The sequence below is a fragment of the Chlorocebus sabaeus genome, chromosome X, assembly GCF_047675955.1.
Source record: "Chlorocebus sabaeus isolate Y175 chromosome X, mChlSab1.0.hap1, whole genome shotgun sequence".
Lineage (NCBI taxonomy): Eukaryota > Metazoa > Chordata > Mammalia > Primates > Cercopithecidae > Chlorocebus > Chlorocebus sabaeus.
The window spans coordinates 151,225,165-151,295,784 of record NC_132933.1 but is presented as its reverse complement, the minus strand read 5'-3'; the positions used below and the strand labels follow the sequence as shown (position 1 = coordinate 151,295,784).

Sequence of the window (70,620 nt, the reverse complement as noted above, 5' to 3'; positions counted from 1 at the left end):
GATCCACCCCGTCACCATCCCAAAGTGCTGAGATGACAGAGGTAAACCACGGAGCCCAACCAGAACTGTGATTTTGGTCGTACCCACGAGGCAGGATTCTCTTAGTGACACCACGTGTTATTTCCTATGAAGTTACCTCCAACACTCAGCTTGCTAAGAGCCTCAGCATTTCAAGATTGGGCAGGACTGGCCAGGCACAGTGGCCTGTGTGTGTAAAATCACGCCTGTCACCCCAGCACTTTGGGAGGCCGAGGTAGGCACGTTACGTGAGGCCGGGAGTTTGAGACCAGCCCGGCTGACGTGGTGAAACCCCGTCTGTACTAAAAACACAAAATTAGCCGGGCGTGGTGACGTACGCCTGTAATCCCAGCGACGCGGGAGGCTGAAGCAGAATGGCTTGAACCTGGGAGGCAGAGGTTGCGTTGAGCCGAGATCACACCATTGCACTCCTGTCGGGTGACAAGAGCGAGACGCCATCTCAAAGGAAAAAAAAAAAAGAAAAAGGTCAGTAACGCGAAGTGCACTTGCTGGTCTTTGAACTGGAACTTTGGATACTCTCCCCCGCCACCACCGAATCCCCCAAATCCCCCAGCGTCCAGTAGAGCCCGTAGCAGTTCACTGGAACTGCTAAGGAAACCATGCCCAGATTACTATGTTAAAATCTATGAAGTCACAGGAGTGAAGATACGTCCAAGAGTGGATGCAGCAGTTACTACGGCTCCAGGCAGGAACTCGGAGCCCATGGGTCCCCGTGGGTCGGGGCTGTTTTGTGGAGGGTGAGCAGGACCCACGTGTCCCCGTGGTCGTGGCTGTTTTGTGGAGGGTGTGCAGGGCCCACGGGTCCCCGTGGGTCGTGTCTATTTGTGGAGGGTGTGTGGGACCCACAGGTCCCCGTGGGCTGTGGCTGTTTTGTGGAGGGTGTGCGGGACCCACAGGTCCCCGTGGGCCGTGTCTATTTTGTGGAGGGTGTGTGGGGCCCACGGGTCCCCGTGGGTCGTGTCTATTTTGTGGAGGGTGTGTGGGACCCACGGGGACCCGTGGGTCGTGTCTATTTTGTGGAGGGTGTGCGGGACCCACGGGGACCCGTGGGCCGTGGCTGTTTTGTGGAGGGTGTGCAGGGCCCACGGGTCCCCGTGGGTCGTGTCTATTTTGTGGAGGGTGTGTGGGACCCACGGGTCACCGTGGGCCGTGGCTGTTTTGTGGAGGGTGTGCGGGACCCACCGGTCCCCGTGGGTCATGTCTATTTTGTGGAGGGTGTGCAGGACCCACAGGTCCCCGTGGCCGTGGCTGTTTTGTGGAGGGTGTGCGGGACCCACAGGTCCCGTGGGCCGTGGCTGTTTTGTGGAGGGTGTGCGGGACCCACAGGTCCCCGTGGGCCGTGGCTGTTTTGTGGAGGGTGTGCGGGACCCAGAGGTCCCCGTGGGCCGTGGCTGTTTTGTGGAGGGTGTGCGGGACCCACCGGGTCCCCATGGGTCGTGGCTGTTTTGTGGAGGGTGTGCAGGACCCATGGTCTCTGGGTTGTGGCTGTTTTGCGGAGCGTGTGCAGGACCCACAGGGTTGACGGCAGAAGCTCCTGTTTCTCCACTTGCCTCCGGGCCGAGACGCGTGACAAACACGGGAATCATCGGGACACAAATGAGGGTTTCTACCTGGCAAAGTGCAGAGATGTAGCGTCTGCCTTTCGGGCCAGGCACGGTGGCTCACACCTGTCATCCCACCGTTTTGGGAGGCCGAGGCGGGCGGTCCATCATTTGAGGCCAGGAACTTGAGGCCAGCCTGGCAAACATGGTGAAACCCCATTTCCACTAAAAATACTAAAATCAGCCGGGTGTGATGCCGCATGCTTGTAATCCCAGCTATTAGGGAAGCCGCGGCCGAATTGCTTGAACCTGGGAGGCACAGGTTGCTGTGAGCCGAGATGGCGCCACCGCACTCCAGCCTGGGCGAGAGCAAGACTCCAACTCAAAAAACAAAATTTTTTTTTTTTTTTTTTTACTACGGCTGGGATTTGTGGAGAGCCCAGGAGAGCCAGCTGTGGATCCCCAGGGCTGCGGTCCCTGCGGCCCTGCCGTGTGCTGGCACCACCAAGGCCCAACATACAGCCTGGCAGTCAACACGGCGTTTCTTGCCTCGCAATGAATGTGCGCAGGGAGCTCGAAGGAAGGTGGCGTGCCCAGCGGTGGGCACCCCGTGGTGGGATCCTCACAGGTGAACCCACGGACACACAGCGGCCACTCTGGGGACCCCAGCCGACTCCACTGTTCACGCTGGAACGGGGGCTGGCGTGGCCCTCGGGAGCTGCGGGAGGTGGACAGGAACGCAGGCCCTCATGCCCGTTTCGGTCTCCCCAAGATTCAGCCTGAAAATACCTCTCCCCAAAGTGACGGTGTGGGGAAGTGGGGGTCTCTGGGAGTGATGAGGTGGTGAGGCCTCCTGGATGGGATCCACGCCCGTATAAAAGGGACTCTGGAGAGCTCCCTGGCCTCTTCCATCGTGTGAGGACACACAGGGAGAATCTTGCGCCGTCCGGAAGCCAGGAACCGGGTACTCACCAGAGACCGAACCTGCCACGCCTTGGTTTTCTGGGACTTCTGGCCTTCAAAGCTAGGAGACACGTGTCTTATTTACAACCGACCCAAGGTGTTACGGTCACACAAATGGTCTCAGAGAAGGCACAGTAAGTGCAGGTGCCCTGGGGACCTCCAGCATTCACCAGGGAGCCCGGCTACACTTCCACCAGCCTTGGTTTCTACCCCCCCACACCTCTTCCCAGCTGTGACCCTGTCCTCTGTGTCCCGGGAGTGCTGGGGAGGCGGCGGCACTGCACGCCAGGAAAATGGGCCGGCCACAGGGGCAGAGCGTGGCCCCGCCTGCGTCCCATGGGCCCAGCCCCCATCTCCAGACCCCAGGCTGCCCCGTGGAGAGGTGCGGTCAGGCAGGAGGCCCTCTGTGTCCTCGGTTTATTATTTTGCAGCAGGATGCCCAACACAGAACATACTTGCTAGTACTTGGCTGTGCAAAAACAGGGGCTAGCGCTGAAGTACAAATGGGAAACATGATTCTTTTGTTTTCAATAAATACTTAAAACACGACTCGGGTCCTACAAGCGTCTGGACTCTAGGTCTCAGTGTTGGAGTGCCTCGCCCGTGGGCCTGCGGGGACGCCACGGTTCCCTCCCACCCCGTGATCAAGACATGGAATCGGGGGCCGACGACTGGATCGCGTCGCGCCCCCTTTCTACAGCCTTCCCCGGCCGCCGCCTACGGGCAGGGTCCGGCTGGGAAAAAGACAAATGGAATTTCTCGAAGGTTGATGGTCCGCAAGGTTGAAGATTCTACGTGGTTCTCTTGGTTCCCTTGGTGTGTGTGGGGAGGAGGCCGCGGCCCTTAGATCACCTTCTTGAGCTCGTCGTACAGGACCAGCACGAAGGCGCCCCCCATGCCCCGAAGGACGTTGGACCAGGCACCCTTGAAGAAGGCCTTGCCCCCCTCGTCTCTGAAGATCTTCCTCCAGCAGTCGACGGTGCCCGTGTACATGATGTCAGCTGCAACGACAGGGAGACGGAGACACAGTGACGGCCTCGCCGCCGAGCTCCTCGAGACACGGACGCCACCTGCACCCTGAAGACATTTTACAGAAGTAACGCCCCGGACGCCTGAGCCACAGTTCTGATTACAGGAGGGAAACCCGAGGCTCTCGTGACCCCGTGCCCTGAGCTCAAGCCGTCCTCCTAAGCCACTGTCTCCAGGAGGGCTGGACACAGGACTTCAGGCCCCGCCCTGGGCGTCCCCCATCTCCACCCCTGGCATCCACGCAGACAGGACAGGATCGAGGGTATGGACGCGGGCGGAGGTTCTAGGAGGTGGGGATGTAGCAATTGCTGCCTGCACCACGAAACCCCAAGATCAGAAGCCCATCATTCAGGAAAATCCTTCCACACAGCCGGTTACTTTCTGAGACACTGCTGCCTCCCACGCCCGGGGAAGTGCCTCCTTTGATGGTTCCTGGCCTCCCACCGGCCCAGGCCAAGGAGCTCCTGGTTCCCCTTCCCGCTACCAAGGGTCTCCCGCCTCCAGGGCCCGCGCGGGTACCTCCTTTGCGCCCAGACTGCATCATCATCCGCCGCCGGACCGTGTCGAAGGGGTAGGAGACCACGCCGGCCACGGCCGTCACGGTCTGCGCGATCATCCAGCTCACCACGATGTGCGTGTTCTTGGGGTCGGGGAGCATGCCTGCGGGGGAACGGCACGTCACCTTCCAGCGCCTGCACGGCCACCAGAGACCAGGCTCAGCCTCCAGTGTGTGCTCACGGCCACCCGAGGTGGTGCCGAGCTCTTCCAAGACCACCCATGCCCCCTCCACGGGGCTGCTCAGTGCCAGCTGATGTTTACAACACGAAAGGTCGGGGCAGGGCCAGGAGGGGAAGAGGCCGCCTGCCACCTGCGGGAGCCCAGCAAGACAGTTCCAGAGGCCGGGGTTAGGCCTGTTGGGGGAAAAGCGAGGGCCCTGACCTTCTAAAGGGTCACAGTGACGACGGGAGTTACATTGTGTCCTCAAAATCCACATGCTGACGTCCCCCCCCACCCCGCCCGCACCAGGGCCTCAGAATGCAACTGTACTTGCATGTGAGGTCTCTAAAGAGGTGAGTAACAGTAAAGGGGGTCAGCAGGGTGGGCCCCCATCCTATGAGCCTGGTGTCCTTCTAAAAGGAGATGAGGACACAGACACACACAGAGGGACCCTGTGAGGACACGGAGAGAAGACAGCATCTCCAAGCCCAGGAGAGAGGCCTCAGGAGGAACCAGCCCTGCCCACACCTGGATCTGACTTCCAGCCTCCAGGACTGTGGGAGAATCAAAGTCTGTTATTTATAAGTCACCCAGTCTGTGGTATTCTGTGACAGCAGCCTGAAATGGACCAAGACATCCCATAAGAAGAGATGAGGACAGAGACACACACAGAGGGACGACCCTGTGAGGACACAGGGAGAAGACGGCGTCTTCAAGCCCAGAAGAGAGGCCTCAGGAGGAACCAGCCCTGCCCACACCTGATGTCCAGCCTCCAGGACTGTGGGAGAATCACTGTCTGTTGTTTACAATCCACCCAGTCTATGGTATTCTGTGATAGCCTGAAATGGACCAAGACATGTCATAAAAAGAGGAAATGAGGACACCACACACAGAGGGACGACCCTGTGAGGACACAGGGAGAAGACAAAGTCTCCAAGCCCAGGAGAGAGGCCTCAAGAGGAACCAGCCCTGCCCACACCTGGATCTCAGACGTCCAGCCTCCAGGACTGTGAGAGAATAATGTTTGCTGTTTATAATCTACCCAGTCTGTGGTATTCGGTGATAGCAGCCTGAAATGGACCAAGACATCCCATAAGAAGAGGAGATGACGACACAGACACACACAGAGGGACGAGCCTGTGAGGACACAGGGAGAAGACGGCGTCTCCAAGCCCAGGAGAGGCCGCAGGAGGGACCAGCCCTGCCCACACCGTATCTCGGACCTTCAGCCCACGGGACCCCGAGGGAATGTCTGCGTATCGAGCCCCTGTCTGTGGGACTTTGCGACGGCCGCCACACGTACCCTTGGCCGTATCGTACACGCCGAAGTAGGCGGCCCGGTAGATGATGATGCCCTGCACGGAGACGCTGAAGCCCTGGTACAGGCCCCGGATGCCGTCGGACTTGGTGATCTTCACCAGGCAGTCTCCCAGGCCCCGGAACTCGCGCTCTGTGCCTGACTTTCCCACGTCCGCGGCCAGCCGGGTTCTGGCGAAATCCAGGGGGTACACGAAGCAGAGGGAGGTGGCGCCGGCCGCGCCGCCGGAGGCCAGGTTGCCCGCAAAGTACCTCCAGAACTGCGTGTGCTTGTCCACGCCCCCCAGGAAGATCTGCTTGTACTTATCCTTGAAGGCGAAGTTGAGGGCTTGAGTGGGGAAGTAGCGGATGACGTTGGCCAGGTTGCCCCTCCAGAACGACAGCACGCCCTGCTCCTTGGGGATACGGACGATGCAATCCACGATGCCCTTGTACTGCTTGTCGGCGGCGATCTGCTTGCTGGCATGCTGGACCTGGGGGAAGCAGAGGGTGTTCAGACCGGACCCGAGGCCATCCACCCGGAAACATCCCCAGTTACAGACTGATTTTTTTTTTTTTTTTTTTGACACAAATCACTCTTGTTGCCCAAGCTGCAGTGCAATGGGGTGATCTCGGCTCACTGCAACCTCTGCCTCCCGCGTTCAAGCGATTCTCCTGCCTCAGCCTCCCGAGTAGCTGGGATGACAGGTGCCCGCCACCATGCCTGCCTCATTTTCTTTATTTATTTTTTTTTTTGAGACGGAGTCTCGCTGTCGCCCAAGCTAGGGTGCAGTGGCCAGATCTCAGCTCACTGCAAGCTCCACCTCCCAGGTTTACGCCATTCTCCTGCCTCAGCCTCCCGAGTAGCTGGGACTACAGGTGCCCACCACCATGCCTGGCTCATTTTGTTTATTTTTAGTAGAGACGGGGTTTCACCATGTTGGCCGGGGTGCTCTCGAACTCCTGACCGCAGGTGATCCTCCCGCCTCGGCCTCCCAAAGGTGGCATGAGCCACTGTACCCGGCCAGAGTGCATCATCCTGTTTAGGAAACTAGCTTGTGGACATTACTGGTAAGTTGTCCTCATCTTTCTTTTTTTTTAAAAAAAGATAGGGTCTCATGCTGTTACCCAGGTTGCAGTGTAGTGGTGCGATCTCACCTCACTGCAGCCTCCAACTCCTGGATTAAGCCATCCTCCCGCCTCAGTCCCCCGAGTATCTGGGTCTACAGGTGCACAACCATCAAGCCCCACTCAGTTTAAGGATTACTTTGAGAGGTGGAGTCTTACTACGGTGACCAAGCTGCTCTCAAACTCCTGAGCTCAGGTGATCCTCCCTGGGCCTCTCGAAGCGCTGGGACACCCCGCCCTGCTAAGTTCTAAAAAAAATATTAAGCCGGGCACGGTGGCTCACACCTGTAATCCCAGCATTTTGGGAGGCTGAGGTGGGTGGATCACGAGGTCAGGAGATCGAGACTGCTAACACGGTAAAATCCCCGTCTGTACTAAAAATACAAACAATTAGCCAGGCGTGGTGGCAGACGTCTGTAGTCTCAGCTACTCAGGAGGCCGAGGCAGAAGAGTGATGTGAACCTGGAAGGCGGAGCTTGCAGTGAGCTGAGATGGCGCCACTGCACTCCAGCCTGGGGGACAGAGCGAGACCCCATCTCAAAAAATAATAAAATGAAAATAAAAAATAAAATTTTTTTTTTAAGATGTGGGGTCTTGCTACGTTGTCCTGGCTGGTCTCAAACTCCTGAGCTCAGGTGATCCTCCCTGGGCCTCTCAAAGTGCTGGGATACCCAGCCCTGTAAGTTTAAACATTTTTCTTAGAGATGGGGTCTTGCTATGTTGCCCTGGCTGGTCTCAAACTCGTGGAACACGCCACCCTGCTAAGTTTAAAACAATTATCTTAGAGGGCTGGTCTCAAACTGCTGAGCTCAAGCGATCCTCCCCGGGCCTCTCAACGCACTGGCACGCCCTGCTTCCTTCAGTTAAAATAATTTCTTTTTGAGGTGGGGTCTTGCTCTGCTGCCCCCCGCTGCTCTCAAACTCCTGACGTCAAGCGATCCTCCCCGGGCCTCTCAAAAGCGCTGGGATCCCGGGCGTGACCTGTCCTTGCAGCCAAACCCATTCATTCCCATCACCGAGCTGGTCACTGGGAGTGAACAAGGGCGTCCTGGCAGCAGTGTTCCTAGGCATCGTGCTACTTTCGATAACCCTCTCCCCAAAGACAAAAAAATGCATCGCTCTGGATCAGAACTACACAAATGAGCTATAAAGAGCAATAACCAGTAACCATATCCTGGTTATTCCAGGACACCTGCGGGCAGGCTGGCTGCCCCGTGGGCCTTAGAATGGCCCTTCACGGTGGACAGGCAAGAGCAGACACCGGCCAGGCGACCGCCGGAAAGGTTGGTCCCAGCCCGGAAGACCCGCAGGATTGAGTTCAAGGTCAAGGCCCGCCCGCTGCAAGGTGCATCCCGGGACCCTGCTCCATCGCGCATGCGCCCTCAGGCCCGCACCGCATCCCCGCCGCCGGCCGGGCCCAGTGCGCACGCGTGGACGTCGCCACGCCCTGCCGCAGCGGTCACGTGACGCTCGCCCCGGAAGCCGGCGGCGCGTGGACAAAGCAATCGCGGCCTTCCACTTCCGGCGCCCGCTCGCAGGGTTCCGCTGCCCGCGTCCCCTCCCGGCCCGGCCACTCGGTTCCCGTCCCGCCGTCCCCGGAGCGGCCGCGCCCGCGTCCCCACCTGCAGCAGTAGCTTGACCCGCTCGATCGGAGCCACGGCCGTCTTGGAGATGGCGGCGGCGATGCCTCCGGCCAAGAAGTCCTTGGCGAAGGAGATGGCCTGTTCCGTCATGGTGGCGGGGCGGGCAGCGGAACGGGCGGACAGCCGGAGAGCGGGCGCGGAGAGTGAATGGAGGGCGTCGCTGGCTCAGCCCTGCCGCCGCCGGGACCGAAAGGACGGAGCGGCCACTGCGCAGCCGCTAAGGCGCCGACGCCACGCCCATCCCCCGCCCCCACGCCCCCTCGCGCCGCGCCCATTGGCTGCGCCGCCCGGCCACGACCCGCCCCCGCCTGCGTGCCGCGCCCCCGAGGGCTGCCGGGAACCCCGCCGCGCCCCGCCCCGTTCACCAGCGCACCGCGCCCATTGGCTGCGCTCCCCGGAGACGCCCCGCCTCGCACCCCGAGGTATGCCGGGAGTCAGGGTCCGCCCATGCGCCGTAGGGGCAGCGCGGGGGTGTCCGCTGCAGCCTTGACCTTGTGAAGGTCACGCCGCTGCCGGTACCCGAGCGGGCTGGCGGGCGGCTGCGGAGTCAGGAGCCCACCCTGGTACCTGGGTCGCTCCGAAAGCGCCGCCCGCTTTCTCCCGGAGGCCGCGGCGACCCGGCCGGGATGCGCAACACGTGGTGCCCCGACCCCCGACCCTTGACCTCCAGGCAGCTCCGACCCCGTCACACTCTCCCGGGTCCCACTTCGGGAGACCCCGTTCCCTGCCGGAGTGTACCCGGGGGACCCCGCGGTGCCCTCCGCGCCCGTCCTGGGTGAGGGGGGGGGGTTCCCTGGGCCTCCGACCTCTGACCCCCGCGCCGCCCTCCGCGCCCGTCCTGGGTGGGGGTGGGGTCCCTGGGCCTCCGACCTCTGACCCCCGCGCCGCCCTCCGCGCCCGTCCTGGGTGGGGGGAGGTCCCTGAGCCTCCGACCTCTGACCCCGCGGTGCCCTCCGCGCCCGTCCTGGGTGGGGGCGGATCCCTGGGCCTCCGACCTCTGACCCCGCGCCGCCCTCCGCGCCCGTCCTGGGTGGGGGCGGGTCCCTGGGCCTCCGACCTCTGACCCCGCGGTGCCCTCCGCGCCCGTCCTGGGTGGGGGCGGGTCCCTGGGCCTCCGACCTCTGACCCCGCGCCGCCCTCCGCGCCCGTCCTGGGTGGGGGCGGGTCCCTGGGCCTCCGACCTCTGACCCCGCGGTGCCCTCCGCGCCCGTCCTGGGTGGGGGCGGGTCCCTGGGCCTCCGACCTCTGACCCCGCGCCGCCCTCCGCGCCCGTCCTGGGTGGGGGCGGATCCCTGGGCCTCCGACCTCTGACCCCGCGGTGCCCTCCGCGCCCGTCCTGGGTGGGGGCGGGTCCCTGGGCCTCCGACCTCTGACCCCGCGCCGCCCTCCGCGCCCGTCCTGGGTGGGGGCGGCTCCCTGGGCCTCCGACCTCTGACCCCGCGCCGCCCTCCGCGCCCGTCCTGGGTGGGGGCGGGTCCCTGGGCCGCGCCCACCCGCCCTGGGCTCCCCGATCTGCCAGTGTCCGTCGGTTTGGGGGGCTGCGGCCGGGGTCCCCCTTCCCGGCCTCCCTGCCCGCCCTCCCTCTCCCTCCCTCCCGCCTTTTCTGCTTCCTCCTCCTCCTCTCCCTTCCCGCTCTCTCCCGCCCGCCCTTGGCCCCCCGTCTCCCTCCTTCCCCCGCTTGCCTTTGAGTTTTGCTGCTTTCCCGCCTCCCTCCTTTTTCTCCCTCTTTCCGCCTCTCCCTTCCTTTCCCGCCCTGCCTTTTTCCTTCATTTCTGTCTCCCTCTCTCCTTCCTTTCTTGCTCCCTTTCTTCTCTCTTTTTCTTTTTTCTCCTCCCTCCTTTTCTTCTTTTCTCTCTCCGCCCTTCCTCTGTTTTTTCTTTCCTCCCTCCCTCTTATGGTTTTCTCCCTTTTTCCTTCTCCCCTTTTCCTCTTTCCTTCCGTTCTTCCTTTTCCTCTTTCCTTCCCTTCCTCCTTTTTCTCTTTCCTTCTTCCTTTTCCTCCTTCCTCCTTTTCCTCTTTCCTTCCTCCTTTTTCTTTCCTTCCCTTCATCCTTTTTCTCTTTCCTTCCCTTCCTCCTTTTTCTCTTTCCTTCCCTTCATCCTTTTCCTCTTTCCTTCCCTTCCTCCTTTTCCTCTTTCCTTCCCTTCCTCCTTTTTCTCTTTCCTTCCCTTCATCCTTTTCCTCTTTCCTTCCCTTCCTCCTTTTTCTCTTTCCTTCCCTTCCTCCTTTTCCTTTCCTTCCCTTCCTCCTTTTTCTCTTTCCTTCTTCCTTTTCCTCCTTCCTCCTTTTCCTCTTTCCTTCCTCCTTTTTCTTTCCTTCCCTTCCTCCTTTTTCTCTTTCCTTCCCTTCATCCTTTTCCTCTTTCCTTCCCTTCCTCCTTTTCCTCTTTCCTTCCCTTCCTCCTTTTCCTCTTTCCTTCCCTTCCTCCTTTTTCTCTTTCCTTCCCTTCATCCTTTTCCTCTTTCCTTCCCTTCCTCCTTTTTCTCTTTCCTTCCCTTCCTCCTTTTCCTTTCCTTCCCTTCCTCCTTTTTCTCTTTCCTTCTTCCTTTTCCTCCTTCCTCCTTTTCCTCTTTCCTTCCTCCTTTTTCTTTCCTTCCCTTCATCCTTTTTCTCTTTCCTTCCCTTCCTCCTTTTTCTCTTTCCTTCCCTTCATCCTTTTCCTCTTTCCTTCCCTTCCTCCTTTTCCTCTTTCCTTCCCTTCCTCCTTTTTCTCTTTCCTTCCCTTCATCCTTTTCCTCTTTCCTTCCCTTCCTCCTTTTTCTCTTTCCTTCCCTTCCTCCTTTTCCTTTCCTTCCCTTCCTCCTTTTTCTCTTTCCTTCTTCCTTTTCCTCCTTCCTCCTTTTCCTCTTTCCTTCCTCCTTTTTCTTTCCTTCCCTTCCTCCTTTTTCTCTTTCCTTCCCTTCATCCTTTTCCTCTTTCCTTCCCTTCCTCCTTTTCCTCTTTCCTTCCCTTCCTCCTTTTCCTCTTTCCTTCCCTTCCTCCTTTTTCTCTTTCCTTCCCTTCATCCTTTTCCTCTTTCCTTCCCTTCCTCCTTTTTCTCTTTCCTTCCCTTCCTCCTTTTCCTTTCCTTCCCTTCCTCCTTTTTCTCTTTCCTTCTTCCTTTTCCTCCTTCCTCCTTTTCCTCTTTCCTTCCTCCTTTTTCTTTCCTTCCCTTCATCCTTTTTCTCTTTCCTTCCCTTCCTCCTTTTTCTCTTTCCTTCCCTTCATCCTTTTCCTCTTTCCTTCCCTTCCTCCTTTTCCTCTTTCCTTCCCTTCCTCCTTTTTCTCTTTCCTTCCCTTCATCCTTTTCCTCTTTCCTTCCCTTCCTCCTTTTTCTCTTTCCTTCCCTTCCTCCTTTTCCTTTCCTTCCCTTCCTCCTTTTTCTCTTTCCTTCTTCCTTTTCCTCCTTCCTCCTTTTCCTCTTTCCTTCCTCCTTTTTCTTTCCTTCCCTTCATCCTTTTTCTCTTTCCTTCCCTTCCTCCTTTTTCTCTTTCCTTCCCTTCATCCTTTTCCTCTTTCCTTCCCTTCCTCCTTTTCCTCTTTCCTTCCCTTCCTCCTTTTTCTCTTTCCTTCCCTTCATCCTTTTCCTCTTTCCTTCCCTTCCTCCTTTTTCTCTTTCCTTCTTCCTTTTCCTTTTTCCTTCCCTTCCTCCTTTTTCTTTCCTTCCCTTCCTCCTTTTTCTGTTTCCTTCCCTTCCTCCTTTTTCTCTTTCCTTCCCTTCCTCCTTTTTCTCCCTTTCCCTCCTTCCCTCCCTTTTCCTCTTTCTTTCCTGTCTCCCTCCCTCTCTTCCCTTTCTCCCCCGTCTCTTTCCCATTTTATTTTATGTATTTATTTTTGAGACACAGTTTCGCTCTTGTTGTCCAGGCTGGACTGCAACCTCCGCCTCCCGGGTTCAAGGGATTCTCCTGCCTCAGCCTCCCGAGTAGCTGGAATTACAGGCACCCGCCACCACGCCAGGCTAATTTTATATTTTTAGTAGAGATGGGGTATCACCACGTTGGCCAGGCTGGTCTCGAACTCCCGACTTCAGGGGATCCGCCCACATCGGCTTCCTAAAGTGCCAGGAGTCTGACAGGCGTGAGCCACTGTGCCTGGTCGTGTCTTTTCCGTTCTTTTCTCGTCTTTCCTCCCTCTCTTTCTCCCTCCCTTTTTGTTTTTCCTTTATTTTATTCTTTCCTGTCTCGGTCTTTTCTTTCTCTCTGTTTCTCCCTTTCTCCCCGTTTTCCTTTTTTTTTTTTTTTTTTTTTGAGATGGAGCCTCGCTCTGTCACCCAGGCTGGAGTGCAGTGGCGTGATCTCAGCTCACTGCAACCTCCGCCTGCCAGGTTCAAGAGATTCTTCTGCCTCCGCCTCCTAACTAGCTGGGATTACAGGCTCGTGCCACGCCCCCGGGCTATTTTATTTTTATTTTTAGGAGAGACGGGGTTTCACCATGTTGGCCAGGCTGGTCTTGAACTCCTGACCTCAGGTGATCCGCCCGCCTCGGCCTCCCAAAGTGCTGGATTACAGTCGTGCGCCCCCGCGCCCGGCCTCCCTTTCTTTTTTCTTATCTCCTGCCTGTTTTTCTTTCCTCCCTCCCTGCCTCTTCTCTCCTCCCTCCCTCTTTTTCCTTTTTCTTCTCTCCTCCCTCCCCATTTCCTTCTTTCCTGTCTCCCCGCCTCCTCCTTTGCCCTTTTCCTCCCTTTCTCCTGTCCCTCCCATCTTTCCTTCCTTTTTTTTCTTTCCCTCTCCCTCTTCGTTTCATTTCCTGCCTTTCCCGTCTCTCCCTTTCTTTCCCTCTTTTTTCCTCTCCTCCCGCTCTTCCTCCTTCCTTCCTTTCCTCCCTTCTTTTCCTTCCTGTTCTTTCCGTTTCCTTCTCCTTTCCTTTCTTTTCTCTCCCTGTGCTTTCTCGCTCTTGTTTTTTCTTTATCTCCCTTGTGTGGTGAGGAAGTACAGTCCCTGGCTGTGGGTGGACAGGAGTGACCCGCTCGCCCTGGAGAGCGGACTCACCCTGGGTGACTCCTGGGCACAGCTGTGAGCCCTGCCTGAGGCTTTTTCTGACCTCTAGGGAGAGCGGCTGAGGCTGGGGCTGGAGGTTGGGGTCGGCTCTGGCGGCTGGAGCGGCTGCTGGGCGGCGGGACGGGTGGCCCAGAAGTCACTGAAGCATGGGTAGGTCTAACCTTGGGCCCTTGCTGTGGGGAGGGCGTGGAGACCAAGCACATTCCTGAGGCTCTGCTAGGGCACCGGCGGTGGACAGTGTCCTCTGAGGACCCAGGACCAAGCCAGGCTCCCTGCAGGAGGCCGGGAGCAGTGTGGGTGCCGGGCAGGGGTGGGGAGTTTGCTGGGGCGCTGCGCCCCACAGGCCTGTGTTCGTTTCCCAGCCTCAGCGAGGCTGCACAGGACGGGGCCCTGGTGCTGGTTTTCAGTGCCAGCGAGCCGGGACCGGAGCTGCTATTTCCAGATGAGGCTGGTTCACATCTGCTCTGGCCGGGGTTCCAGGCCCTGGGCCCCGGAACACGGCGTTCCCTTTCCAAGTCTGCAAAGCCTGTCTTAGGGGAGAGAAGAAGGTTCCTTCCATGCGGGTGGGGACGGCTAACCACGTCCAGACACTGAGACAGCGCTCTGTGTGCTCGGCCCTCAGCCTGCACTGGCTTGGTGGCTTGGTGACCCACCAGCAGGGTGGTGCTGTCTGTGGGCTCTGCTCAGGCTCCTCTCCGAGCCAGGAGGATGCCTGCCTGCTTGGGCCTGGCACACAGGATGTGCTTGGGAAGTGCTTCTGGAATGGATGGATAGGTGGATAATGGATGGATGGATGAATGGATAATGAATGGATGGATGGATAATGAATGGATAGATGGGTGATGGATGGATGGATGCATGATGGATAATGGAGGGATGGATAATGGATGGATGGATAATGAACAGATGATGGATAATGGATGGATGATGGATGGATGGATGATGGGTGGATGGATGATGGATGATGGGTGGATGGGTGGATAATGGATAGATGATGGATGGATAATGGATGGATACTGGGTGGATGGATAATGGGTGGATGGATGATGGGTGGATGGATGATGGATGATGGGTGGATGGGTGGATAATGGATAGATGATGGATGGATAATGGATGGATACTGGGTGGATGGATAATGGGTGGATGGATAATGGATGCATGGATGATGGATGGATAATGGATGGATAATGGATGCATGGATGGATGATGGATGGATGGATGGATGGATGGATGATGGATGGGTGATAGATGGATAATGGATGGATAATGGATGGATAATGAATGGATGGATGAATAATGAATGGATGGATAATGGATGAATGGATGGGTGATAGATAATGGATGATGGATGGATATGGATGGATCAATGATGGACGGATAGATGATGGATAATGGATGGATGGATAATGGGTGGGTGGGTGAGTGGATGGATGGACAGATGGATGTGCTTGCTTGGCAGATGATTCTGGAATGAATGGATGGGTGGATGGATAATAGGTGGGTGGGTGGACGGATAGATTGCTCGATCGGCAAATGCTGGAATGGATGGATGGATAGATGATGGATGAATGGATGGACAGATGGATGTGCTTGCTTGGCAAATGATTCTGGAATGAATGGATGGATGGATGGATAATGAATGGGTGGGTGAGTGGACGGATGAATTGCTCAATCGGCAAATGCTGGAATGGATGGATAATGGATGGATGGATGGATAGATGATGCATGGATGACTGGATCTAGATACGTGGATAGATGGATGTGCTCACTCGGCAAATGCTTCTGGAATGAGGGATAATGGACGGATGGATAATAGATGGGTGGATGGATGGATGGATAGATGATGGATGGATGGGTAATGAATGGGTGGGTGGGTGGATGGATGGATAATGAATGGGTGGATGGGTGAATGGATGGATGGATGATGGATGGATGGAAGGATAATGAATGGGTGGGTGGGTGGATGGATGGATGGATAATGAATGGGTGGGTGGACAGATGCATGGATAGATGGATGTGCTCACTCGGCAAATTCTGGAATGAATGGATAATGGATGGATGGATGAATGGATGATGGATGGATGGAAGGATGGATAGATAATGGATGGATGATGGATGGATAGATACATGATGGATAATGGATGGATAATGAACAGATGATGGATAATGGATGGATGGATGATGGGTGGATGGGTGGATAATGGATGGATGGATAACGGATGGATGGATAATGGGTGGATGGCTTGATGGATGGATAATGAATGGATGATGGATGGGTGATGGATGGATAATGGATAATGAATGGATGGATAATGAACAGAAGATGGATGGATGGATAATGGATGAATGGATGGGTGATGGATGATGGATGGATATGGATGGATCAATGATGGACGGATAGATAATGGATGGATGATGGATGGATAATGGGTGGGTGGGTGGGTGGATGGATGGACAGATGGATGTGCTTGCTTGGCAGATGATTCTGGAATGAATGGATGGGTGGATGGATAATGAATAGGTGGGTGGGTGGACGGATGGATTGCTCGATCGGCAAATGCTGGAATGGATGGATGGATGGATACATGATGGATGAACAGATGGATGGATAATGAATGGGTGGGTGGATGGATGGATGGATGGATGTGCTTGCTTGGCAAATGATTCTGGAATGCATGGATGACTGGAAGGATGGATGGATGGAAGGATGGATGGATGGATGAATGAATTGCTGACTGGGGCTGGTTTTCCGTACAGAGTGCAGCACGTGGGACTTAGCCCTGGACGCTAACCCCTTTGCCCCTCGTATCTGGGAGGGAACAACACAGTCGCCATGCCTGACTAGGGCATGACCTGGGAGGCCTTTGGGGCCACCTGCCCCGGAACCCGGGGACATGGCCTCCCTGGGAAAGGAGGGTGAGGTGAGCCTCACAGCCGGGAATTGGAAGTGAGGGAGAGAACAGCTGCTGGGTAGTGGGAGTAGAGCTTGTCTCTCTCACCGCCCTTCCCCTCCAAGGACTGAGTAGAGAAGAGTGAGTCCCGATCCGCCTGCCAGGCACTCAGCCACGAGGACCCCTTATCTGCCAGCGTCTGATAAAATTACCTGCGTGGCTTCAGAGATCACTGCTGCCTGACCAGCGGGTGCTGTCATGGAATCTGCGTCCAGAAAGCCCCCTGGGGGTCAGAAAAGTGGTGGGTTCATATACAAGTAGAGGTGGGTTTTGTGTGTGTGTGTGTGTGTGGAGACGGAGTCTTGGTCTGTCGCCCAAGCTGGAGTGCAGTGGCGCGATCTCGGCTCACTGCAAGCCCCGCCTCCCAGGTTCAAGCATTTCTTCTGCCTCAGCGTCCCGAGTAGCTAGGATTGCAGGTGCGTGCCACCACGCCTCATTTTTGTATTTTTAATAGAGACGGGGTGTCATCCATCCATTCCAGAAGCATTTGCCAAGCACATCCTGGGTGCCGGGCCCAAGCAGCAGGCGGGTCTCGAACTCCTGACCTCATGCGATCGGCCCGCCTCGGCCTCCCAAAGTGCAGGGATGACAGGTGTGAGCCACCGCGTCCCACCCGGAAGCAGAGGTGCTTTAATGGAAAGACGTTAGGCTTCATCCGATGGCCGGGAAGGAATCAGAGCAGGGCTGAGGTGGGCTTTTCGCGGGGTGGGGTGGGGTGCCAGGCTCTGTGTTGGGTGGGGCCACAGCAGCTGTTCTGTAATTAGTCATTTCCGAGGCTCTGCCCGTAAGAAGTGTGGGCCAGCCTCACAGGCAGCTGATGAGGCTGCAGGATGAGGGGGCCTCACAGACCCCTTTTCCCAGAAGAGGACCCCCAAAAGACCTTCTCTCTGAAGAGGGTTCCCCAAGACCTCCTCCCTGAAAAGGGACTCCCAGGGCCACTGCCCTGAAAAGGGCTCCTCAAAAGGCCTCCCCAAAGGGGTCCCCCCGATACCTGCCCTCTGAAGGAGGCCCCCCAGACTTTCCCCATGAAGAGGGTCCCCCAAAGCCTTCCCCCCAAAGAGGGCCCCCCAAGACCTGCCCCTGGAAGAGAACTCCCCAAGATCTCCGTCTCGAAGGCTCCCCAAGACCTCTCCCCCGCGAAGAGCCCCCTAAGACCTTTACCCTGGAAAAGGGCTCTCTGCAAAGCTTTCCTGGAACAAGGCGTTGAGCTCGGCAGGTGGGGAGGAGCTGTGTAGTCAGCATCATCCTGAGGGTCTGCTGTCCTCCTCCTTCCCCCACCCCAGCCCCCAGATAAATCCAGAGGGTGTTTTAGAGCCAGACGGACACTCCTGGTATGCACCACGCCCTCAGTGTGGCGCTCGCTGAGTGGAGAAGGAGGAGGGAGTGGGTGAACCCGGCCAGCCAGGCTGCCCTCAGTGTGGCGCTCGCTGAGTGGAGAAGGAGGAGGGAGTGGGTGAACCCGGCCGGCCAGGCTGCCCTGCGCAGAATTCCAGCCTTGTCACCCCACTGGGTTTTAAATCATCGCAGTCTTCGCGATGTTCTATGCATGCCACACGGACCCTCAGAGTCCAGAGGTGCTGCTTTTGCACAGTTACTCCAATGAATAAAAAGACGGGCTGGGTGCGGTGGTTCACGCCTGTCATCCCAGCACTTTGAGAGGCCTGAGGTCAGGAGCTCGAGACCAGCCTGGCCAACATGGTGAAACCCCGTCTCTACTGAAAATACAAAAAAATTAGCTGGGCGTGGTGGCGGGCACCTGTAATTCCAGCTACTGGGGAGGCTGAGGCAGGAGAATTGCTTGAACCTGGGAGGCGGAGGTTGCACTGAGCCAAGATCGCACCACTGCACTCCAGCCTGGGCGACAGCGAGACTCCTCAAAAAAAAAAAAAAAAAAGTTCCAGCAGACCCAGAAGGGAGAGTGAGAGGGAATAAGTCCTAGGGACCCTGTATCCGGCTTCTGCTGAGGGTGTCCTGCAGGTTCCTTCCACCTGCGGGACGCCCTTCATGGACCGTTGGTTTAAGGGCACACATGGGCGTGGGCACCAGAACACAGGGAGGCCACGCCGGAGGTCCTGCTGCAATCACGTGGCCCCCCAGCCCACTCCCAGCAGCCAAGACCACGCAGGCCCTGGGCTCCCCCTAGGTCAGGCGCCTGTGGTTCTCTCCACCGAGGGGCCCCCATGCCAGCGTCTTCCTGGGCTGAGTTCCAGAACCTTCTCGGACCCACAAACGTTTCAATCCGGGGTGGGGCCTTCCCTGGGTACCCAAGTGGTGGGATTCTGTCCCTAGCCCCTACAACTGGCGGGCTGGGCCTGCCTCTGTCTCCATCCTGTCCCCATTCCCCGCCCCCGATGGCAGGGGCTGGAGAGGAAGGAGCTTCAGGCTTGAAAGCCATCAAAGCAGGTTGCTTTCGAGATGGCCAGTGGTCACCTGAGATGGAGCAGAGAGCGGCTGTGACGGGCATCCTCTGTGGAAGCTGCAGGCTTCGTGCCTTAAGACAGACGGTGTCCTGCAGGTACGTGGGGAAACCTTGCAGGCAGGGACTTCGCCTGCTTTCCCAGAACAGGACAGAGGAGTTCGGCTCGGGGGCAGCCCAAGGTGACCGGGATGCTATGTGTCGCCCCAGCTCTGGGCCAGGCTGACTTGGGAAGGAGGGAAGGAGGGACAGCTCTGGGCCAGGCTGACATGGGAAGGAGGGACAGCTCTGGGCCAGGCTGACTTGGGAAGGGAGGAAGGAGGGACAGCTCTGGGCCAGGCTGACTTGGGAAGGGAGGAAGGAGGGACAGCTCTGGGCCAGGCTGACTTGGGAAGGAGGGAAGGAGGGACAGCTCTGGGCCAGGCTGACTTGGGAAGGAGGGACAGCTCTGGGCCAGGCTGACATGGGAAGGAGGGAAGGAGGGACAGCTCTGGGCCAGGCTGACTTGGGAAGGAGGAAGGAGGGACAGCTCTGGGCCAGGCTGACTTGGGAAGGAGGGAAGGAGGGACAGCTCTGGGCCAGGCTGACTTGGGAAGGAGGGACAGCTCTGGGCCAGGCTGACATGGGAAGGAGGGAAGGAGGGACAGCTCTGGGCCAGGCTGACTTGGGAAGGAGGAAGGAGGGACAGCTCTGGGCCAGGCTGACTTGGGAAGGAGGGAAGGAGGGACAGCTCTGGGCCAGGCTGACTTGGGAAGGAGGGACAGCTCTGGGCCAGGCTGACATGGGAAGGAGGGACAGCTCTGGGCCAGGCTGACATGGGAAGGAGGGAAGGAGGGACAGCTCTGGGCCAGGCTGACATGGGAAGGAGGAAGGAGGCACAGCTCTGGGCCAGGCTGACTTGAGAAGGAGGAAGGAGGGACAGCTCTGGGCCAGGCTGACTTGGGAAGGAGGGAAGGAGGGACAGCTCTGGGCCAGGCTGACTTGGGAAGGAGGGACAGCTCTGGGTCAGGCTGACTTGGGAAGGAGGGACAGCTCTGGGCCAGGCTGACATGGGAAGGAGGGAAGGAGGGACAGCTCTGGGCCAGGCTGACTTGGGAAGGGAGGAAGGAGGGACAGCTCTGGGCCAGGCTGACATGGGAAGGGAGGGAGGAGGGAGTAGGAGGGACGGAGGGCTGGCCGCTCTCCAGGGCTGGGCTCTGTGGCATCTCCTGGCAGCCGTCCCGTCTGTCCCCACGCCGAGGCCAGTGTGATGGAGGGGCCTAAGCAGTGAGGGCCACAGGCATGCACCACTGCTCTGGACTCCCCCTTTCATCATCAAAATTGAATTTTCTTCCTGGTCCATCTAGGCCTGCCATGGAGACACCACGTGTGATCGTAAAAAAAAAAAAAAAAAAAAAAGTGCAGTTAGGCCAGGCGCGGTGGCTCACGCCTGCAATGCCAGCACGTTGGGAGGCCGAGGAGGGCGGATCACCTGAGGTCAGGAGTTCCAGACCAGCCTGGCCAACATGGTGAAACACGGTCTGTACTAAAAATACAAATATTAGGCGGGCGTGGTGGCAGGTGCCTGTCATCCCAGCTACTGTGGGGAGGCTGAGACAGGAGAATCGCTTGAACCCGGGAGGCAGAGGTTGCAGTGAGCCGAGATCGCGCCATTGCACTCCAGCCTGGGCGACAGAGCGAGATTCTGTCTCAAAAAAGAAAAAAACAAAAAACGGAGTCTGTCCAGAATCATACACAGTCACGTGTGCCCGGTAACGTTCCCTCAGTCAACAACGGCCTTCCTAGACAGCAGAAGTCCCAGGAGATGGTAAAACTGTAATTTTCCTGTGTCTTTATTTGTAGACATACAAACACCTACCATTGTGTGATAGCAGCCTACGGCACTCGGCACACTCACCTGCCGTCCAGGTTTGTAGCCCAGGAGCCCGGGGTCCTGCCACACAGCCCAGGTGAGTAGAAGGCCGGGAGCCCGGGGTCCTGCCACACAGCCCAGGTGTGCACACAAAGAGAATCGCCTAAGGACGCATTTCTCAAAACAGGTCCGTGTCATTCAGTGACACGTATGACCGTATCTGTGTGTGTGTGCTCAGATGGGTGTGTATGTACATACACACACCTGAACACACACACCTCTACACACGTGCCTGTACACGGATAGAACACAGCATTTACAGAATTTATAGAACACATAATTTATATTACATAAAATATATAGACATCAGTTTTGTTTTCTTTTTTTCTTTTTTTTTTTTTTTTTAAGACGGAGTCTTGCTCTGTCGCCCAGGCTGGAGTGCAGTGGCACGATCTCGGCTCACCGCAACCTCTGCCTCCCGGGTTCAAGCGATTCTCCTGCCTCAGCCTCCCCCCAGTAGCTGGGACTACAGGCGCCCACCACCACGCCCGGCTGATTTTTGTATTTTCTGTAGAGAGAGGGTTTCACCGTATTGCCCAGGTTGCTCTCAAATTTCTGACCTCGGGTGTCCATCCGCCTCGGCCTCCCAAAGTGCTGGGATTACAAGCGTGAGCCACTGCACCCAGCCTATTTCAGCTGTTTTCTTTTTTCTCCTTTCTTTTTCTTTATTTTTTTTTTTTTTTTTTGAGACGGAGTCTCGCTCTGTCACCCAGGCTGGAGTGCAGTGGCGCAATCTCAGCTCACTGCAAGCTCCGCCTCCCGGGTTCACGCCATTCTCCTGCCTCAGCCTCCCCAGTAGCTGGGACTACAGGCGCCCGCCACTGCGCCCGGCTAATTTTTTTTCTATTTTTTAGTAGAGACGGGGTTTCACCATGGTCTCGATCTCCTGACCTTGTGATCCACCCGCCTTGGCTTCCCAAAGTGCTGGGATTACAGGCGTGAGCCACCGCGCCCGGCCTCTCCTTTCTTTTTCTTTTCTTTTTTTTGAGACGGAGTTTTGCTCTCGTTGCCCAGGCTGGAGTACAATGGCACAATCTGGGCTCACTGCAATCTCCGCTTCCCAGGTTAAAGCGATTCTCCTGCCTCAGCCTCCCCGCCAGGAGCTGGGATTACAGGCACCCGCCACCACGCCCGGCTGATTTTTATTATTTTCTGTAGAGACAGGGTTTCACCATGTTGGCCAGGCTGGCCTCAAATTCCTGACCTCAGGTGATCTGTGCGCCTCGGCCTCCCACAGTGCTGGGATGACAGGTGTGAGCCACCGCACCCAGCCTATTTCAGCTGTTTTCTTAAAGCACAAAGCAACCTACACATTCTTTTGTGATGCCAGGCAACGGTAAGTGTGCAGCAACCTGTGACTTACACCCACCTGTCCAGTGGGCACCTTGAAATAGGCCGCCCAGGAGGTGGAGGGTGTGGTGAGCCGAGATTGCACTATTGCACTCCAGTCTGGGCAGCAAGAGCGAAACTCCAAACTCCGTCACATAAAAAGGAAAACAGGCCGGGCGCGGTGGCTCAAGCCTGTAATCCCAGCACTTTGGGAGGCCGAGACGGGCAGATCACAAGGTCAGGAGATCGAGACCATCCTGGCTAACCCGGTGAAACCCCGTCTCTACTAAAAAATACAAAAAACTAGCCGGGCGTGGTGGCGGCGCCTGTAGTCCCAGCTACTCGGGAGGCTGAGGCAGGAGAATGGCGGGAACCCGGGAGGCGGAGGTTGCAGTGAGCCGAGATCACGTCACTGCACTCCAGCCTGGGCGACAGAGCCAGACTCCGTCTCAAAAAAAAAAGGGAAAACAGCTGAAATATAACGCAGATGGACACCCAGCCCGGGAACGGGAAAGCTGGGTGCGTGTGCCGTGAAAACATCACCTGGGCCTGCTCCTGTTCTCCCCGCTTTTCAGATCCTGCCTGAACCTCGGTGCTCCTGGAGATCAAGGCTGTGGTTTGAGGGGCTCCGCCCCAGCCCAGCCCCAGGTTGGCCCAGCTGTTCCCGGAGGGGCCAGGGAGGAAAGGGGGCTTTGTGGGCACCAGAGGGCCAACTGAGGTCTGAGGGTCGGGACACAGCCCGGCAGCAGGAACTGGGAGTGGAGCACGGGGGAAATGTGGATTCGCCGGGCTCCCTACAGCCGCAGTGACTGTGTGTCCAGGAGGGCCTCCCAGAGCAGGTGTGGGTCTGCCCTGCCTGGACTCGGGGAGGGGGTGTTTTACAGACGCATTTCAGCCCTGCAGGAGGGGCTGGGGAGGTCCCGCTCGGGACAGTCTCTACACCAAGACAGGAGAGACGGAAGCTGCCCGGAGAACTGCCGCTCCGTGGCCTGTGGGCGTCCGGGGGTGAGCGGCAGCGACGGTGTTCCCACAGAGGAGACACACTGGAAATCGTGGGGAAGGTGGGAAGATGCAGCCTGGGGTGCGGAGAAGGACCAAGAACCTGCCTGGTGGACGGCACCCTCGTAGCAGCCGTGAGAAAGCCCTGTCCCTACCACCCTCCCCGGGAGTCCCCACTGGCTACTCTGGAAGGCTGCTGGCTCCCAGGACGTCCGCCGGGCTGAACAGTCCTCCCTGCTGTCCCTCCGTACCCTCCTCCCCGAATGCAGCCTCCTTCCCCTCCTCCCCGAATGCAGCCTCCATCCCCTCCTCCCCGAATGCAGCCTCCTTCCCCTCCTCCCCGAATTCAGCCTCCTTCCCCTCCTCCCCGAATGCAGCCTCCATCTCCTCCTCCCCGAATGCAGCCTCCTTCCCCTCCTCCCCGAATGCAGCCTCCTTCCCCTCCTCCCCAAATGCAGCCTCCTTCCCCTCCTCCCCGAATGCAGCCTCCATCCCCTCCTCCCCAAATGCAGCCTCCTTCCCCTCCTCCCCGAATGCAGCCTCTTTCCCTTCCTCCCCGAATGCAGCCTCTTTCCCTTCCTCCCCGAATGCAGCCTCCTTCCCCTCCTCCCCGAATGCAGCCTCCTTCCCCTCCTCCCCGAATGCAGCCTCCATCCCCTCCTCCCCGAATACAGCCTCCTTCCCCTCCTGAATGCAGCCTCCATCCCCTCCTCCCCGAATGCAGCCTCCATCCCCTCCCCAAATGCAGCCTCCTTCCCCTCCTCCCCAAGTGCAGCTTCCTTCCCCTCCTCCCTGAATGCAGCCTCCTTCCCCTCCTCCCCAAATGCAGCCTCCTTCCCCTCCTCCCCGAATGCAGCCTCTTTCCCTTCCTCCCCGAATGCAGCCTCTTTCCCTTCCTCCCCGAATGCAGCCTCCTTCCCCTCCTCCCCGAATGCAGCCTCCTTCCCCTCCTCCCCGAATGCAGCCTCCATCCCCTCCTCCCCGAATACAGCCTCCTTCCCCTCCTGAATGCAGCCTCCATCCCCTCCTCCCCGAATGCAGCCTCCATCCCCTCCCCAAATGCAGCCTCCTTCCCCTCCTCCCCAAGTGCAGCTTCCTTCCCCTCCTCCCCGAATGCAGCCTCCTTCCCCTCCTCCCCGAATGCAGCCTCCTTCCCCTCCTCCCCGAATGCAGCCTCCATCCCCTCCTCCCCGAATACAGCCTCCTTCCCCTCCTGAATGCAGCCTCCATCCCCTCCTCCCCGAATGCAGCCTCCATCCCCTCCCCAAATGCAGCCTCCTTCCCCTCCTCCCCAAGTGCAGCTTCCTTCCCCTCCTCCCTGAATGCAGCCTCCTTCCCCTCCTCCCCGAATGCAGCCTCCATCCCCTCCCCAAATACAGCCTCCTTCCCCTCCTCCCCAAGTGCAGCCTCCTTCCCCTCCTCCCCAAATGCAGCCTCCTTCCCCTCCTCCCCGAATGCAGCCTCTTTCCCTTCCTCCCCGAATGCAGCCTCTTTCCCTTCCTCCCTGAATGCAGCCTCCTTCCCCTCCTCCCCGAATGCAGCCTCCATCCCCTCCTCCCCGAATGCAGCCTCCTTCCCCTCCTCCCCAAGTGCAGCCTCCATCCCCTCCTCCCCGAATGCAGCCTCCATCCCCTCCTCCCTGAATGCAGCCTCCTTCCCCTCCTCCCCGAATGCAGCCTCCTTCCCCTCCTCCCCGAATGCAGCCTCCTTTCCCCCTCCCCGAATGCAGCCTCCTTCCCCTCCTCCCCAAATGCAGCCTCCTTTCCCCTCCTCCCCAAATGCAGCCTCTATCTCCTCCTCCCCAAATGCAGCCTCCATCTCCCTCCTCCCCAAATGCAGCCTCCATCCCCTCCTCCCCAAATACAGCCTCCATCTCCCTCCTCCCCAAATGCAGCCTCCTTCCCCTCCTCCCTGAATGCAGCCTCTATCTCCTCCCCCAATGGAGCCTCCTTCTCCTCCTCCTCCCCAAATGCAGCCTCCTCCTCCTCCTCCCCGAATGCAGCCTCCATCCCCTCCTCCCCAAATACAGCCTTCATCTCCCTCCTCCCCAAATGCAGCCTCCATCCCCTCCTCCCCAAATGCAGCCTCCTTCCCCACCTCCCCGAATGCAGCCTCCATCCCCTCCTCCCCGAATGCAGCCTCCATCCCCTCCTCCCCGAATGCAGCCTCCTTCCCCTCCTCCCCAAATACAGCCTCCTTCCCCTCCTCCCCAAATACAGCCTCCTTCCCCTCCTCCCCAAATGCAGCCTCCTTCCCCTCCTCCCCAAATGCAGCCTCCTTCCCCTCCTCCCCAAATGCAGCCTCCTTTCCCCCTCCCCAAATGCAGCCTCCTTCCCCTCCTCCCCAAATGCAGCCTCCTTTCCCCTCCTCCCCAAATGCAGCCTCTATCCCCTCCTCCCCAAATGCAGCCTCCTTTCCCCTCCTCCCCAAATGCAGCCTCTATCCCCTCCTCCCCAAATGCAGCCTCCTTTCCCCTCCTCCCCAAATGCAGCCTCCATCTCCTCCCCAAATGCAGCCTCCATCTCCCTCCTCCCCAAATACAGCCTCCATCTCCCTCCTCCCCAAATGCAGCCTCCTTCCCCTCCTCCCTGAATGCAGCCTCCATCTCCTCCCCCAATGGAGCCTCCTTCCCCTCCTCCTCCCCAAATGCAGCCTCCTCCTCCTCCTCCCCGAATGCAGCCTCCATCCCCTCCTCCCCGAATGCAGCCTCCATCCCCTCTTCCCCGAATGCAGCCTCCATCCCCTCCCCAAATGCAGCCTCCTTCCCCTCCTCCCCAAATGCAGCCTCCTTCCCCTCCTCCCCAAATGCAGCCTCCATCCCCTCCTCCCCAAATGCAGCCTCCTTCCCCTTCTCTCCAAATGCAGCCTCTGTCCCCTCCTCCCCAAATGCACCCTCTGTCCCCTTCTCCCCAAATGCACTCTCTGTCCCCTTCTCCCCAAATGCAGCCTCTTTCCTCTCCTCCCCAAATGCACCCTCTGTCCCCTTCTCCCCAAATGCAGCCTTTTCCCTCATCAAGAACTCTCACAGAGGAGCCATGGACAGACTTTTGCTTTCTTTATTCAGCCACGACTGCACACTTCTATGTGACTGTCCTATGTACTTGGGGACCAGGTGGTCCACCTGCAGCCTGGGGGAGGACGTCCCTATAATGAACACGCTGCCTGGGCTTCAGGGGGCCACTCTAGTGGCCAACATGGCATCCAGGACACCCTCCAAGTGCACCACCTGCACCTGGTGGAAGCCGTGCAGCTCCAGCAAACACTGGTACTCGCCTCTGCTCCGCTCCCTGCCCTCAGTCTGCACCAGCATGTTCAGCGACTGTATCAGGCCACCCTGCGCCTCCCTCTTCTCCTCATCCAGGAGCGTCTCCACCAGCAGCAGGCCGGCCCCTGGAGGGGAGAGCAGAGAGCTGGAGTCCTGGCCAGCCAGGCTGGGATCCTTCAGGGGGACACAGCGGGCAATGGGAGCTCAGAGCTGTGAGCAGAGGCTGCCGAGAACCCTTACACAGGGAGGGGAGGGGAGTGAGAGGTGATGCAGGGCGGACAGACAGGGAGAAGGAGATTAGATCGAAAGATGGGTGGATAGATGGATGCATCACCTCGGCCCGTTCCGGTTCTCCTGGATGGATGGATGAACAGATGGTAGATGATGGGTAGGTAGGGTAGATGGATGGATGGATGGATGGATGGTTGGATACATGGATGAGAAGGATAGATGGATGAATAAATGATGGCTAGGCTGATGGATGGATAGATGCATGGATGAGATATATGGATGTGTGAATACATGGTAGATGATGGGTAGGTAGGTAGATGAATGGATGGATAGATGGATGGGTGAATAGATGGTAGATGATGGGTAGGTAGGGTAGATGGATGGATGGGTGAACAAATGGTAGATGAATGGATAGATGGATGAGGTGGATGGATGGGTGAATAGATGGTAGATGATGGGTGAGTAGATGGATGGATAGATGGATGCATGTATGAGATGGAGGGATGGGTGAATAGATGGTAGATGATGGGTAGGTAGGTGGATGGATGGATAGATGGATGCATGGATGAGATGTATGGATGGGTAAATAGATGGTAGATGATGGATAAGTAGATGAATTGATAGATTGATGCATGCATGAGATGGATGGATGGGTGAACGGATGGATGGATAGATGAATGCATGGATGAGATGGATGGATGGGTAAAGAGATGGTAGATGGCAGGTGGATGGATAGGTGGAGGCGTGAATGAGAAGAATGGATGGGTGAATAGATGGTAGATGATGGATAGGTAGGTAGATGAATTGATGGATAGATGGATGCATGTATGAGATGGATGGATGGATGGGTGAATAGATGGTAGATGATGGGTAGGTAGATGAATGGATGGATAGATGGTTGCATGGATGAGATGGATGGGTGAATAGATAGTAGATGATGGGTAGGTAGGTAGGTGGATGGACAGATGAATGCATGGATGAGATGGATGGATGGGTGAATAGATGGTAGATGATGGGCAGATGGATGGATGGATGGATGCATAGATGAGATGGATGGATGGGTGAATAGATGGTAGATGATGGGCAGATAGATGAATGGATGGATGGATGCATGGATGAGATGGATGGATGGGTGAACAGATGGTAGATGATGGGCAGATAGATGAATGGATGGATGGATGCATAGATGAGATGGATGGATGGGTGAACAGATGGTAGATGATGGGCAGATAGATGAATGGATGCATGGATGAGATGGATGGATGGGTGAACAGATGGTAGATGATGGGCAGATAGATGAATGGATGGATGGATGAGATGGATGGATGGGTGAACAGATGGTAGATGATGGGCAGATAGATGAATGGATGGATGGATGCATAGATGAGATGGATGGACGGATGGGTGAACAGATGGTAGATGATGGGCAGATGGATGGATGGATGGATGCATGGATGAGATGGATGGATAGATGAACAGATGGTAGATGGGCAGATGGATGGATGGATGGATGCATGGATGAGATGGATGGATGGATGAACAGATGGTAGATGATGGGCAGGTAGATGAATGGATGGATAGATGGATGCATGGATGAGATGGATGGATAGATGAATGGATGGATAGATGGATGCATGGATGAGATGGATGGATAGATGAATGGATGGATAGATGGATGCATGGATGAGATGGATGGATAGATGAACAGATGGTAGATGATGGGTAGGTAGATGAATGGATAGATGGATGCATGGATGAGATGGATAGATGAATGGATGGATAGATGGATGCATGGATGAGATGGATGGATAGATGAATAGATGGTAGATGATGGGCAGGTAGATGAATGGATGGATAGATGGATGCATGGATGAGATGGATGGATAGATGGATGCATGGATGAGATGGATGGATAGATGAATGGATGGATAGATGGATGCATGGATGAGATGGATGGATAGATGAATGGATGGATAGATGGATGCATGGATGAGATGGATGGATAGATGAACAGATGGTAGATGATGGGTAGGTAGATGAATGGATAGATGGATGCATGGATGAGATGGATGGATAGATGAATGGATGGATAGATGGATGCATGGATGCGATGGATGGATAGATGAATAGATGGTAGATGATGGGCAGATAGATGAATGGATAGATAGATGGATACATGGATGAGATGGATGGATAGATGAATAGATGGTAGATGATCGGTAGGTAGATGGATGGATGGATAGATAATAATAAATGATAGATGACAGGTAGCTGACGGATCACTGTTAGACGTCCAGGTGCAGTGGCTCACGCCTGTAATCCCAGCACTTTGGGAGGCTGAGGTGGGAGGATGGTTTGAGCCCAGGAATTTCAAACCAACTCGAGCAACATAGTGAGATCTGGTCTCTATTTTATTTTATTTTTTAAAAAGGATTTTTTTTTTTTTTTTTTAAAAAGGATGATGATAGAAGTATAAAAAGAGACAGAGGCAGGGTGAGGAGAGGGAGGAGGAGACAGAGAGAAGACAGAGAAGGAAGGAAGGGAGAAAGGAGGAGAGAGGAGAAACATGATAGATGAGATACATAAAAAGTCACAGAGAGGAGGAGACAGAGAGGAAGACGGAGAGAAAGAGAGAGAGAGGCCAGTGCAGTGGCTCCAGCGTCTTTTAACCCCAGCATTTGGGGAGGCCAAGGCAGGAGGATGGCTTGAGCCCAGGAGTTTGGGAGTAGCCTGGGCAACATAGCAAGATCCCATCTCTACAAAAAAATTTTTAAAAAACTAGCAGGGCATGGTTATATATGCCTGTACTCCCAGGTACTGGGGAGGCTGAGGAGGGAGGATTGCTTGAGCACAGGAGGTCAAGGCCGCAGTGAACTATGATGACACCATTGCCCTTCAGCCTGGGTAACAGAGGGAGACTCCCATCTCCACAGAAAACTTTTTGGTTATTTTTTTTGAGACTCTCACTCTGTCGCCCAGGCTGGAGTGCAGTGGCGCCATCTCGGCTCACTGCAACCTCCACCTTCCGGGTTCAAGCGATTCTCCTGCCTCAGCCTCCTGAGTAGCTGGGAGTATAGGTGCCCGCCACCATGCCCGGCTAATTTTTGTATTTTTAGTAGAGATGGGGTTTCACCCTGTTGCTCAGGCTGGTCTCGAACTCCTGACCTCGTAGCCTGCCGGCTTCGGCCTCCCAAAGTGCTGGGATGACAGGCGTGAGCCATGGCACCCGGCCTCACAAAAAAAATCTTTTTAAAAAAATTAGTTGGGCAAGCCTGTACTCGCAGCTACTCGGGAGGCTAAGGTGGGAGGATAGCTTGAGCCTGGGAGGTCAAGGCTGCAGTGAGCTGTGACTGCACCACTGCACACCAGCCTGGGCAGCAAAATGAGACCTCGTCTCAAAAAATGTATATATAAAGAGAGCCGGGCGGAGTGGCTCACGCCTGTAATCCCAGCACTTTGGGAGTCCCAGGCGACTGGATCACCTGTTGGGAGTTCAAGACCAGCCTGACCAACAGGGTGAAACCCTGTCTCTATTAAAAATGCAAAATTAGCCGGGCGTGGTGGCACGTGCCTACTTGGGAGGCTGAGGCAGGAGGGTGGCTGGAACCCGGGAGGCGGAGCTTGCAGTGAGCCGAGATCGTGCCCCTGCACTCCAGCCTGGGCAACAGAGCGAGACTCTGTCTCAAAAAAAAAAAAAAAAAAAGAGAGATACACAGAGAAAAACAGGGAGAAAGAGAGAGAGGGAGAGAGAAAAGGATGGAAGTCTCTTGACCAGCTGAACCTATGGGGAGTCCTGGCCGGCTCTGTTAAGGTAGTTAAGTGTTCTCTGCAAATATTCTAGGAATTCTCACTGCTGCAGCAACCTTGAACTCTGAGGGAGCCTGAGCGCCCACCAGATTCCCTCAGGGCCATGTCCTTCCACTGTGGAAATCCGATACACAGCCCTGGCCTGAGCCCCTGGAGCCTGGGGTTCCAGCAGCCTGGGGGGACGGGAGAAACCTGATATGAAGGCTTTGAGCCGAGAGGGTGCGTGCTGTGTGTGTGTGTGTGTGTGTGCACCTGTGCCTGTGTATAAACACACAGGTTCGATCCAGCTGAGCCTTGAGCAACACGGCTCTAAACTGCCGTCACTCATGGATTTCCCTCTGCCTCGGCCACCCCGGAGACAGCAAGAGCAGCCCATGGCTTCCTCCTCCTCTGCAGCCTCCTCAGTGTGAAGACAACAAGAATGAAGACCTTTAGGATGAGCCACTTCAACTTCATCATAATAAATATATTTTCTCTTTAGGATTTTCTTTTTTTTTTTTTTTTTTGAGATGGAGTCTCGCTCTGTTGCCCAGGCTGGCGTGCAGTGGCACAGTCTCGGCTCACCGCAACCTCCGTCTCCAGGTTCCAGCGATTCTCCTGCTTCAGCCTCCCGAGTAGCCGGGATGACAGGTGCCCGCTATCATGCCCGGCTAATTTTTTGTATTTTTAGTGGAGACGGGGTTTCACCCTGTTGGCCAGGCTGGCCTCAAACCCCCGACCTCAGGTGATCTGCCCACCTTGGCCTCCCTAAGGGCGGGCATGATAGGTGTGAGTCACTGCACCTGACCACATTGGCCAACTTTAAATACAGCGGATTTATCCTCCACAATGTCGCGGGCCTCTCACCGAAACGCTGGACTTGCCAACCTCCAAAAATCACATAAGCCAGTTCTTTTTTTGCTGTTCTTTTTTTGATACAGAATCTCACTCTGTCACCCAGGCTAGAGTGTAGTGGCGCAATCTTGGCTCACTGCAACCTCCACCTCCTGGGTTCAAGCGATTCTCCTGCCTCAGCCTCCCAAGGACCCGGGATTACAGGCACCTGCCACCATGCCCGGCTAAGTTTTGTATTTTTAGTAGAGACAGGGTTTCAGCATGTTGGCCAGGCGGGTCTTGAACTCCTGACCTCAGGTGATCCGCCTGCCTCAGCCTCCCAAAGTGCTGGGATGACAGGTGCCTGCCACCACACCCGGCTAATTTTTGTTTTTTTGTTTTGTTTTTTTTTTGAGACGGAGTCTCGCTCTGTTGCCCAGGCTGGAGTGCAGTGGCCGGATCTCAGCTCACTGCAAGCTCCGCCTCCCGGGTTTACGCCATTCTCCTGCCTCAGCCTCGTGAGCAGCTGGGACTACAGGCGCCCGCCACCTCGCCCGGCTAGTTTTTTGTGTTTTTTAGTAGAGACGGGGTTTCATCGTGTTAGCCAGGATGATCTCGATCTCCTGATCTTGTGATCCGCCCGTCTCGGCCTCCCAAAGTGCTGGGATGACAGGCGTGAGCCACCGCGCCCGGCCTAATTTTTGTATTTTTAGTAGAGACGGGGTTTCACCATGTTGGCCAGGCGGGTCTTGAACTCCTGACCTCAGGTGATCCGCCTGCCTCGGCCTCCCAAAGTGCTGGGATGACAGGTGTGAGCCACCGCGCCAACTACGTCTTAACAAAAAAAGTGAACGTGACGACGGGCTCTCACCTGGCTGGCAGCTCTCGGCGACCTTGCTGAGTAACTTGTGGACTTTGTCGTCTGACCAGTTGTGCAGGATCCGGCACAGGACATACAGCTCAGCGCTGGGGAGGGGGTCCCTGAAAAAATCACCTGGTTTAAAGACAAAAGGCGACACGTCCGTCAGGTATGGGAGAAGCAGTCCTCCCCGGACAGATCCTCGGACGGCCACCCACATCCTAAATCAGGGATAGAGAAGAGAGGGGTGCGGGCAGGAATGAGTATATCCCCATGGGGACTTGAGCAGAGGAGCTGGTTAGCGATGCCACGGGCGTGCCGTTAGACTCTGGCCGAGAAAAGGCTGGGCACGGCGGCTCACACCTGTAATCTCAGCAGTTTCGGAGCCTGAGGTAGGCAGATTGAGCTCAGGAGTTCGAGACTAGCCTGAGCAGCATGGCGAAGCTGTAGCTCTACTAAAAATACAAATTAGCTGGACGGGGGTAGTGGGTGCCTGTAATTCCAGCTACTCAGGAGGCTGAGGCAGGAGAATCGCTTGAACCCGGGAGGCGGAGGCTGCAGTGAGCTGAGATCACGCCAGTGCACTCCAGCCTGGCTGACAAAAAAAAAAAAAAAAAAAAAAAAAAAAAAAAGGGGGGGGGGAGGAAAAAAGGAAATTCAGAGGCACCACCTGGGCGAGGCAGGCAGAGTCAGCGCAAATGGGTGTCTCCGTCGGCCAGGGAGCGTTGGGGCCGCACTGCTAGGGAGCGGGCAACGGCGGGGCCTTCCCTGGCGATCCCAATTCAGGCACCCAGGAAGGAGCCTCCCCTAGAGCCTCAAGAAGGAACCAAACACAGTTGCAATGGGTTGTAATCCCAAAGTGTCCAGAAAGCTCCAGGGGAGGGGCACGGAGGTCCCCAGCACCTGTGCCTGCAGGCCTGGCCGTTGTGTGGGATGGTGATGAGTTACGGCATGTCAGGTGTCTGGAGCCCAACCATACAAGCTGGTATGTTAGGTTTTCTGCCGCGGGAGGGGTCTGGGCGGACGTGGTGGCCGGTTTGGGAGGCCCAGGCGGGTGGATTGCTTGAGGCCAGGAACCTGAGACCATTCACACCCAGCTAATTTTTACAGTTTTAGTAGTGATGGGGTTTTGCCATGTCTCTACTAAAAATACAAAAAAACTCGCCAGGCGTGGTGGACACCCGTAATCGAGGTTGCAGTGAGCCGAGATCGCACCACTGCACTCCAGCCTGGGCAACAGAGCGAGACTCCACCTCAAAAAAAAAGGAGACACCTGACGATGAAATCATCCTGGAATAGGGTGTCCCCTAAATGCAATGACAGGTGTTCTAAGTGACAGAAGAGGAGACCCAGACACAGAAGAGGAGGCCATGTGGAGACAGAGGCAGAGACTGGAGTGATGCGGCCACAAGCCCAGGGACGCCTGGAGCTGTCAGGAGCTGGGAGAGGCAGGAAGGAGCCCTCAAACACAGTTGCAATGGGTTGGGATGGTGACGTCAAAAGATTTGTCCATGTCCTAACCCGTAGACTTGTGAACAGAATCTCATTTAGAAAGAAGGTCTCTGCAAGTGTCATTCAGTTGAGTATCTTGAGATGAGATCACCCTGGATGAGCTGAGCTCTAAATGCAATGACAGGTGTCCTTCTAAGAGACAGAAGAGGAGACACAGACACAGGAGAAGGCCACGTGGAGACGGACACAGAGATAAGTGATGCGGCCACAAGCCCAGGGACGCCAGGAGCCCCCAGGAGGTGGGAGAGGCAGGAAGGATCCTCCCAGCCCTGAGATGCCTTGATCTCAGACTTCTGGCGTCCAGGACTGGGAGAGGATAAATTCCTGTGGTTTTGGAAGTTGTGGGGCCCCCAGTAGTTTGTTCCAGTCACCCCGGGAAACCCCGTACCTATCGTGTGCTGGTGTGCACCTGCGGATGGTCACAGAAGCGTTTGTATTGACTGATGGCTAACCCTGCTGTGTCCAGCAAATATGAACCACCAAGCAAGCAAGCAAGCAAGCAAGCTGTAAATTGCATGAGGGGAAAGAAGGGGCGGGAGGGTGTGTGGTGGGAAGTCTGAGCTGCTTTCCCCCAGCTCTGAGGAGAAGGTGCTCTTTCAGGACTCATGATTTTAAACTTTAGCATTTCCGGCCAGGCGGGGTGTAATCCCAGCACTTTGGGAGGCCGAGGCAGGTGGATCACCTGAGGTCAGGAGTTCAAGACCAGCCTGGCCAACATGGTGAAACCCCGACTCCACCAAAATTACAAAGAATTAGCCGGGCGAGGTGGTGGGCGCCTGTAGTCCCAGCTACTCGGGAGGCTGAGGCAGGAGAATGGTGTGAACCCGGGAGGCGGAGCTTGCAGTGAGCTGAGATCCGGTCACTGCACTCCAGCCTGGGCCACAGAGCGAGACTCCGTCTCAGAAAAAAAAAGAGAAAGTATCCAGAAAGCTCCAGGGGAGGGGCATGGAGGTCCCCAGCACCTGTGCCTGCAGGCCTGGCCGCTGTGTGGGATGGTGATGAGTTACGGCATGTCAGGTGTCTCCTTTTTTTTTTTTTTTTTTTTTTTTTTGAGGTGGAGTTTCGCTCTGTTGCCCAGGCTGGAGTGCAGTGGCCAGATCTCGGCTCACTGCAACCTCAATTACGGGTGTCCGCCACCACGCCTGGCTAGTTTTTTTGTATTTTTAGTAGAGACGGGGTTTCACCGTATTAGCCAGGATGGACTCCTCCGTCTCCTGACCTCGTGATCCACCTGCCTCGGTTTCCCAAAGTGCTGGGATTACAGGCGTGAGCCACTGCGCCCGGCCCCTTTTTTTTTTTTTTTTTTGAGATGGAGTTTTGCTCTGTTGCCCAGGCTGGAGTGCAGTGGCGCGATCTCGGCTCACTGCAACCTCCGCCTCCCGGGTTCATCCTGTCTCAGCCTCCTGGGTAGCTGGGATTACAGGCATGTGCCACCGTGCCCGGCTAATTTTTTGTATTTTTCTTAGAGATGGTGTTTCACCATCTTAGCTAGGATGGTCTCGATCTCCTGGCCTTGTGATCCACCCATCTCGGCCTCCCAAAGTGCTGGGATTACAGGCTTGAGCCACCGTGCCCGACCCCACCTGTTTATTTTTATTTATCATTATTATTATCATTGTCTTTTGTTTGTTTGAGGTGGAGTTTCGCTCTTGTCACCCAGGCTGGAGTGCAGTGGTGCGATCTCGGCTCACCGCAACCTCCACCTCCCTCCTGGGTTCAAGCGATTCTCCTGCCTCAGCCTCCCGAGTAGCTGGGACCACAGGCACGTGCCACCACGCCTGGCTGATTTTTGTATTCTTAGTAGAGACGGGGTTTCACCATGTTGGCCAGGCTGGTCTTGAACTCCTGACCTCAGGTGCTCCACCCACCTCAGCCTCCCAAAGTGCTGGGATGACAGGCATGAGCCACCGCACCCGGCCTCATCCACCTGTTTGGAGATGCTCTCGTGTCTGTGTGGACCCACACACAGACATGCACAGGCATACCCACGGACGCAGACACACAGGCACGTACACATACACCCATCCAATGCACAGACGTACAGACATGCAGACACAAAGGCACACATGCAAGCACACACCAGAAAGACATGCACACACAGACACACGCACGGACATACAGAGATACACTGACAGGCCCAGATAGACACACTCAGACGCAGACACATGCACAGATGGGCACACAGACACACAGACACAGCGACAGGCACACACACACAGACGCAGACACATGCACAGATGGGCACACACACACAAGGACACACAGAGACACACCAACAGACAGGCACACACACGCACACGGACGCAGACACATGCACAGATGGGCACACAGACACACACACAGAGATACACCAACAGACAGGCACACACACGCACACAGATGCAGACACATGCACAGATGGGCACAGAGACACAGGGACACACAGAGATACACCGACAGGCACACACACGCACACGGACGCAGACACATGCACAGATGGGCACACAGACACAGGGACACACAGAGATACACCGACAGGCACACACACGCACACGGACGCAGACACATGCACAGATGGGCACAGAGACACAGGGACACACAGAGATACACCGACAGGCACACACACGCACACGGACGCAGACACATGCCCAGATGGGCACAGACACACACGGACACAGAGATACACCAACAGACAGGCGCACACGCACACGGACGCAGACACATGCACAGATGGGCACAGACACACACGGACACAGAGATACACCAACAGACAGGCGCACACGCACACGGACGCAGACACATGCACAGATGGGCACAGAGACACACACACACCCCGAGATACACCAACAGACAGGCACACACACGCACACAGATGGAGACACATGCACAGATGGGTACACACACACACACACAGACACAGAGATACACCAACAGACAGGCACACACACACACACGGACACAGACACGTGCCCAGATGGGCGCACACACACGGACACAGATACAGCAACAGGCACACGCACACACACAGATGCAGACACATTCACAGATAGGCACACAGACACAGACACAGATGGGCAAAGACGCACACACAGACATGCACACCTATATCCAGACAGGCGCACACACACACCCTCACAGAAACATATGCAACCGCACACCACAGAGATGTGCACACACACGCAGACGCAGACACACATTCTCACGCACACACACGGACATACCACACAGAGACATGCACACACAGACACAGAAACAGAGACACACACACACAAGACACCATGCACACAGACGCAGACACACACACAGACATGCACACGGAGACACAGCCACCAGCACACAGCATGCACACAGATGCAGACACAGAGGGGCACACACAGACGCACACACAGACATGCACACCTATATCCACACAGGCGCACACACACACCCACACACAGACATATGCAACCAGACACCACAGAGACGTGCACACACACGCAGACACACACACAGAGACGGTCTCACGCACACACACAGGGACATACCACACACAGAGACACAGACACACAAGCACAGCAGTCACATATGCACACAGACACCCACAGACCGATGCACACCGATGCAGACACACAGACACGCACACAGACACATACATGCACACACACACCCTCACAAAATATATGCAACCACACGCCAGAGACGTACACACACACGTGCGGACGCAGACACACACGCACACACGTTCTCACGCACAGACACGCTCCAGGGCCTACCACACACACATGCAGACAGACGCACACACACAAGCACAGCACACAGTCATGTATGCACACAGACACCCACCATGGAAGCGCCCACGCAGAAACACGGGCACACGCACAGCCACGCCCTCTGTCTGGAAAGGGATGACGGAGCCTGGAAAACGCTGGCAGGGCGAACGCGAGGAAGGCTCACCTGCTGCGAAGTGGATCTGCGCTGCCTGCGGTCCGGCGGGCTGGAAGTGGGCGGCCAGCTCGACGACGTCCGGGAGGTCAAACACGGTCACCTGGAGACCAGGGTACTCGCGGGCCAGCTCTCGGGCCAGCGCACCCGTGCAGCCTGCGGGGAAGCAAATGCACGCTCTGCGGCCGGGGCGTCCTGGTGCCTGCGGAACCCTGACGACTCTCCAGAGCTCAACCGGGGCAGAAGTCATGTTCGAGGGCATGGCACTGAGACCCATGCTGGAAGGGAAAGCCGGCGGTGGGGAGTTCGCTGGGGTCCCAGACAAGACTGTGCAAGCAGGTGAGTGTGGGGGCACAGACCTGCAGGGAAATCCTTCCAGCCCAGGGGTGTACGCTGTACTCCTCCCTTCTCCTTCCTGCCATGGGGATGTATACACGATGGTCGGTGCAACAGCAGCCACTCCGGGCCACGTGTGGGGGCACAGACCTGCAGGGAAATCCTTCCAGCCCAGGGGTGGGGGCTGTACTTCTCCCTTCTCCTTCCTGCTGTGGGGATGTATATACAGTGGCTGGTGCTACGGCAGCCACTCTGGGCCACGTGTGGGGGCACAGACCTGCAGGGAAATCCTTCCAGCCCAGAGGTGGGGGCTGTACTTCTCCTTTGTCCTTCCTGCCGTGGGGATGTATATACAATGGCCAGTGCTACAGCAGCCACTCTGGACCACATGTGGGGGCACAGACCTGCAGGGAAATCCTTCCAGCCCAGAGGTGGGGGCTATACTCCTTCCTTTTCCTTCCTGCCATGGGGATACAGACACAATGGCTGGTGCTACAGCAGCCACTCTGGGCCACGTGTGGGGGCACAGACCTGCAGGGAAATCCTTCCAGCCCAGAGGTGGGGGCTGTACTCCTCCCTTCTCCTTCCTGCTGTGGGGATGTATATACAATGGCTGGTGCTACAGCAGCCACTCTGGGCCACGTGTGGGGACACAGACCTGCAGGGAAATCCTTCCAGCCCAGGGGTGTACGCTGTTCTCCTCCCTTCTCCTTCCTGCTGTGGGGATGTATATACAATGGCTGGTGCTACAGCAGCCACTCTGGGCCACATGTGGGGGCACAGACCTGCAGGGAAATCCTTCCAGCCCAGGGGTGTATGCTGTACTCCTCACTTCTCCTTCCTGCCGTGGGGATGTATACACAATGGCCGGTGCTACAGCAGCCACTCTGGGCCACGTGTGGGGGCACAGACCTGCAGAGAAATCCTTCCAGCCCAGGGGTGTATGCTGTACTCCTCCCTTCTCCTTCCTGCTGTGGGGATGTATATACAATGGCTGGTGCTACAGCAGCCACTCTGGGCCACGTGTGGGGACACAGACCTGCAGGGAAATCCTTCCAGCCCAGGGGTGTACGCTGTTCTCCTCCCTTCTCCTTCCTGCTGTGGGGATGTAGACACAATGGCCAGTGCTACAGCAGCCACTCTGGGCCACATGTGGGGGCACAGACCTGCAGGGAAATCCTTCCAGCCCAGGGGTGTACGCTGTACTCCTCACTTCTCCTTCCTGCCGTGGGGATGTATACACAATGGCCGGTGCTACAGCAGCCACTCTGGGCCATGTGTGGGGGCACAGACCTGCAGGGAAATCCTTCCAGCCCAGAGGTGGGGGCTGTACTCCTTCCTTTTCCTTCCTGCCATGGGGATACAGACACAATGGCTGGTGCTACAGCAGTCACTCTGGGCCACGTGTGGGGGCACAGACCTGCAGAGAAATCCTTCCAGCCCAGAGGTGGGGGCTGTACTCCTCCCTTCTCCTTCCTGCTGTGGGGATGTATATACAATGGCTGGTGCTACAGCAGCCACTCTGGGCCACATGTGGGGGCACAGACCTGCAGGGAAATCCTTCCAGCCCAGGGGTGTACGCTGTACTCCTCACTTCTCCTTCCTGCCGTGGGGATGTATACACAATGGCCGGTGCTACAGCAGCCACTCTGGGCCATGTGTGGGGGCACAGACCTGCAGGGAAATCCTTCCAGCCCAGAGGTGGGGGCTGTACTCCTTCCTTTTCTTTCCTGCCATGGGGATACAGACACAATGGCTGGTGCTACAGCAGTCACTCTGGACCACGTGTGGGAGCACAGACCTGCAGGGAAATCCTTCCAGCCCAGGGGTGTACGCTGTACTCCTCCCTTCTCCTTCCTGCCATGGGGATATAGACACAATGGCCGGTGCTACAGCAGCCACTCTGGACCACAAGGAGGAGAGGCATTCCGAGGTTGGGGAAATGTAAGCGGATGGTGTGAGAATCGTCCCAGGCCCCTGATCCCCCAGCACCCCTTGGGAACGTGTCTACTGCTCCATCCACTGTCCAGGGCTGCGGGGGGGTGGAGGGTGAGTCAGGATATAATCAGACTTGCTGAGGGGAAGCCAGCGGCTCCAAGGTGCTCTGCCTCAGCTCCGCGGCCAACAGAGAGGGCCCCAGAGTCTCTTGGGGGACGTTAAGGCATCCCCGGGGCCTCCTGGAACGTGGGAATATCCACCCTCCATCTGGGACTCAGCCTGGCCCAGTTCAGGTCGTCGTCAGGTTTCTCAGTGGAAAAAGGCAGTTTGCAGGTGTCCTGAGCAGGGAAGACGCCCGCGGCTTAATCAACGAAAGGAAGGAGAGCCCTGGCCGGGGGGGGCTACCCACCTCCCACGTCGCAGGCGGAGGAGAAGCGGGACAGATCGAAGGCCGTGGCCACCTGGCGCGCAGTCAGCTTCGCCACGCCGTGCATGGCCTGCATGAACCACAGTTGCGTCTCCGGGCTCCGGTAGTACGCGTCCTGGAACACAGCGGGGGCTCAGGGGCACCAGGGAGCACGGGCCGAGGGTTCGCCCAGCCTCTCCCCAGGGGTCTGGGGGGAGAAGTCCAGGGCTCCAGGGCGTGGGGGCTCAGCCAGGCCTGGGCTGCAGGGGAGGCTTCCCACCACAGCTGTGTTGGGCGCCCCTGTCTCTGTGGGGGCTGGGCTGGCTGGGGACGGAGGACCCCAAAGTGGTGGGTCCTCTCCTTGGGATCACTTGGTCCGCACCACAGCCTGAACTGCAAGCGTCTGAGTTTCTCAATAGGCTTTTCACAATCAAGCTTTTCACCCTGGAGGCTCCGGGTGGCCCCCAAACGTCTCACCGGAGAAAAGCGGGAGAGAAGCCGCAGCGTCTCCGCAGGTGCCCCGGCTCAGCCTTCCCCACGCCGGTGCGGTGTGGCAGAGGGGGCTCCTCCGAGAATTCCGGTGTGCACAGGAGAAGCTCCACTCCGAGCCTCCCCACGTTCCCCCCGGTGGCACCTACTCCGGGTCCCAGAGGAGCCCAGGCCCATCCCCTGTCCCCGCCAGGGCAAGCAAACCCTGCTGAGGCTGCTTCTGAGCCCGACTCCCAGCGGGACGGCCCCGCTCCATCCTGGCTCCCTAAATCCCACGGGGGCTCCCCGGCCCTCGCCTGCGTGGGCAGCAAGGATGGGGCTTAGGGATGTGTCCTCTGCGATGCCCAGGCCAGCTGCTCACGCCGGCTCGGGGCCCCTGGCCACGCCTCTCGGCTTCTCTCTCCACCACTGGCTTTTCTCCCTCTCCGACTCTGTCTCCCTTGGTCTCTGTCTATCTCTCTCTCTTTGTCTCCCTCGGTGTGTCTCTGTCTTCCTCTTTCTCTCTTTCTGTGTCTGTCTCCTTCTGTCTCTGTTTCTGTCTTTCTATCTCCCTCCGTCTCTGTCTCCCTCTATCTGTGTCTCCTGTTTCTGTGTCTATCTGCCTTTATCTCTGTCTCTCCAGGCCTTCCTGTCCCTGTGTCCCTACCTCAGTGTCTCTCTCTGTCTCTCATCTCCCTCTATGTCTCTGTCTCTTTCTCTGTCTCCCTGTCTTTGTCTCCCTCTATCTCTCTCAAGTCGCCCTGTCTCTGTCTCCCTATCTCACTATCTCTCTCGGTCTCCCATCTCCCTGTCTGTCTCCCTCTGTTTCTCTGTCTTTGTCTCCCTCTATCTGTGTCTCTGTCTCCCTGTCTCTGTCTTCCTACCTCACTGTCTCTCTCTGTCTCCCGTCTCCCTCTATCTCTGTCCTTCTATCTCTCAGTCTCCCTGTCTGTCTTCCTACCTCACTGTCTCTCTCTGTCTCCCGTCTCCCTCTATCTCTGTCCTTCTATCTCTCTCAGTCTCCCTGTCTGTCTTCCTACCTCACTGTCTCTCTCTGTCTCCCGTCTCCCTCTATCTCTGTCCTTCTATCTCTCTCAGTCTCCCTGTCTCTGTCTTCCTACCTCACTGTCTCTCTCTGTCTCCCGTCTCCCTCTATCTCTTTCTGTCTCTCTGTCTCCCTGTCTCTGTCTCCCTCTATCTCCCTGTCTCTGTCTGCCTCCATCTCTGTCTGTCTCTGTCTCCCTCTGTCTCTCTGTCTCCATGTCTCTCTCTCTCTCTGTGTCTCCCTCTGTCTGTCTGTCTCTGTCTCTCCCCGACATCTGAACGAAGCCCCAGGCTCCCCGGGGTTCATCTCTGCAGCACACACGCTCTCTGACTGGGCGCTCAGTGCCGTAGGGACGAAGGTTGCCAAGGAGGAACGAGGCCGCGGCCGGCTGAGCCCACAGCAGACTCTCCCCACGCCCGTCTGGTACGGCCCTGCAGACCGAGACCCCCTCCCCACCCGCAGAGGCCCCACGGACCCCACAACGTCTCGCGCGTCCACCTCAGAGAGGTTCTGGGCGGGGAAAGGGGAAGGAGGGGTGAGAGGACGCAGGCAGCACTTTGCGAACGGCGGTCTCAGATAAGCAAGTGTCGATTCCATTGAAGCAAAAAAAAAAAAAAAAAAAACAAGAACAAAACCCAGCGCATTCATTTAATGCAGCCTGTCCCGCTCCTTCCTGTTTTTCTGCTTTTGAGACAGAGTCTTGTTCTGTCGCCCGGGCTGGAGTGCGGCAGCACGGCTCACACGGCAGCCTCGACCTCCCAGGTTCGAGGGACCCTCCCACCCACCTCGGCCTCCCGAAGTAGCTGGGATGACAGGCTCATGCCACCGTGCCCGACCTAATTGTTAATTTTTTTTTTTGCAGAGATGGGGTCTCACTATGTTGCCCAGGCTGGTCTCAAACTCCTGGGCTCAAATCATCCTCCCAACTCGGCCTCCCAAAGTGCTGGGATGACAGGTGCGAGCCCCTGTGCGTGGCCTTCAGACCCGTTTCTAGCAGGGAATTCTACGTGCATCGGCTGCTGGATAACGGTGGAGGAGGGTCTACGTTGCACCTGTTCCCGGGCTGAGGGACGCAACGGCCACAGCAGTAAGGTCTCCAGGCGGAACAAGCCGAGCCTTTGGGATCCGTCAGACCGGAGACAGATGGCTCAAGGTGCCTCCTGAGCTGGGTGCCGAAGTGCTTTAGCAAAATGCACGCTAGGTGGAAAAAGGTGTGTGCGGGGCTGTTACGCTACCTGGAACAGATCTTCCACCTTCTTCCCCAGCACCCTGTGGTGCTGGTTTCTCCCCTCTCGGATGGCAAACTCCAGGTACGTGAAGAGGTTCCAGATGACGTCGTTATTTTGCAACATGAAGCCGTGCAGAGAGTACTCACTGTCCGAGGCCAGGTAAAGGTTCGCTGTCTCCGTGTTACTGTAACCTGAAGAAACGGGGACAGTCCTGTGCCCTCCTAACGAGAAAACCCAAGGAAATCTGACCGTAGGGGACGCATCGCTGAGATGTTACAATCAACATCATCGGCCGGGCGCAGTGGCTCACGCCTGTCATCCCAGCCCTTTGGGAGGCCGAGGCGGGCGGATCACGAGGTCAGGAGATCGAGACCATCCTGGCTAACACGGTGAAATCCTGTCTCTACTAAAAATATAAAAAATTAGCCGGGTGTGGTGGCGGGTGCCTGTAGTCCCAGCTACTCGGGAGGCTGAGGCAGGAGAATGGCGTAAACCCGGGAGGCGGAGCTTGCAGTGAGCCGAGATCGCGCCACCGCACTCCAGTCTGGGCGACAGAGCCAGACTCTGTCTCAAAAACAAAATAAAATAAAATGAACATCATCCATCTGACTATAGCCACCACGCCCCAGCTGTCGACTGCTGTCACTGTTACCCAACGAGGCTGATCCTTCCTTCATGGTTGTGGCCACACTGAAGTTCCCAGTTACGCAATCAAACCCCCATCTAGATGTGGCTGTGGAGGGGCACTGAAGCTGGCGTTTGTATCTACCATCGGTTTGACATTAAGGAAAGGAGATGAACCTCCAAACTGTGAGTGGGCCTCATCCAGCTCACTGAAAACCCCAGAAGCAAGCCTGTCCTGTTTTTCTGCATCCATTTCCCCACCCAGCTAGCCATCCACCGATCCACTGATACATCTATTCATCCACCCTCCCATCCGTCCGTCCACCCACCCACCCATCTGTTCACCCACACTCCCAATCGTCTACCCAGCCATGCACCCATCCATCCACCCATCCATCCATTCACACATGTATCCATCCACATGTCCACTCATCCATCCACCCACACATCCATCCATCCATCCATCCACACATCCATCCATCCATCCGTCCATCCATCTATCCATCCATCTGTTCACCCACACTCCCAATCCTCTACCCAGCCATGCACCCATCCATCCACTCATCCATCCATTCACACATGTATCCATCCACATGTCCATCCATCCACCCACACATGCATCCATCCATCCATCCATCCATCCATCCATCCATCCATCCACCCATCTGTCCATCCATCTGTTCACCCACACTCCCAATCCTCTACCCAGACATTCACCCATCCATCCACTCATCCATCCATTCACACATGTATCCATCCACATGTCCATCCATCCACCCACACATGCATCCATCCATCCATCCATCCATCCATCCATCCGTCCATCCATCCACCCATCCGTCCATCCGTCCATCCATCCGTCCATCCATCCGTCCACCCACCCACTCATCCATCCACCCATCCATCCATCCATCCATCCATCTGTCCATCCATCCGTCCACCCACTCATCCATCCACCCATCCATCCACTTACCCACCCATCTATGCACCCATCCACCGATTCATTGATCCATCCATCCATCTACCCATCCTTTCATTTATCTATCCATTGTATCCATCCATCCATCCACCCACCCATCTGCATGCCCACTCATCCATCCACCCACACATCCACCCATCCATCCATCCATCCATCCATCCATCCATCCATCCGTCCATCCATCCGTCCATCCATCCGTCCACCCACCCACTCATCCATCCACCCATCCATCCATCCATCCATCCATCCATCCATCCATCCATCCATCCATCTGTCCATCCATCCATGCACCCACCCACTCATCCATCCACCCATCCATCCACTTACCCACCCATCTATGCACCCATCCACCGATTCATTGATCCATCCATCCATCTACCCATCCTTTCATTTATCTATCCATTGTATCCATCCATCCATCCACCCACCCATCTGCATGCCCACTCATCCATCCATCCACACATCCATTCACCCACGTACCCATCCAATCATCCACCCATCCATCCACACATCCTTCCATCCACACATCCATCCATCTATCCATCCACCCACCCATCCACTCACCCACTCATCCATCCACCCATCCATCCACTTACCCACCCATCTATGCACCCATCCACCAATTCATTGATCCATCCATCCATCTACCCATCCTTTCATTTATCCATCCATCTATCTGTCCATCCATCTATCCATCCATCCATCTGTCCATCCACCCATCCACTGATCCACCAATCCATCCACCTTCCCATCCATCCATCCGTCCATTGATCGATCCATCTGTCCATCCATCCATTCATCCTTCCTCCCATCCATCCATCCATCCATTTATATATCTATCAATTCTTCCCATCATCTATGTATCTATCATCTCTGTATCGTCAATCTATATCAAGATATCTATGCATTTATCATCTATCTATGTATCTGTCTACCCATCCACCCATCTTATCTGTCCACAAAAATCAATCAGCAAGTAAATTAATGTCTGTGTGCACCCTACTGGGTTCTGTTTCTCAGGAGAACATGGACTGATACAGTCCCTTTGAGACTACAGCCCATAAGGACGTCACGCTTCTCCGGCGTGCCCGCGGCCACCACTGTTCCCTCTCTCTCATTCACCCTCTGCTTCTCCCCCTTCTGGGAAAAGCAGCGTTCCTGAGGGCAGAGGGATAGAAGGTCTGGCCCTCCTTCCTCGCTCTGCCCGGGCTCCAGGTCACCTTCCCTCAGTGACTTCTACCTGTAAAGATCCTCAGAGCAAAACCCGCTGGGTCCTGTCACCTTGCTCTGTCTTCTCCAGGAGCCCCATGGCAGCACAGACGTCCAGAAGCTTCTCTGTTCCACACACAGAGGCGTCCACTTTGCTGGCAATATCTGGAGCCTTCTGGGGTGCTTCATCTTTTAACCAATCAAACACCTTCAGCTTGCAAGCAGTGAGCAGGGCCTGTTAAAAAACAAGCGCAGACAGACCCATGAAGTCACTTGTCGAGTACTTTTGACTCCCGCAGACCCACAAGACGCAGACCAATGTTGTCGAAAGTATTCGACGGGGCCACTGAGCCGCCTTTTACAGAGAATGGTGGGGATCTGGAGGATCCAGTCTCCAGCTGTAAAACAAGGCGTACACAAGGTAAAACCACATCAATGAATATCAGGCAGAAAAACCAGCCCATGGGAAAAAAATCAATGTGCTGCAGATACAGGCTGAGTTCAAAACCCGTATGTTGCACCCCTAATACCCCCAGTCCCTCAGGTCAGGATGTGACGGTATGCATAGGCAGGGTTTGAAGGAAGTGATTCAGGTAAAATGAGGTCATTTGGGTGGAGCCTCATCCAATGGGACTGGGGTCCCTATAAGAAGAGATGAGGACACAGACACACACAGAGGGACAAGCCTGTGAGGACACAGGGAGAAGATGGCGTCTCCAAACCCAGGAGAGAGGCCTCAGGAGGAACCCACACCTGGATCTCAGATCTCCAGCCTCCAGGACTGTGGGAGAATCAATGTCTGTTGTTTCTAAGCCACTAAGTCTATGGTATTCTGTGATAGCAGCCTGACATGCACTAAGACATCCCATATCTGTGATCACAGCCTGAAATGGACTGAGACATCTCATAAGAGGAGGAGATGAGGACATAGACACACACAGAGGGACGAGCCTGTGAGGACACAGGGAGAAGACGGCGTCTCCAAGCCCAGGAGAGAGGCCTCAGGAGGAACCAGCCCTGCCCACCCCTGGATCTCAGATCTCCAGCCTCCAGGACTGTGGGAGAATCAATGTCTGTTGTTCATAATCCATCCGGTGGTGATTTAATAATCACCACTCAGTAAATTAGAGACACAGATGGAATATGTGCCGTAACCACCTTTATTCACCGCATGTTCTCTCTCCTGATGATGATGAATGACAGGAGGTGTCAGCCCGGTCTCCCTGTCTCCCCAAAGCCTGCGCCCCTCCTGCACCTGACATCCCCACCTCTGCTTCCCAGAGGATGCCCTTCTCGGTCTGCTCTGCGCCGTGAGGGGACCCTGGGAGCCCAGACCTGCAGAACGGCTGAAAGACGGGGCCTCAGGCTGGGCGCGGTGGCTCACGCCTGTAATCCCAGCACTTTAGGAGGCCGAGGCGGGTGGATCGGCTGACGTCAGGAGTTCGAGATCAGCCTGGCCAACCTGGTGAAACCCTTCAGGAGGCTGAGGCAGGAGAATCGCTTGAACCCGGGAGGCGGAGGTTGCAGTGAGCCGAGATGGCGCCACTGCACTCCAGCCCGGATGACAGAGCCAGACTCCGTCTCAAAAAAAAAAAAAAAAAAAAAAGGGTCTTTGCAGATGTAAGTCAGCTAGGGGACTTCAGATGAGTTGGAGTCAGTGGATTAGGGAGGCCTCAAAATCCGGTGACAGGTGTCCTTCTAAGAGACAGAAGAGGAGACACAGACACAGAGGAGGAGGCCACGTGGAGACGGAGGCAGAGACTGGACTGATGCGGCCACAAGCCCAGGGACGCCTGGAGCCGTCAGGAGCTGGGAGAGGCAGGAAGGACCCTCCCCTAGAACCTTCGGACAAAGCGTGGCCCTGAGAGAACTTGACCTCAGACTGCCAGCCTCCAGGACTGTTGATTCAAGCCGAGGGTGTGGGGTTATCGGTGAAAGCAACCTGAGGAGACAGACACAGGTACCTTTGATAGTTTAAAGCCGTCCAGCAGTTCCAGGAGGCGTGTGGGGAACGGGGGCAGGGTCGCCCCAGTCCTGTGGCACTCGGCCTCGGCCGTGGCCCGTCCGGCCGCTCCCGCCTCGGCCTTCTCATCGCGGCTGCCCGTCTCCCTCTGAGCAGGCTCCGAGCCGCCCCCCTCCACATCACTGAGGTGTTCGAAGGTGTCCACGGCCGGGATGGAGTCGTGCTGGACGGGCTGCCGCAGGTCCTCCGGGCGGGGTGGGTAGTAGAGCTCCACCAGCTGCTTGCAGAAGTGGTTCAGCGGGAAGCCCACGACGTTCAGAAAGTCCCCGTGCACAGACTCAACCAGCATCCCGCCCAGGGCCTGGATCCCGTAGCCGCCAGCTTTGTCCCTGGGTGGGCAGGGGAAGGTTAAGAGGTGACGACGGGGAGAAAAGTTTCCGGGTCTAAAAATTTCAGGGCGCCGGGCGCGGTGGCTCACGCCTGTCATCCCAGCACTTTGGGAGTCTGAGGCGGGTGGATCGCCTGAGGTCAGGAGTTCGAGACCAGCCTGGCCAACGTGGTGAAACCCTGTCTCTACTAAAAATACAACAATTAGCCAGGCGAGGTGGCAGGTGCCTGTAGTCCCAGCTACTCGGGAGGCTGAGGCAGGAGAATCGTTTGAAACTGGAAGGCAGGGGTTGCAGTGAGCCAAGATCGCGCCGTCGCACTCCAGCCTGGGGGACAGAGCAAGACTCTGTCTCAAAAAAAAAAAAAAAAAAAAAGAAAGTTCATGTGTTTAATGGGATATTTTGACATACGTATACATGTAACATCATTAAATCAAGCCAATTATCCTATCCAGCACCTCATGTACTTATTTTGTGTGAGTGGGGAGAAGACTTCAGATCTAGTGTGCTGGCAATTTTCCAGTACGACAGTGTTACTGAAAGCCACAGTCACCAGGCTGGAAAGAGCCTTGAAATTCTTCCTCCCGTCTCACTTAATTTTTTTTTTTTTTTTTTTTTTTAAAGACGGAGTCTCGCTCTGTCGCCCAGGCTGGAGTGCAGTGGTGTGATCTCGGCTCACTGCAACCTCCACCTCCTGGGTTCAAGCGATTCTCCTGCCTCAGCCTCCCCAGTAGCTGGGATTACAGGCACCCGCCACCACGCCCGGCTAATTTTTGTATTTTTTGAAGAGGTGGGGTTTCGCCATGTTGGCCAGGCTGGTCTCAAACTCCTGACCTCAGATGATCCACCTGCCTCGGCCTCCCAAAGTGCTGGGATGACAGGCATGAGCCACCGCACTTGGCCCTGACTTAAATCTTGTATTCTTTGACTAAGTGCAACTGTTTTATATTCCATGTAAGTGAGATCCTGTGGTATGTTTCTCTGCCTGGCTTATTTCAGTTGACGTAGCATCGTCTAGGTTAAGACACATACATGTTACGCAGACTCCATCTCGACAAAAACCAAAAACAAAATCGGGCCTGTGCGTTGGTGTGTGTGCCTGTGGTCCTAGCTACTCACGGGGCTGTGGTGGGAGGATTCCTTGAGCTCAGGAGTTCAAGACCAGCCTGGGCAACATAGTGAGACCCCACTGCTACAAAAAATGTTAAAAATTAGCCAGGCGTGGTGGTATCCGTCTGTAGACCCAGCCACTGGGGGGCTGAGGTGAGAGGATCATTTTGACTCGAGAGGTTGAGGCTGCCGGGAGCTATGACTTTGCCACTGCACTGCAGCCCAGATGACGGTGAGACCCTGTCTCAAAAAAATAGATAAAATTATTTATATATATATAAACATATTTTATACAAATGTATAGACATAAATATATAAACATTTTATATACTTTTTTTTTTTTTTTTTTTTTTTTTTTTTGAGCGGAGTCTCGCTCTGAGGCCCAGGCTGGAGTGCAGTGGCCAGATCTCAGCTCACTGCAAGCTCCGCCAACCGGGTTCACGCCATTCTCCTGCCTCAGCCTCCCGAGTAGCTGGGACTACAGGCGCCCGCCACCTCGCCCGGCTAGTTTTTTGTATTTTTTAGTAGAGACGGGGTTTCACCGTGTCAGCCAGGATGGTCTCGATCTCCTGACCTCATGATCCACCCGTCTCGGCCTCCCAAAGTGCTGGGATTACAGGCTTGAGCCACCGCGCCCGGCCTATATACTTTTATAATATAAAAATATATTTAATATAATTATTTTTAATATAATTATATTTATATAGTACATAATATGTTATATATATTTTATATATTATATATTATATACTATATGTATATTATATATAATTATATATAACCATTATATATAATTATATAATTATGTACATAATTATATATAATTATATATAATATAATAATAATTAATATAATATAATTATTAATATAATATATTATATTATGTATATGATTATATTATATATAATATATTATATACATAATATATCATGTATATTATATATATTTATATATTATATTGTATATTATAATTAACATGTATAATTACATATATTTAATTAATATATAATTAATATTCATATAATCACACATAACATACAATTATATAATATATTATATATAATATATTTCTATATTATACATTATGTATAATTAATATGTATAACTACATATCTTTAATATATAATTAATATGCATATAATCACACATAACATATAATTAATATATAGTATTATGTAATTAATATGTATTAATATGTATAGTTACATCTATTCATATTTAATACATATATAATCCATCGTATCAGATGCATATATATAATTCTATATTATATAAATATATAATTATATTTTATAATATATAATCGATTATATATAACTATATATAACAGTCCCTATTACATAATCTATTTTAACAGTGTTATATAATCTATAATATAATCTATTGTAACAGTATCTATTATAATTATAATGGTGTATAACTATATTACATTAATATTAATTATGACATTAATCATTACTTAATATGAATTAAAATTAAGCATTAACAATTAATCATTAAATATCAATCAAAATTATGATTTATACGCTATGATAAAATATATGTGCATATTACAGTCTATAATATATAACACAACAGATTACAAATATATAATCTATACATTATTTGCATAATGTATAATTACGTATAATTAGTATATGTGTAATACATAAATTATATGTAATTGTAAATATAATTCTATCACATTACGTTATGTATCATTATGTAGACACGATGTGTGATGTAGATGAGTATAAGCCAAATAAACGCAGATGGTGGATGATGAAGTGAAGCCGACTGACGCAGGCAGACCTCCCACGCTCACCATTCTTTGGTGGGGACGACAGTTAGAATCACCTCTTCGGGTGACTTTGGATCACACCGTTTCTCCGTGTTAATTGCAGCCAGCATGCTGGGCACAGACCTCTGGGGTCTCCTCCTCCCACGGCATGAACTTCTCTACCACTGCCCAGGGCCTCCCCAGTCCCCACCGCAGCCCTTGGCTCCCACCCAGCCCCTGTCTGTCCTGGGAGTCTGGCTCTCCCCCTGCCACACGGCCTCAGGAACAGGGGGTCTCCTTCTTTCCCAAAGGCCGAGTGGGACCCCACGTGTGAGGGTGGCCAGGCTTCCACACGTGTCCCCCGTCTTCCCCCCGCCCCTGAGACTCACATGGGCTCCCCGCTGTGGATGTATTCCCAGAGCAGCTCCTCAGACAGCTCCGAGAACTTCACCGTCGTTTCCTCGTAGAATTCCGAGACCCTGGTGTGCAGCTGACGGTCTGCAAGGACAGAGCCCTGGGGGTGAGCCTGGACGCCAGCGTGTCACCGCCGTGCCCTGACAGTGGAATGGCTGTGGAGGTGTGGACTTGAGTGTAGCACACAGTTCAGATATGGATGGTTCATGGGCAAAAGGGTTCGTCTCAGACAAGAAGAGAGAGAAAGGGGCCGGGCGCGGTGGCTCAGGCCTGTCATCCCAGCACTTCGGAAGGCTGAGGCAGGTGGATCCCCTGAGGTCAGGAGTTCGAGACCAGCCTAGCCAACATGGTGAAACCCCGTCTCTACTAAAAATACAAAAATTAGCCGGCCGTGGTGATGGGTGCCTGTCATCCCAGCTACTGAGGCAGAAGAATCGCTTGAACCTGGGAGGCAGAGGTTGCAGTGAGCTGAGATTGTGCCACTGCAGTCCAGCCTGGGCAACAGAGCGAGACTCTGTCTCAAAAAAAAAAAAAGAAAGAGAGACAAAGCACACGTTTTCCTTTCTCCTGCACACTTGCAAATCGGCTGACAACTTTCCCGGGCAGGACATGAGCACAAACCCCTCTGGGGGTGGGGGTGGGTAACCGTCCCCCTCCCTCCAGCCCAGGGTCCCAAGAATCTCCCGGGTTCTTCTCTCGGCCTCTGGGAGGGACCCCGATCCCCGGGCCGCGGTTACCGTTGCTGGAGCAGTGGACGATGGCGACGCCTGTGAATACGCTGTGTTCTTTCCCACTCAACCTGCAAGACACAACCGGTCACCGTGCTGTGAAACGTGGGAGCTACAGAGCGAGTCTCAAAACCAGGGAGCCAGCGAGGTGTCCTTGGTCCTGGCTCCGTCCCCTTGGTCCTGGCTCCGTCCCCACTCTCTGCTCCCCGATGGTCCTGCCATGTGGTCTCCAGGGAAACCTTTACGGAGAGGCCAAGGAAGGGGTCACAAATCCCACGAGCCGTGGCCCTGACGGGAGGCCCCAGGCCAGGCAGCCCTCAGCTGGGCCTGTGGCGGGCAGGGAGGAGCGCGTCTCTTCCGTGTTCTGGGATGGGAATGAGATGCCAGGCTGTGGGCTCAGGTCCAGGACGCCCAGTGGGAAGGACAGGGCTCTGCCAACTTCTCATGACCCCAACAGTCTGCAGTGGGCGTGAGACACTCTGGGATCGGTGCTGCAGAATCCCAGACAAGGATGAGCATGCAGGGATGGTGCCTGCCTCCGAGCATAGCTCACACACACAGCTCACACACACAGCTCACACACACAGCTCACACAGCACAGCTCACACGGCACAGCTCAGACGGCACAGCTCACACACACACACAGCTCACACACACAGCTCACACACACAGCTCACACACAGCTCACACACACAGCTCACACACAGCTCACACACACAGCTCACACACACAGCTCACACACACACACAGCTCACACACACAGCTCACACACACAGCTCACATAGCACAGCTCACACACACAGCTCACACACACAGCTCACACACACAGCTCACACGCACAGCTCACACACAGAGCTCACACACACAGCTCACACACACAGCTCACACACACAGCTCACACACAGAGCTCACACACACAGCTCACACACACAGCTCACACGGCACAGCTCACACACACACACAGCTGACACACACAGCTCACACACACAGCTCACACAGCTCACACACACACAGCTCACACGGCACAGCTCAGACAGCACAGCTCACACACACACACAGCTCACACACACAGCTCACACACACAGCTCACATAGCACAGCTCACACACACAGCTCACATAGCACAGCTCACATAGCACAGCTCACACACACAGCTCACACACACAGCTCACACACACAGCTCACACACACAGCTCACACACACAGCTCACACACACAGCTCACACACACAGCTCACATAGCACAGCTCACATAGCACAGCTCACACACACAGCTCACACACACAGCTCACACACACAGCTCACACACACAGCTCACACACACAGCTCACACGCACAGCTCACACACAGAGCTCACACACACAGCTGACACGGCACAGCTCACACACACAGCTCACACGGCACAGCTCACACACACAGCTCACACACACAGTTCACACGGCACAGCTCAGACAGCACAGCTCACACACACAGCTCACACACACAGCTCACACACACAGCTCACACGGCACAGCTCACACACACAGCTCACACACACAGCTCACACACACAGCTCACACGGCACAGCTCACACACACAGCACACACACACAGCACAGCTCACACACACAGCTCACACAGACAAGCGCAGACAGCACAGCTCAGACGGCACAGCTGAGACAGGTCCACCCTGCTCCCCAGGACACCCGGCCGGATATGACGGCTACTCTGTGGCCCAGAACCTGAGACAGCTCCGAGGCCAGCACGGTGCTCACCGGGACAGCATCCTGTAGGCGTCCTGCTTGTCCACCGGCTTCTCCAGAATCAGCCCCCCGACCGTCTGCGAGACGAAGGGAACGCAGGGAGTTGGTTCCCGCCGCCTGAGTCAGGCCCGCGCAAGCCCCACGGTCCCATTCGCAGAAGTCACTCGCTTTATGGAAATGAAGGGGACACGGCCCGAGAGTCACCGTATCAAACAACTACCTGAACTGACCACGTTGCCTTACCGCGACCTGCCTGGTTCCAGAATGTTCTCTTCACCCCAGAAGGAGACCCTGCCCCACGAAGCTGTCCCTCCCCAGTGCCCCCCCCACCCAGATCCTCTTTCTTTCACTGTGCGTTTGCCCGTTGTGGACACGGCATAGGAATGGAATCCTGCAACCTGTGTCCTCTGTGCCTGCTTTCCGTCACTGAGCGTGATGTCCTCAAGGTTCATTCATGTTCCTTGTTCCTTTCCTTTCCTTTCCCTTCCCTTCCCCTTCCCTTTCCCTTCCCCTCCCTTTCCTTTCCTTCCCCTTCCCTTCCTTTCCCCTTCCCTTCCCCTTCCCCTTCCCTTCCCCTTCCCTTCCTTTCCCTTTCCCTTCCCTTTCCCCTCCCTTCCCCTTCCCTTCCCCTTCCCTTCCTTTCCCTTTCCCTTCCCTTTCCCCTCCCTTCCCCTTCCCTTCCCCTTCCCTTCCCGTCCTTTCCCTTCCCCTCCCTTGCCCTTCACCTTCCCTTCCCCTTCCCTTCCCCTCCCTTCCCCTTCACCTTCCCTTCCCCTTCCCTTCCCCTTCCCTTCACCTTCCCTTCCCCTTCCCTTCCCCTCCCCTCCCTTCCCCTTCCCTTCCCCTTCCCCTTCCCCTTCCCTTCCCTTCCCCTCCCCTTCCCCTTCCCCTCCTCTCCCCTTCCCCTTCCCCTTCCCTTCCCTTCCCTTCCCCTTCCCTTCCCTTCCCCTCCCCTTCCCCTTCCCCTCCTCTCCCCTTCCCCTTCCCCTTCCCTTCCCTTCCCTTCCCCTCCCCTCCCCTTCCCCTTCCCCTTCCCCTCCTCTCCCCTTCCCCTTCCCTTCCCTTCTCCTCCCTTCCCCTCCCCTCCCCTTCCCTTCCCCTCCCCTCCCTTCCCTTCCCCTCCCCTCCCCTTCCCCTCCCTTTCCCTTCCCCTTCCTTTCCCCTTCCTTCCCCTTCCCGTTCCCTTCCCGTTCCCTTCCCCTTCCCTTCCCCTCCCCTTCCCCTTCCCTTCCCCTCCCCTTCCCCTTCCCTTCCCCTTTCCTTTCCTTTGAGATGGAGTCTCACTCTTTTGCCCAGACTGGAGTGCAGTGGTGCAATCTCAGCTCACTGCAACCTCCGCCTCCCGGGTTCAAGTGATTCTCCTGCCTCAGCCTCCCACGTAGCTGGGATTACAGGTGCACACCACCACGCCCAGCTAATTTTTTTTTTTTTTGAGACGGAGTCTTGCTCTGTCGCCCAGGCTGGAGTGCAGTGGCACGATCTCGGCTCACTGCAACCCCTGCCTCCCGGATTGAAGCGATTCTCCTGCCTCAGCCTCCCGAGCGGCTGGGACCACAGGCGCCCGCCACCATGCCCGGTTAATTTTTTTTGTATTTTTTTAGTAGAGACGGGGTTTCACCGTGTTAGCCAGGATGGTCTCGATCTCCTGACCTCATGATCCGCCCGTCTCGGCCTCCCAAAGTGCTGGGATGACAGGCGTGATCACTTTTGTGTTTTTAGTAGAGACGGGGTTTCACCGTGTTAGCCAGGATGGTCTCGATCTCCTGACCTCATGATCCGCCCGTCTCGGCCTCCCAAAGTGCTGGGATGACAGGCGTGATCACTTTTGTGTTTTTAGTAGAGACGGGGTTTCACCGTGTTCGCCAGGATGGTCTCGATCTCCTGACCTCATGATCCGCCCGTCTCGGCCTCCCAAAGTGCTGGGATGACAGGGGCGAGCGACGACGCCCGGCCCCTTCCTGTGCCTTTAGGCCCCTTATCTGGTGGCGGTTTGTGATGGAAGTTTCCGGAAGCGAGTCCACCCCTTTCCTCCACAGGCCAGGGTGCTCATACGCAGGAGGCGCTGCTGGCCCCTGGCAAAGGACTGCTGTCTTCAAGGGAACCCGGAACGTCCGGAACAGGCAGAGTCACCCAGCACGTGAAAACCAAGTCGGACGTTAGAAAGGAGGGACCCGGGCCGCACTCACCACGATCGTGTCGGCCCCCGATGACCACGTCGGGCGTCCGCAGGTCCTTCTGCAAGAAAGCAAGATTCCGGTTTAGTGGTGACATGCCGTGGGTCTCACAGAGGAGTCTCCTCCCTGTTAGAACGGGCGTGAAACAGCAGCACAGGGTGCGAAGCCAGGCCCACTTTGGAAGTTCAGGCTGGGGACGCTCCAAGTCACGAGCAAAGACACGAGTGGGTGTCCCAGCTGGTCCCCCTGCAGGGGCTGGAACGTTTGTTCCTTCCCTTCCTTCCTTCCCTCCTTCCTTCCCTCCTTCCTTCCTTCCTTCCTTTAATGTCTTTCTTCTTTCCTTCCCTCCTTCTTTCCTTTAATGTCTTTCTTCCTTCCTTCCCTTCCTTCCTTTAATGTCTTTCTTCTTCCTCCCCTCCTTCCTTCCTTTAATGTCTTTCTTCCTTCCTTCCCTCCTTTAATGTCTTTCTTCCTTCTCTTCCTTCCTTCCTTTAATGTCTTTCTTCCTTCCTTCCCTCCTTCCTTCCTTTAATGTCTTTCTTCCTTCCTCCCCTCCTTCTTCCTTCCTTCCTTTAATGTCTGTCTTCCTTCCTTCCTTCTTTCCTTCCCTTCCTTCCTTCCCTCCTTCCTTCCCTCCCTCCCTCCCTCCCTCCTTCCTTCCTTCCTTTAATGTCTTTCTTCCTTCTTTCCCTCCTTCCTTCCTTCCTTTAATATCTTTGTTCTTTCCTTCCCTCCTTCCTTCCTTTAATGTCTTTCTTCCTTCCTCCCCTCCTTCCGTCCTTCCTTCCTTTAATGTCTTCCTTCCCTTCCTTCCTTCCTTCCTTTAATGTCTTTCTTCCTTCCTTCCCTTCCTTCCTTCCTTTAATGTCTTTCTTCCTTCCTTCCTTCTTTCCTTCCCTCCTTCCTTCCTTCCCTCCTTCCTTCCTTCCCTTCCTTCCTTCCTTCCCTTCCTTCCTTTCTTTAATGTCTTTCTTCCTTCTCTTCCTTCCTTCCTTTAATGTCTTTCTTTCTTCCTTCCCTTCCTTCCTTCCTTCAATGTCTTTCTTCCTTCCTTCCCTTCCTTCCTTCCTTCCTTTAATGTCTGTCTTCCTTCCTTCTTTCCTTCCCTCCCTCCTTCCTTCCTTCCTTCCTTCCTTCCTTCCTTCCTTCCTTCTTTCCTTCCCTCCTTCCTTCCTTCCTTCCCTCCCTTCCTCCCTCCCTCCTTCCTTCCTTCCTTCCTTCCTTCCTTCCTTCCTTCTTTCCTTCCTCCTTCCTTCCTTCCTTCCCTCCCTCCCTCCCTCCCTCCTTCCTTCCTTCCTTCCTTCCTTCCTTCCCTCCTTCCCTCCTTCCTTCCTTTGGAGACAGAGTCTCGCTCTGTCGCCCAGGCTGGAGTGCAGTGGCTCCATCTCAGCTCACTACAAGCTCCGCCTCCTGGGTTCACGCCATTCTCCTGCCTCAGTCTCCCGAGTAGCTGGGACTACAGGCACCTGCCACTACCTACAGGCACCTGCCACCACACCCAGCCAATTTTTGTATGTGTGTTTTTAGTAGACACGGGGTTTCACCGTGTTAGCCAGGATGGTCTTGATCTCCTGACCTTGTGATCCGCCCGCCTCGGCCTCCCGAAGTGCTGGGATGACAGGTGTGAGCCACCGCGCCCGGCCCTCTAATGTATTTCTTATTATTAAGTGCCATGGCGTATTGTATGGTAACACACATCAACAGGGGAGCTACATTTACTCTATATCCTAAACGATAGTATTACATTCACTGTAACAGCAAGTTACAACATATAGTAATGGCTGCGTTAATTGTATACATTGTGACTGATATTATATTAATTGGAGTCATACATTATATAACATATAGTAATGGATAAGCTACATGACTTCTCTATCCTAAATGACAGGAGTGTATTAATTATAATAGTGTATTACGGCCGGGCGCGGTGGCTCAGGCCTGTAATCCCCACACTTTGGGAGGCTGACGCAGGCGGATCACCTGAGGTCAGGAGTTGGAGACCAGCCTGGCCAATATGGTGAAACTCCATCTCTACTAAAATAATACTGTGTTATCCCAGCACTTTGGGAGGCCGAGACGGGCGGATCACGAGGTCAGGAGATCGAGACCATCCTGGCTAACCCAATGAAACCCCGTCTCTACTAAAAAATACAAAAAACTAGCCGGGCGAGGTGGTGGGCGCCTGTAGTCCCAGCTACTCGGGAGGCTGAGGCAGGAGAATGGCGTGAGCCCGGGAGGCGGAGCTTGCAGTGAGCTGAGATCCGGCCACTGCACTCCGGCCTGGGCGACAGAGCGAGACTCCGTCTCAAAAAAAAAAAAAAAAAAAAAATACTGTGTTACATAGTAGCATATAGTAACACATAAGTGACATAATTCTACATGATGATCCAATTATATTAATTGTCATAGTGTGTTACATAGTCTCACACAGTAACACACACTAATTCTGTGTGTATCGCAACACACAGTAATAGATGTTAATTCTATATTGTAACTGATATTACTATATTAATTACAATATTACATTCATAACATAGTAACAGAGAAGCTACATGAATCTTAAATCTTAAATGAGAGTAGTATATTAATTATCATTGTATATTGCATTGTAGCATATAGGAACAGATAAACTACATAATTCTATATTAGAAATGATGTTACATTACTTGCAATCAGATATTACATAGTAGCATGGTAATAAGCTACATAATTCTATATCATACTATTATAATACATAATACTATTATATTAATTGTAGAATATTACAACACATCGTAATACTGTACAGTAATTGCATACCGTAAATGATACTATTATATTAATTGCAAGATAATATAACACATAGTAATAAACTACATTAATTGTATATCATAAATGACACTATTATATTAATTGCAAGATAAATTATTTTTTATTTTTTGGACACGGAGTCTCGCTCTGTCGCACAGGCGGGAGTGCAGTGGCATGATCTCGGCTCACTGCAACTTCCATCTCCTGGGTTTGTGCAATTCTCCTGCCTCAGTCTGCTGAGTAGCTGGGACTACAGGCGTGCACCACCACGCCCAGATAATTTCTGTATTTTTAGTAGAGATAGGATTTCACCATGTTGGCCAGGCTGGTGTCGAACTCCTGACCTCAGGTGATCCGCCTGCCTTGGCCTCCCAAAGTGCTGGGATTATAGGCGTGAGCCACCGCGCGCACGGCCATCAGAGATTAGAATACATAGTAATAGATAAGCTACATTAACTGAATATCATACATGATACTATTCATATCAATTGCAAGAGAATATAACACATAGTAATAATCTATATTAATTCTAGATCATAAATGATGCTATGATATCAACTGCAAGAGAATATTATAACATATAGTAATAGATAAGCTACATTCATTCTATATCATAAATGATACTACGGTATCAACTGCAAGAGAATATAACACATAGTAATAATCTACATTAATTCTATATCATAAATTATGCTATATCAATTGCAAGAGAATAACACAGTAACAGATAAGCTACATTCATTCTATATCATAAATGATACTATGGTATCAACTGCAAGAGAATATAACACCTAGTAATAATCTATATTAATTCTATACCACAAAAGATTCTATGATATCAATTGCAGAGAATATAATACATAGTAATAATCTACATTAATTCTATATCATAAATGATGCTATGATATCAATTGCAAGAGAATATAACACATAGTAATATCTACATTAATTCTATATCATAAATGATGCTATATCAATTGCAAGAGAATAACACAGTAACAGATAAGCTACATTAATTCTGTATCATAAATGATACTATGGTATCAACTGCAAGAGAATATAACACATAGTAATAATCTACATTAATTCTATACCATAAATGATGCTATGGTATCAACTGCAAGAGAATATAACGCATAGTAATAATCTACATTAATTCTATATCATAAATGATACAACGATATCAACTGCAAGAGAACATTATAACATCTAGTAATAGATAAGCTACATTAATTCCGTATCATAAACGATACTATTAGGTTACTTGCGACAGCACATTACATTGTAACATAGTAATAGCTAAGCTGTGGCACCAACTGCATCTTGTGAATGACACTTCTTTGCATCATGGATATTTAACACCTGCAAATCCCCTCGTCAGAGCAAAGGAATTTTCATGAGGACAGAAGGGCAGGGGGCCCCTTGCCTGGTGCATCCGGGTGGCCACCTCCAGGGCCTTCTGCTTGGCGGTCTCCATGGCGTACCCGTACGGAGTGGCGAAGGAGGCTTTGTCCAGCTTCTCTTTAAACCTGGAGGGGACCACCTCAAACCTCAGACCCTGCAACAGAAGAAAAAGGGGTCAGGAACGTCAACGAAAGAGCCTAAGAAAACGGAACGGAACGTGCACGATTGGCAGGAGGTGTTTGCTACACGCCCCGGTCTTCTCCTCCATCCACCGAACCTTCCCTGAGCGTGGCTGGGGAGTCGGAAACTCACCAGGGCTTTCCCTAAGCGTGGTTAGTGGGCTGGGGACTGACCGGGGGCCTTCACTGGCTCTCGACGGAAGACACTGGCAAAGGAAGAAGCCAGGAACGGAGAGGCCAGCAGGGAAGGATTGACTCAGGCCCTGAACGCACGAGTCGATGGTGGCAGAGGGTTCCCGGAGCCCTGAACGTTGGGGTAAAACCATCCTGCCCACAGGAAATTCAGGAAAAATGCCAGCAATGTTGGCTGCGGGAAAGGAAGCAATGATGGCTCTGAGTCAATCCCTGGTACCCAGGAAGACAACAGCGTCCCTGGGGAGGCCTGGTCTGCGAGGTAGTGATCCCCGCACAGACTGTGGGGTCAGGAATGATGGTGGTAAATGCCCCCAGTGGGGGTGCCCCTGGCTGCCACACCCTGCCAGGGCCCAGGGAACTCCGCATCTCCCCCTCTGACAGACAAGCATCGTCATCGTGGACACACATCGCCATTGTGGACAGACACCCCCATGGTGGACAGACACCGCCATGGTGGACAGACACCCCCATCTTGGATACACACCCCCATGCTGGACACATACCGTCATCTTGGACAGACACCGCCATCGTGGACAGACACCCCCATCTTGGACAGACACTGCCATCTTGGACACACCCCATCGTCTTGGACCCACCCCACCATCTTGGACCCACACCGTCATCTTGGGACACACACCGCCATCGTGGACACACACTGCCATCGTGAACAGACACTCCCATCATGGACACACACCGCCATTGTGGACACACACTGCCGTCGTGGACAAACACCCGTATCATGGACACACACTGCCATCGTGGACACACACTGCCATCGTGGACACACACTGCCATCGTGGACAGACACCCCTATCTTGGACACACACTACCATCATGGACAGACACTGTCATCATGGACACACACTGCCATCGTGAACACACACACCCCCCATCTTGGACAGACACCCCCATCGTGGACACACACCGCCATCGTGGACACACACCCGCCATCGTGGACACACACCGCCATCGTGGACACACACCGCCATCGTGGACAGATACCCCCATCTTGGACACACATCCCCATGTTGGACACACACCGTCATCTTGGACACAAGATTTTTTTGAGACGGAGTCTCGCTCTGTCGTCTAGACTGGAGTGCGGTAGCGTGATCTCGGCTCACTGCAACCTTCGCCTCCCGGATTCAAGCGATTCTCCTGCCTCAGCCTCCTGGGTAGCTGGGACCACAGGCACCTGCCACCACGCCCGGCTAATTTTTTGTCTTTTTAGTAGAGACGGGGTTTCACCGTGTTAGCCAGGAGGGTCTGGATCTCCTGACCTCCTGATCCGCCCGCCTCGGCCTCCCGAAGTGCTGGGATGACAGGCGTGAGCCACTGCGCCCGGCCAAATCTGTTTTCCTTAATAAGAGGACACAATTAGAAAAACTGGCTATTTTACCAAGGCTTTGGCTGCAATGGAGTGCTTTCCTTTAAGGAATCAAACTTAAATTTACGAAGCCTAGAAAGGCCTTGGAAAAAACTGGTCTTGTATTTTACATACGCAGTCACTGTACAGGGTTTCTGACCTGTGCTAAGTAAAGAACGTCAGTTTCTGACAGGCCAGGGACCCCAAGCTCTCTTGGAACCTCAAGAGGGAAGGAATTTGCCCAACTCAGAGGTATTTAATGGTACAAACCCAGGGCTGGGCTCAGCTTCAAAAAGGTCCTGTCTGAGATTCCCTGAATGGAACAAAGTTCCATCAAAGCCAATTTAAACGGCCTCTGTAAAAAATAATTATTCTTGGCCGGGCGCGGTGGCTCACGCCTGTCATCCCAGCACTCTGACCTCAACCCCAGATCACATAGACTCCTGCCTTATGCCCCAAGGCACCCGGACCATTCTCATCCCCGTCACTAGGACCGGGCACGTGGTATCCCTCGCTCCCGGGGTACCAGATCTCCAGTCCTTAGTCCCCAAGAGTAGACTCCTGCCCCCCTGCTCTATCCAGAGGCAACCAGTAACCAGCACTCTGGGAGGCCAAGGTGGGCGGATCACAAGGTCAGGAGATGGAGACCATCCTGGCTAACACAGTGAAACTCCGTCTCTACTAAAAAGACAAAAAATTAGCCGGGCGTGGTGGCAGGTGCCTGTGGTCCCAGCTACTCAGGAGGATGAGGCAGGAGAATCGCTTGAACCCGGAGGGGCGGAGCTTGAAGTGAGCCGAGATCACGCCACTGCACGCCAGCCTGGGCGACAGAGGGAGAGTCCGTCTCAAAATAAATACATAAATAAGTAAACAAATAAAAGTAAAAATAATAATTATTCTTGCTGCACTGTATACAAATAAGTAAGCCAAGTATAACAAAGCAAACTGGTCCTACCGTAATTCGTCTTTTAATAAAAGTGGTAAAACTGGAAAAAGGAAAACCATGTTTCAAAAACGATAGTCACCCCTTGTGAAATTCTAGTCTTGCCTTATGGTTTTCAGTTTTTATGATTTTGTACAGTTCGAATTAAATGCTCATTTTTCTGGCTACAAGTCTCTAAGATCCTGTTTTCCATTCTTTTCCTTTTTTGTTTTTTTGAGACGGAGTGTCGCTCTGTCGCCCAGGCTGGAGTGCAGTGGCGCGATCTCGGCTCACTGCAAGCTCCACCTCCCGGGTTCCCGCCATTCTCCTGCCTCAGCCTCCCGAGTAGCTGGGACTACAGGCGCCGCCACCTCGCCCAGCTAGTTTTTTATGTTTTTTAGTAGAGACGGGGTTTCACCGTGTTAGCCAGGATGGTCTCGATCTCCTGACCTCGTGATCCGCCCGCCTCAGCCTCCCAAAGTGCTGGGATTACAGGCTTGAGCCACCGTGCCCGGCCTTTTCCTTTTTCTTTGTCCCCATTTTTCCTAAGTGAAAAGCCCTGAAACCTAAGCTCTGCTCTCTTCAAGCCCTGTGAGCTTCAAGCTAGATGTTTCAACAGGTGCTGCCTCAAAGGCCCCCAAATAAAGAGTGCTGCCAGGAACACATCAACCTGTTCCCCTCCCTCCAGTGCTGTGTTTGGTGACCTGTAACCATGACCTCCCTCAGCAGGAGGTGGCCAGAAAGAACACACCACCCCTCGTCCTTTTATAACTAGAGGGTCTGGATTCACACAGCAGGAGCATTGCCATCTTGGACATGCACGGCCAACTCGGTCACGCACGGCCAACTTGGACACACATGGCTATCTTGGACACGCACGGCCAACTCGGACACGCACGGCCAACTCGGACACATACTGCCATCACCAGTAACCACCCCCATCACCTATAAGTATCCCCCTGTCACCAGTAACTACCCCCATCACCAGTAACTATCCCTTCATCACTAGAGCCTCTCCTCCATGTCATTCGGGCTCCAGAGAGAGGCAGACACCCACTGCCTAGGCCCCCTACCACCCTCAATAAGATCCCCACGGGGGCACCAGGAAACACGTCCCACACCCCAACGACGAAGCTCAACCTTCAGTCACAGGGCTCACTCCATCCCTAGAAGTCCCGGATCAGTCACCTCCCCAATCCCCAAGGGTCCCAGGTCACTCCCCTCCCCCATCCCTAGGGAGTCCCGGGTCACTCTCCCTTCCCCCATCCCTAGGGGTCCTGGGTTACTCTCCTGAACCCCATACCTAGGGGCTCCTAGGTCACTCTCCCCAACCCCGTGCCTAGGGGATCCCAGGTTAGTCTCCCCACCACCATCCTTAGGGGTCCTGGGTCAGTCTGCCCTGCCCATTCCTAGGGGTCCCGGGTTACTGTCCCCAACCCTATGCCTAGGGGTCCTAGGTCACTCTCCCCAACCCCGTGCCTAGGGGATCCCGGGTTAGTCTCCCCACCACCATCCCTAGGGGTCCAGGATCACTCTCCCCAACCCCATCCCTAGGGGTCCCAGGTTACTCCCCTCACCCCCAACCCTGGGGGTCCCGGGTCACTCTGCCCTCCAAATTCCTAGGGGTCCTGGGTTACTCTCCCCCACTCCCCCATCCCTAGGGGTCCCAGGTTACTCTCTCCTCCCACATCCCTGGGGGTCCCGGGTCACTCTGCCCTCCCCATTCCTAGGGTCCTGGGTTACTCTTCCCTACCCCGTCCCTAGGGGCTCCTGGGTGACTCAGCCCTCCCCATCCCTAGGGGTCCCGGCTTACTCTCCCCATCCCCATCCCTGGAGGTCCCGGGTCACTCTACCCTCCCCATTCCTAGGGGCCTGGGTTACTCTCCCCTCCCACATCCCTGGGGGTCCCGGGTCACTCTGCCCTCCCCATCCCTAGGGGTCCCAGGTTACTCTCCCGATTCCCATCCGTGGGGCTCCAGGGTCAGTCTGCTCTCCCCATTCCTAGGGGTCCCGGGTCACTCTGCCCTCCCCATCCCTAGGGGTTCCGGCTTACTCTCCCCGTCCCCATCCCTGGAGGTCCCGGGTCACTCTGCCCTCCCCATCCCTAGCATCCCCAGGTTACTCTCCCTGTCCCCATCCATGGGGGTCCAGGGTCAGACTGCTCTCCCCACCCCTAGGGGTCCTCGGTCACTCTACCCTCCCCATTTCTAGGGGTCCCGGGTTACGCTCCCCTCCCCCATCCCTAAGGGGTCCCAGGTCACTCCCCACCCCCATGCCTCGGGGGTCCCGGGTTACTCTCCCCTCCCCCATCCCTGGAGCTTCCGGGTCACTCTCCCCAACCGCATCCCTGGGGGTCCCGGGTCACTGTGCCCTCCCCCATCCCTCAGGGTCTCGGGTCACTCTCCCATCCCTACCCCTCGGGTTCCTGGGTCTCCGGGCCCTCCTGAGTTCAGCCCCTCCGCCCCCCGCCCCCCGCCCCCTGCCCCGCCCAGGCCCAGGCCGCACCGCGTTGCTGAGGATCTCCTGACGGCGTGGGGAGGCGCTGGCCAGCACCACGCGCTTGTGCAGCAGCTTCCCGATCACCGGGCACAGCACCATGGCGTCCACGCCGGGAGCCGGGAGTCCGCAGAGCTGAGCCCAGAGCCCGCGGTGAGCGCAGCTGCAAAAAACGGCGGCCAGAGTCCCGCCTCCGCGAGGCCCCGCCCCGCCCGCCTCCGCGACGCCCCGCCCCGCCCGCCTCCGCGACGCCCCGCCCCGCCCGCCGCCGCGAGGCCCCGCCCCGCCCGCCGCCGCGAGGCCACGCCCCGCCCGCCTCGGCGAAGCCCCGCCCCGTCCATGTCTTCATTGCCTTCCTCGCCAGGCCTCGCCCACTCCACGCCTCCATTGGCCTCCCCGTGAGGCCACGCCCCGTCCATGCCTTCATTGGCCTCCCCGCGATGCCACGCCCTGGCCACGCCTTCATTGCCCTCCCCGCCAGGCCCTGCCCACTCCACGCCTCCATTGGCCTCCCCGTGAGGCCACGCCCCGTCCATGCCTTCATTGGCCTCCCCGCGATGCGACGCCCCGGCCTCGCCTTCGTTGCCCTCCCCTCCAGGCCACGCCCACTCCACGCCTCCATTGGTCTCCCTGTGAGACCACGCCCAGGCCACACCCCCGCCCGACTCCCCTCGGGCACCGCCCCGGCCTCGCAGTGAAGCACCGCCCCCAGCTCCGCCTCCCGGGCCCTGTCCCCGCCCCTGGCGCCCGCCCCTCCCCGCCCCGCCTGCAGCGCCAAGACTGACAATCCCGCAGGACGCGCCAGCAGCTGGGGGTCCCCCAGGGAGGAAAGGCCGGCGTGGATTCCTGGGGTTCCTTGCAGGCGCGGCGTGGGGAGTGGAAATGCTGGGGTTCCCGCGGCTGCGGTTGTGAGCAGCGGTGGGGGTGGGGTGTTCTTACCCGAACGTGGGGGGGCCAGGCTCAGAGGTGGGGGTCTTGTGGGCGCCGTCTTGGGGAACGTAGAGATCGGAGGGGGGCGGTTCCCCGCGGGCCCGGCGGGACGGGCGTGGAGATGGCGGGGGGGGTCCCTCCAGGACTGGTGGGAGGGGCGTTGAGATGGGGGGTTCCCCGCGAGCCTCGTGGGAGGTGCGTGGAGAAGGGGGCCCCTACAGGTCCGGTGGAAGTGGCGGCGTGGAGATGGGAGTGTCCACGGGTCTGCTGGGAGGGGCGTGGAGATGAGGGTGTCCACGGGCCTGGTGGGAGGGGTGTGGATATGGGGCTGTCCACGGGCCTGGTGGGAGGGGTATAGAGATGGGGGGGGGCCCTCCAGGACCGGTGGGAGGGGTGTGGAGATGGGGTCTCCGCAGGCCTGGTGGGAGGGGCGTGGATATGAGGGTCCTCGCGGACCTGGTGGGAGGGGCGTGGAGATGGGGTCCCCGCGGGCCTGGTGGGAGGGGCGTGGAGATGGGGCTGTCTGCGGGCCTGGTGGGAGGGGTGTGGAGATGAGGGTCCCCGCGGGCCTGGTGGGAGGGGCGTGGAGATGAGGGGGTCCCTCCAGGACCGGTGGGAGGGGTGTGGAGATGGGGTCCCCACGGGCGTGGTGGGGGGGATGTGGATATGGGGGTCCCCGCGGGACTGGTGGGAATGGCGAGAAGGGGGCCCCTCCATGACCAGTGGGAGGGGCATGGAGATGGGGTCCCCGCGGGGATGGTGGGAGGGGTTTGGAGATGAGGGTCCCCGCAAGAACGCTGGGAGGGGTGTGGAGATGGGGGTCCCCGCGGGCTGGGTGGGAGGGGTGTGGAAGAAGGTGGGGGTCCTTGTGGGAGGGGCGTGGACTTTGGGGATCCGCGCGCGTGGTGATGGGCGCGGCGTGGGGACCCACTGTGGGCTCAGGGATGGGAGCAGAGCGGGCGCTGCGAGGCCAGGGACGCCCTGGTGGTCTCGGCTGCACCTTCCCTCCCTCAATGGAGCCCACCTCCAGGCAGCGGGTCCCTGGCGCGCCGCAGGCTGCAGGGGGCGCGCGTGAGCTGTGCTTGGATTTTTCTTACCCCGCCCCCCCCGGCCCCCTCCCCAGAGCCCAACCGCACCTGCTCCACATAAACCCAGCGTGGCCTGGAGACTCCGGGTACTGTTTCCCCAGCCTTTTGTGACTCTGAAGATTTTCAAATAAAATGTCAAAAATAATCATAGACCCAGATCGTATGCCAGTGATGTGTAGATACAGAGCACGGAATCCTACAGTTAATTTTCTTAAGTGGGGAATGACGTCTGAGGGTGTCCAGTACATGATGGAGAAAACGGAAAACAGAGAAGTTACAGAATAGTCAAATAAACGGGAGGAAAAAAAAAACCACCTAAACCATGTGATGTCTGATTTTCAATATTGTGAGTTTTGGGGAAAAAAATTAAAAATAGCAGCACACAGATTCATATTTCATATTTTTGGAGAAGTAACTTTTCTTCGTTTTGAAGCAATAGAAGGAATCACAACTTTACAAACTGTACTGCATATAACATAAACTGCATGCAGGTGAAAGTGTTCTTGTGCTTCCTTCCTTCCTTCCTTCCTTCCTTCCTTCCTTCCTTCCATCTTTCTTTCTTTCTTTCTTTCTTTCTTTCTTTCTTTCTTTCTTTCTTTCTTTCTTTCTTTCTTTCTTTCTTTCTTTCTTTCTTTCTTTCCTCTTTTCTTTCTTTTCTTTCTTTCTTTCTTTTTCTTTCTTTCCTTTTTTCTTTCTTTTCTTTCTTTTTTCTTTCTTTCTTTCCTTCTTTCCTTCCTTCCTTCCCTCTTTCTTTCTCCCTTCCTTCCTTCCTTCCTTCCTTCCTTTTTCTTTCTTTTTTTGAGATGTAGTCTCACTCTGTCAGCCAGGCTGGAGCGCAATGGTACGATCTCGGCTCACTGCAACCTCCGCCTCCCAGGTTCAAGCGATTCTCCTCCATCAGCCTCCAGAGTAGCTGGGATTACAGGCACCTGCCATCACACCTGGCTAATTTTTGCATTTTTAGTAGAGATGGGGGTTTCGCCGTGTTGACCAGGCTGGTCTTGAACTCCTGACCTCAGGTGATCCACCCGACTCAGCCTCCCAAAGTGCTGGGATTACAGGTGTGAGCCACCGGGCCCAGTTGCGGGTGAGATATTAAACCATAAAGGAAAATAGCAAAGGAAGGCCGGGTGCGGTGGCTCACGCCTATAATCCCAGCACTTTGGGAAGCAGATAGATCACGAGGTCAGGATGATCGAGACCATCCTGGCTAACACGGTGAAACCCCATCTCTACTGAAAAAGACAAAAAATTAGCCAGGCGTGGTGGCAGGTGCCTGTCGTCCCAGCTACTCGGGAGGCTGAGGCAGGAGAATGGCGTGAACCCGGGAGGCAGAGCTTGCAGTGAGCCGAGATCCGGCCCCTGCACTCCAGCCTGGGCGACAGAGCAAGATTTCATCTCAAAAAAAAAAAAAAAAGAAAAGAAAAGAAAAGAAAAAGAAAAATAGCAAAGGAAATTACAGTAATTATCTATAGAAGATGAAGTGAACGCTGCGACTTGCTAAACAGGTACAGGCAAAGCTGAAGGGTTCAGTGACCTAGAGTGGGGTTTACTGGTAACTGTCACTCAAAACCCTGGAGCTTAAAACAGCAAAAATCAATTGCATTACAGCTCTGCAGGCCAGAAATCTGAAATCAAGGCATAGGCAGGGCCACGCTCCCTCTGAAGCCTCTAGGGGAGGATCCTTCCTGCCTCTCCCAGATCCTGGGGGCTCCAGGGGTCCCTGGACTTGCGGCCGCATCACTCCAGTCTCTGCCTCTGTCTCCACGTGGCCTTCTCCTCTGTGTCTGTGTCTCCTCTTCTCTCTCTTACAAGGACACCTGTTATTGTGTTTAAGGGACACCCTACTCCAGGATGATCTCATCTCCAGATCCTTGACCACATCTGCAAAGATCCTTTTTCCAAGTGAGGTCTCATTCCCAGGTTCTGGGGCTTAGGACATGGACATGTCATTTGGAGCTCACCATCTAAACCATTGCAATTGTGTTTGGTTCCTTCTTGAGGCTCTAGGGGAGGATCCTTCCTGCCTCTTCCAGCTGCTGGAGGCTCCAGGGGTCCCTGGACTTGCGGCCGCATCACTCCAGTCTCTGCCTCCGTCTCCACGTGGCCTCCTCCTCTGTGTCTGTGTCTCCTCTTCTGTCTCTTACAAGGACACCTGTTATCGTGTTTAAGGGACACCCTACTCCAGGATGATCTCATCTCCAGATCTTTGACCACATCTGCAAAGATCCTTTTTCCAAGTGAGGTCTCATTCCCAGGTTCTGGGGCTTAGGACATGGACATATCATTTGGAGCTCACCATCTAAACCATTGCAATTGTGTTTGGTTCCTTCTTGAGGCTCTAGGAGAGGATCCTTCCTGCCTCTTCCAGCTGCTGGAGGCTCCAGGGGTCCCTGGACTTGCGGCCGCATCACTCCAGTCTCTGCCTCTGTCTCCACGTGGCCTCCTCCTCTGTGTCTGTGTCTCCTCTTCTGTCTCTTACAAGGACACCTGTTATTGTGTTTAAGGGACACCCTACTCCAGGATGATCTCATCTCCAGATCCTTGACCACATCTGCAAAGATCCTTTTTCCAAGTGAGGTCTCATTCCCAGGTTCTGGGGCTTAGGACATGGACATGTCATTTGGAGCTCACCATCTAAACCATTGCAATTGTGTTTGGTTCTTTCTTGAGGCTCTAGGGGAGGATCCTTCCTGCCTCTTCCAGCTGCTGGGGGCTCCAGGGGTCCCTGGACTTGCGGCCGCATCACTCCAGTCTCTGCCTCTGTCTCCACGTGGCCTCCTCCTCTGTGTCTGTGTCTCCTCTTCTGTCTCTTACAAGGACACCTGTTATTGTGTTTAAGGGACACCCTACTCCAGGATGATCTCATCTCCAGATCCTTGACCACATCTGCAAAGATCCTTTTTCCAAGTGAGGTCTCATTCCCAGGTTCTGGGGCTTAGGACATGGACATGTCATTTGGAGCTCACCATCTAAACCATTGCAATTGTGTTTGGTTCCTTCTTGAGGCTCTAGGGGAGGATCCTTCCTGCCTCTTCCAGCTGCTGGGGGCTCCAGGCATCCCTAGACTTGTGGCCACATCACTCCAGTCTCTGTGTCCATCTCCACGTGGCCTTCTCCTCTGTGTCTGTGTCTCCTCTTCTGTCTCTTACAAGGACACCTGTCATTGGACTTAGGGTCTACCTCAATCCAGCATGATATCTTGAAATCATGAACTAATTGCACATGTAAGAACCCGATTTCCAAATAAGGTGCTATTCACCTGGTAGACATATCGATGGGGAGACATGGATCCAGAAGGGGTGCCAGCTAACCAGAGATGGGGTCCAAGCAGCCTGTATTTATCTGTGTAGGTTCTCCGTTATGGCCACAGCATTGAAACCCCACCAGGCAGAGATTTAACTGCAGACCCTCCCG

The 70,620-nt window shown here is 55.1% G+C and overlaps 2 protein-coding genes and 3 long non-coding RNA genes across 5 annotated transcripts; 3 read left to right on the top strand and 2 right to left on the bottom strand.

Moving 5' to 3' along the window:
- Window positions 1-2,942: 2,942 nt before the first annotated feature.
- SLC25A6 (solute carrier family 25 member 6) lies at window positions 2,943-8,589 on the bottom strand. Its single transcript, XM_008019660.3, has 4 exons — window positions 8,336-8,589; window positions 5,593-6,079; window positions 4,092-4,232; window positions 2,943-3,544 (listed from the first exon to the last, which is right to left on the bottom strand). Exons 1-4 carry the CDS (start codon window positions 8,444-8,446, stop codon window positions 3,387-3,389), a joined length of 897 nt encoding a protein of 298 aa, XP_008017851.1. The 5' UTR covers window positions 8,447-8,589; the 3' UTR covers window positions 2,943-3,386.
- Window positions 8,590-25,979: 17,390 nt separating this feature from the next.
- ASMTL (acetylserotonin O-methyltransferase like) lies at window positions 25,980-65,385 on the bottom strand. The gene is given in 14 exon segments (XM_073013908.1): window positions 25,980-26,329; window positions 31,927-32,049; window positions 37,339-37,482; window positions 40,010-40,142; window positions 42,755-42,939; window positions 45,633-45,795; window positions 47,525-47,912; window positions 51,168-51,276; window positions 51,930-51,991; window positions 53,672-53,736; window positions 55,846-55,863; window positions 55,865-55,894; window positions 60,050-60,181; window positions 65,195-65,385. Coding segments are annotated over 14 exon segments (1,866 nt in total). The 5' UTR covers window positions 65,288-65,385; the 3' UTR covers window positions 25,980-26,108.
- On the top strand, window positions 26,268-32,030 carry LOC140710916 (uncharacterized). Its single transcript, XR_012092099.1, has 2 exons — window positions 26,268-26,369; window positions 30,277-32,030. It is a non-coding gene; the product is annotated as an uncharacterized lncRNA (long non-coding RNA).
- On the top strand, window positions 37,580-40,055 carry LOC140710915 (uncharacterized). The gene is made up of 3 exons (XR_012092098.1): window positions 37,580-37,665; window positions 39,410-39,606; window positions 39,927-40,055. It is a non-coding gene; the product is annotated as an uncharacterized lncRNA (long non-coding RNA).
- On the top strand, window positions 42,874-45,600 carry LOC119619940 (uncharacterized). The gene is made up of 2 exons (XR_005236347.2): window positions 42,874-43,558; window positions 45,372-45,600. It is a non-coding gene; the product is annotated as an uncharacterized lncRNA (long non-coding RNA).
- Window positions 65,386-70,620: the final 5,235 nt, after the last annotated feature.

Coding starts and splice junctions, on each gene's coding strand:
- SLC25A6 (XM_008019660.3), bottom strand. CDS start 8,446: ATGACGGAACAGGCCATCTCCTTCGCCAAGGACTTCTTGGCCGGAGGC. Junction 6,080..8,335: donor GGGTCAAGCTACTGCTGCAG/GTGGGGACGCGG, acceptor TGCTTCCCCCAG/GTCCAGCATGCCAGCAAGCA. Junction 3,545..4,091: donor GCAGTCTGGGCGCAAAGGAG/GTACCCGCGCGG, acceptor CTGTCGTTGCAG/CTGACATCATGTACACGGGC.